The sequence below is a fragment of the Urocitellus parryii genome (assembly GCF_045843805.1).
Source record: "Urocitellus parryii isolate mUroPar1 chromosome 16 unlocalized genomic scaffold, mUroPar1.hap1 SUPER_16_unloc_3, whole genome shotgun sequence".
Classification (NCBI taxonomy): domain Eukaryota; kingdom Metazoa; phylum Chordata; class Mammalia; order Rodentia; family Sciuridae; genus Urocitellus; species Urocitellus parryii.
The window spans coordinates 284,364-356,452 of NW_027551781.1; the positions used below are offsets into that span (position 1 = coordinate 284,364).

General features: G+C 38.3%; 1 pseudogene; it reads left to right on the top strand.

The window, feature by feature from the left end:
* The first annotated feature begins 7,470 nt into the window (after nt 1–7,470).
* On the top strand, nt 7,471–37,281 carry LOC113178166 (uncharacterized; annotated as a pseudogene).
* The last annotated feature ends 34,808 nt before the right edge of the window (nt 37,282–72,089 follow it).

Consider the following 72,089-nt stretch of genomic DNA (forward strand, 5'->3'; position numbering starts at 1 on the left):
GCTTCTCACATACCTAGCGTCACGACATGGTCCACCATGCCCATTTTACAGAGCATTTTTACTTATATTTCATTACAGATGCAATTTGTTACTAAATAAAGTGTGAATTTCTTAATGTTAACCTTGTTTTGCATTTAATGATGTTATTAGTTCACACATCTCCCACTATTCACTTTGCTTATGAATCGATGCAATAGTAAAACATTCTATTGGGTAAATAATGCTATAACGTCTCCATTAATTATTTCATATGTTTAATCAAGTGTTATTTGGAGAATATTATTTATGTAAATTATATACTCTCTCGATTGTAATTATGGGAAAATTAAGAGAGTTGTAGGAAGGACCTAGGGATACTAAAATAATGCCCAGATATCCCTAGTTTGAATTATGAGTTTAACATTTCACCTTATAGAGTAGCAGTACACCCTAAGGGATCTACAACTCTGGAGAGTTATACAAGCTCCCAATCAGGGAGAGGAGAAAGACGCAAGAGACTTGGAGCCAACGTACGTATTCAGGCAATAAAGGAGGGTTGTTGAATGGGGAAATAGTTTTAATGTTTCCTGGGGAATTCACATGGTCCATAGGCCCATCCTGACTCTTGGACTGAAGAAACCATGCAGTTCCTCATGAATTCTATGACGCTCATCACTGAGGTGACTATACTCACTTCTAGTGTATGAAAAACATCACAATTTGGGACCACTTCTTTAGTTTTGGATACCCAGTAGAAAAGTGTAACTAGAAACATGTAAAATGATGACTGTAAGAAGAAAAAGACATACTGTGGGAGCATTTATGCCCCCACATTTTTTATTTCATTATATATTTTGATTTTGTAGAACTTTTGGTTCTACTTAATAACTTACAATATAATGTTTGTAATATTTATTGGATCATATGATAGATAGCATGTGTCATGTCTCCCAGAACCCTCTGCAACCCATTAATTATAAGATACTATAAATTAAACGTATCCCTCCTCAGATCTTAAAGCTCCAAAAGCCCATGACACCACAGAGAGACAAACACAATTTTGATTGAAATTAACCTCTAGACTCTCATCTACAAGTCCTGATCAATAAGTAAAAACACAATATTCTCTTCATATGTTAGCCTTTTGGGTCAAAAAACACCACCCACCAACATTTCATTTAACTTCATTTGGGAAAATAAATATTGAAATATAATGATAAGTTCTAGGAGAATAATATTCACACCACTCTTTATTCCAACGGGTAAATATCTAGGTTTCATGTTTATCTCCACATTATTTTTTTACAGAAAACTGGCTTCATTTTACATATGAGAGTTTAAACTATTTATAAGGCCAGGAAGGAAGATTCAGTCCTAGAGGTCTAAGGAAAATACTAAAGATCTTCCCTTTTCTTGATTGAATAATGTCTGAAGTCCTTGATGAAACAGATAAAGAATGCTGATTTCTCAATGCATCTGGCTGGGTGTCTTACTCATTTGAATCCCAATTTATTTAGTCATCTCAAGGCTATCACTCCCTCCTCTAGGATCTGACCTGTTCTTGGGAGGACTTGGTGTTCTTCAGGGGATCACCAGGTCATGCAAGATGTTACAATGAAGTTTTCTTTGTTCTAACTTGTATTTATTTGGCCTCACTTTCAATTTAATGTAGAACAAGACTTCAGACTCTCATCTCTGGAGAGGATGCTCTGCCCAGCACTTCCCAGTCAGGACCCTGAAAAGCTCTTTGGGACTCCCAAGTACATAGGTTCAGGGGTTGGGTTTTCCTAGTCTGGCAATACAGTTGCCTGTGTCTTTCCCTTTTGCTTTCTCTCTTGCTTTCATAGTATTACTCAAGGAAACACTGTCTTGTGTGAAGAGAGTGTCTCCCTTATATATTAGATCTGACCTGTGAAGTTGAGCAGTTGCCCACATACTGAATGTTACAAACACATGTATGTGTTATCTAATCAGTAACTAGTGTATCTTTCAACTGCATGATTTTTTATTGCATGTGGAAGGAAATTGAGAATGCTTTCTTTGAGTGCCCACAGCACTATTCATAGTATTCATAACACTGCTATGTAATGTTTCCTGTCTGCTCAACTTGTAAATATTGTTCATGTGATGCTTTGTAAAACAAATAGAAAAGAATTGTAAACCAAAAATTTTGTGATTATACCTAGTTGCGCAGACTAACTTGGGCAACTCTATTTACCATTGTTGTTTTGTATGGGCTCAAGGTACTCTTTTATACTTTTATTTAACCTTAATGACATTACCATTCATGGAAGAGTTTTTAACTCACAAGCCTTCTCAGTATACAAATTTTCCCTTGTCATTTTTAAAATTTCTTACTCTTTTTAGGTATACATGATAGTAGAGAAAATTTTGACATATTATACATGGAGTAAAACTCATTTTAGTTTGCATTCCATTCTTGAGGTGTACATGGTGTGTACCTTCCCAGGTGGTGTATTTATATATAAACATTGAAAAGTTGTGTCTGATTCATTCTACTGTCATTTGTATTCTTATTTCCCTTTTCTTGCCTTCAATCCAACTTTGTCTAATCCACTGAATTTCTATTCTCTCCTCCTCCCTTGTTGAGTGCTTTAGCATCTCTCTATGTTATGTATTATATGTAATATCTGTTTCATTCTACTATCATTCCTATTCCCATATTCCCTACCCTCCCTGCACTCCTCTCTACTTAATCTAAATACTATTCTTCCTCAACCCCATTGTGAATTAGCATACACTTAAAGAGAGAACATTTAACCTATGTGTTTGTGTGTGTGTGTGTGTGAGTGTGTGTGTGGGTGGCTTATTTTACTTAGCAATATATTCTTCAACTCTATCCTTTTACCACCAAATGGCATAGTTTCATTCATCTTTAAAGCTAAGTAATATTCCATTGGTTGGGGAAATTATATATATATAATCTCACATTTTATTTATCCATTCATCTGTTGAAGGAAACATAGGTTGGTTCTATGGTTTATCTATTGTGAATTGTGCTGCTATAAACATTGGTGCAGCTATGTCCCTGTAGTATGCTGTTTTTAATTCCTTTAGGTATAGTCCAAAGAGAGGGATAGCTGTGTCAAATGATGGTTCCATTCTGGTTTTTCAAGGCATCTCCATACTGCTTTCCATGGTGGTTGCACCAATTTGGAGTCAATCTCATGAGCAATGTATGAGTGTTCCTTTTCCTCCACAACCTCACCAACATTTATTGTTGCCTGTATTATTAATGATTGCCAATCTGACTGAAATGGGATAAAATCTTAAAGTAATTTTGATTTTCATTTTCCTAATTGCTAGATGGGTGGAATTTTTTTCATATATTTGTTAATGGATTTTATTTCTTCTGTGAAGTGTCTGTTCAGTTACTGAGTCCATTTGTTAATTGCTTTTGTTATTGTTGTTTGTGTTATTTTTTAGTTCTTTATATACCCTAGACATTAGTGCTTTTTCTGAATTATGTGTGGTAAAGATTTGTATAAAATTTGTAGGTTCTTTCTTCACATTATTGTTTCTTTTGCTAAGAAGCAGCTTTTTAGTTTGAATCTCTCCCCTTTATTTATTCTTGATTTTTAATTTTTGTGCTGTCGGGGTCTTGTTATGGAAGTCAGATTGTGGACCAACATTCACCTCAGATTTTTAAATGGCATCCCAAGTTCATAAATGTTTCGGGTTTATTGCTTCTCTTACTATCTTGCCTTATAGATCTACATGTTCTAAAGAGTCATGAAATGATCTAGCTTCACATACATGATTTTCTGATGACTATTATTTTTCAATATGTAGCTGCAGATTATTTAAAATATAAATCTACTATTTCAGACTTTAAATAAAGCACATACATGCCTTGCGTAGGAAATATTCCATCAATAGATTAACATAAAATCTATAATATATATAAATATATATAAAATCCTGGATTCAAATGCATGCACATCCAACCCAGAGCTTGGCCCATAACACTTACTCTATACTAGTTCTACACTTTAGAACCTCCATGGAAGCTGTAGTAAATCCAAAGCCTGAGACTCACTCCCTAGACATTTTTCTTTTTTTTTGGGAAGGGGCATACGATGATGAAGATTGAGCTCAGGGGCATTCAACCCCTGAGCCACATCCCTATCCTTATTTTATGTACAGACAGGATCTCACTGATCTGCTTAGTAGATTTGTTTCACTGAGGCTGGCTCTGAACTCATCACCCTCCTTCCACAGCCTTCCAAGCTGCTGAGATTACAGGTAAATACCACCATGCCCAGCTCCCCAGAGAGCCTTCTTTATCTGGTTGGAACCTACTTGTTCAGTATGTTTTGGCCTATTCCTCTCAGTTAGCGATGAAATTATTTTCCTCTCTATGAAAAATCATGGCTACAAAGAGATTGGACTCAACAGCACCTAATTACACAGCATGTCCACATTACAACAAAGGTGTGGTCTGCAATTCTCCACCTCTGTAAAGAGCTCTTCTTGGCTCCACAGAGTTGGGAGTACTGGCCAACCTTCTGCCATGGATCATTCAGAAGCCTCCAAGGAAGTGAGTATATATGAGGGACAGAATTCCAGGTGGCACATTGGTGATTAATAGGCTATGCCAGGGAGTAAGGCAGAGCCCAATTCACCAAAGGCACAAAACTTTCATGTGGCTGGTCCAGGATGGGGGCTGCATGAGGGGATTCTTTTCCTCCCCCCTTGATGTGTCTTTCCTAACTGTTCATATGCAGAAATACTTGTTCAATGACTTGCACTTGTTTCCTGTTTTATGTTTCCCTCTCATGTGGCTTTGGAGGTCTCATGCTTTGGCAATTATTGTGACTTTCTTCTTCAGTTTTCCAACCTCCCTTATCCCATCCATGTGGAATTTCTATCTGTGGATATTAGTTTTCATTTTATATATTTCCATTTAGTCCAAATTTCCATTACTCTAGAAAAAATAAATGTTTAATTCATTATCACGCTTGTACTTACCCTTCACATGTTGATAATGGCAGTGTTCAAGAACTATCTTCTGATTTCTATAACTGGAACATAAGTGGGGTCTGCTTGAAATGACTGTCCTTTCTTTTCACTCCAGATAATGGGGATCCTTTTTAATATAGCATGTTAATGCTTTTATGTATATTTATATACAGTACCCAGGATACTGAGCCTGCTTTTTACATGGTTTTCTCTCAGAGAAGGTGGAGTTGATCATGTAGGTTTCTCAGAGTGGACTCCAGCTCGGACTCTGCCTCAGCTCTGACTAGATTCCATCTGCCTGTGATTTCTACAACATGTGACCTATAGGTCTTCCTCTTCTTTTCTTAATTTTAATATTTCACTTAGAGCTTGAGCCACAGGACTGTCACTTTGGAAAGGATGACATACTAAACCATTACTATCCCCAAGAATGTGTGATCCATGTGCAAACTAGGAAAGAGGGGGTCCATCACACACTTCAGGACTTCAGGGAAAATATGGGGGTGCCAGGAGTCCCTCACTTCAAAGTAGAGACATCATAGGTTGTGGGACAGTTTTGGACTAATTTGATTTTAGGACCAGTATTAGACTAATTTAAGTTTCCTTATCAACATGAGAAAATAATCTCAATCAAGATCCTTTTCCAGATCTGTCCAGGAAACTTTAAGGGTTTGAAGCCCAGATCCCTTGGTTTGCTATTATCCATCAGAGAAGACAATAAAATTAAGAGAGATGTCATGTCCCACTGGGGAAGCCACAGTTCTGTGTTCTCCAGTGAGAACTTTTTTGCCTTTCTATAGACATTAAAATTACAAATCTGCAGAGACAGAACTTAAACACATTCTTTCCATAAAACTTACAAGTGTTTGTGCTCTGCTCAGCTTATTCAGGAGACAAAGTACCTCTGTGTCCTCAGATGCAGAGTTAGTGTGGATTCTAAAAAGGGTATTGGAGGAGGGAATTTAATCTACTAGTGAGCTTTTCCAGTGGCTTCTTTGCTTCTCAAAGAAGCAAACATCTTTAGAAGACAATATCCTCATTGCACCATACCGAACATGGTCCTCTGGACTAATTAGAACTGTTGGAGCCCAGAGGACCATGTTCTGTATGATGTAATGAGGATATTGTCTTCTAAAGATGTTTGCTTCTTTGAGATCCTGCTAAAATGAGTCAATTATTCTTATAGGGAATATCAGTTTTACTTCTTCAATTTTCAATTTAATAAATTCATGGGACATAACTTACATATGGTATGTCATGTAGAGATTTTAAACACTACTAATTTGTATACTTATTACCAGGGAATTAATAAGTTTTAATATTTTGATAATCTTGCTTTGGTCATCTTCATAACTCATAGAACAATTATTGTTTGAGTAATTGTACATTTTGAAATCTTTAAAGGGAAATGAGGTTCTATGTTCAAAACCTCATTTTATAGAATAGAATCTCACATGGTTAAGAACTTTCAGTTGGTAAATGTCAAACAAGGGACCATGATCAAAGGAAGTACATTAAGTCTTTTAGAAAATCAAATAAATGTGCTGGTAAGTTCCAATTGATGGTGGCAAAATATAGGCTTATGAATATAATTCACAAGAATTTGGACGAATATTTTTATGTGTTAGTCCATTCTGTTTTAATCACTAAAACATTTTGCAATATCAGGAAGCAGGCCTGATTTTATTGTGCAGTTACCATGTATATGTACTCAGGCAGAGCCTAAGCAAAATAGACAGCCACCAATGTAATGTCTGCTAACTGTCCTTGCAGTGAACAATCAAAGAGTGGGACTGCAACACATGGCTTCGTGCACATAGTTGTGCCGATGGGGTAAGCAGTTTGCTACTCACACGCCTAGCATAGGGGGTGGCCTGCCACTCAGATGCCCTTAACCTGTGCCCTATATGCAGTACTCCATGCACTTGTGCCCACAGACAAGCACCTCTGGGGCTTATTCTTTCTTGACTTTAAAGAACAATTTCTCTTTTAGTTGCTTTTCTCAGGAGAAATTTAAAATAATAATAATATAAATATCATATCTGGAAGTGTTAACCCTGAGCTGTATTTTCAAACCCTGACAATTTACAAAAGCAACCCATGGTTCTCATATCTACTTCTCACAAAGAGCTGCCATTAAGTCAAGTCTTGCCGAGGGTTTTCTCCTTGTGTTAATGGAGGGAGTGTTTTGCAGCAGAGGGGCTGGGCGATTGTGTCGCCCTCTCTGAGGTGTCAGTCATTTCTCCCTAGTGCTATTTATAGATTCCCAGCACAGAAAGAGCCACAAGTAAGAGATTTCTGCAGAGGCTGACATCAGTCCCAAGCCCACTTGCTTGAAGCAAGACCAGTCTCAATTCTCCATCTCCCTTTTGTCTCTTAGTTTATACAAAGAGGACATGGGGAGGATTGGCAGTAGTGGTGAAGCTGAGCTGTGAGATGAGGACAACCCCAAGCTGTAAGTCTGCACATGTGTTGTTAGGGGTGACAGTTCCCATTTACTCTCCCGTTATGAACAGGATGGTGCTCACACTGCATATGGGAGAAGAGATGCTTCTTCCTCTCACTTTCACCCTGGAATGTGCCCACCCAGAGGGTCCAGGTAACCCTAACTTTCAGCGGGGTATCCTTCTCCTGTAATTCTCTCTACTTCTGTCCTGACCACCAGCTCGTGTTCACTGCCTGAGCAGTCCTCGCTAGATGGTTGCAACACAGATGATGGTGCATGTATCATACAGCCTCCCCTGACTTTAGTGAGAGCACCATATCTAACATGACTCCTTCCTGGATCCAGATACTAGAGGGAGTCTTTACTATCAGCTCTAAGAAACAAAACTTGTGATTTTTTTTTTTTGAAAATTTCTTTTTCATGTGTGATCTGTTTTTTCTCATCTCCTCACTTGGCCTTTCCTTTTTCTTACCATATGTGAATTCTTCAAATGTAACCTATTTCAGAAATCTGTGTTAGATTCCCTGTGATTTACATATCCTTCCACCCAGAATGCCCACTCCAGGGGGCAGCTTGATTTCTTCAGTGCATAAAGGACATGAGTGCCCAGTACAATAGGGCACCCATGGACCAAGCTGGAAGTATCACTCAGTAGACCCTTGTTTGAGGGGTTTTGTTTCTCAGATTACCTCCTTGATATCAGAGAGCTTCTGTTATGTCTCATGATCTCCTGGACTATGTTGTGCCAGGCATAATGTGCACAGCTGGGAAGGTACATAGCTCAGGATTTCAGTCATCTATGAATCATTCCCATTCTCCAGGATGCTTCCTAACAACAATGGTATCTTACCATGGACATTACTATAGATATTTCTTCACATCATTACCATGGTACATTTACACAATTTTAATTATACTTGATGCACATCATTTAGTGATGATTGTGGTTCAAAACTGGAGCTAGCAGAATGTCCAGACTGTGTTTTCTCCTGGGCACTACCTGTATGAAGATTAGTTCTCATTATTGCATGAAATTGTGTCCCTTTCCCTGAAGCATACTATCAGGAAAGGGTCTAAGTTCTTCCCAATACTGATACAGAAATTTACCATTAGAAAACAATTTTCCAACAGTTTCAAGGCAATGAATAACCCATCCATGAGTTCTTGACTATTACTGCAAATTCATGGCACCTGCACACTCCAGTTTGTATGACTGCATTTTCCTCAGCTACATTGATCTTAAATTCATCTAATGGCCTGGAGACACACGTGAGTAAAACATGTCATTTATTGAGTGTTAGAAAACTTAGATTGTGTAAGATTCAAATGTTTAAAATGAATTGAAGCAGATTTTGTGTGTCACAGAAAAGTGATAGAATGCTGTTTTGGGTTTTAAATTTCACATGTCTTTTCGTTGTTGAGACAAGGCAATTTAAAAACCCTCCTCCTTTTCTTTGTACCCCAGATTGAACCCAGGGCATTTAGTCATTAAACTATCTCACCAGCCATTTTTTTTTATATTGGGAGAAAATCTTGCTAAGTTTCTGAGCTTTGGCCTTGTAATCCTCTGACTCCTGAGCCAATGGGATTGCAGGCATTCAGCCTCACCTAAAAGCATTTTTAAGTTATTTTTTACATGCTAATATAGATCAATTTAAGCTATACTATAAAAATATTTATATTTGACTTACATAAAATAAATTCATAAGAATTGGCATATGCCATTTATATATAGATCTCACCAAAAAATAACTAAGGCCTAGTGATTAAATGTGAACCCTAATATATTTGGGGGGGTACCAGGGATAAAACTCATGGGCACTCAACCAATGAGCCACATCTCCACTCCTATTTTGTATTTTATTTTGAGACAGCATCTCACCAAGTTGCTCAGGATCTTGCTGTTGCTGGATTTGAACTCACCATCCTCCTGTCTTAGCCTCCCAAGACACTGGGATTATAGTCTACAATTTTTTAATTTATATTCTTTTTTTCTGGATTTACCATGGGAGACTGTCTTTTTCTAGTGATTTTTCATATTTCACAAATCCTGTATGTTTGCACCCATATATTGAAGCTGGAAATGTTGATCACAAAGAACCACAAACGAGAAAAGCTTTTTATATCTGTTTTAAGAGACAGATGGCAAGGAGTGCCAAAAAGCCGTTAAGAGGGAAAAGTAGCTCTTAGGTTTTATAGCCCATAGTTTGAATCGGACAAGTAATTATTAGACTGTAGACATTCTAAAAAAGGTTTACAGGTTTCAAACATCAAAATTATATTTTAGAAGGTAGAAATTGCACAGATTTGATCACTACACATGTTCAATTTAAATGCTGGATCCTATATGTAGATACCAATTAAAAATTAAACAATAATTAACACTTCAAGTCAAGTAGAAAAAAATAAACAAGGATGGCTGGAAATACAAACCATGACTCAATAGTAACCTTAAATGTTACTGGCTTAAACACACCAATCAAAAGACATAGGCTAGTAGCCTGGATTTTAAAAAAATCCAACCATATTCTGCCTCCAGGAGACTCAGGAAAAGACAGACTGAAGGTGAAAGACTGAGAAAAACACACCCCTCACATGAACCTTGAAAGCAAGCAGAGGTCTCCATACTTATATTAAATAAAGTAGACTTCAAGCCAAAGTTAATCAAAATAGATAAAGAAGAACATCTCATACTTCTCAAGGGAACCATATGACAAGACATAACAATCATAAATATATATGCCCCAAACAATGGGGCAACTATGTTTAAACAAACTCTTCTCAAGTTCAAGGGTCAAATTGACCACAACGTGATCTGGGGTGACTTTAACACACCTCTCTCACCACTGTATAGATCTTCCAAACAAAAGTTGAATAAAGAAACTATAGAGCTCAATAACACAATTATTAACTTAACTCATATATATAGAATACATATCAGATTGGAGGAGGAAGCCTGGCCCCACCCCAAGCGCTAATCTGGAGGAAGCCTATCAACACTTAAAACCCAAAATCAAACTTTTAATTATTGAATAATAACAGTTTTCCCATTTTGTTTCCATGATCTTTTTTTGCATTTTACTTTCACCTTATTTTTTTACTTTGCAGTGAACAATTATTTTGTTAATACTTTCATTTAAATTGTTTTCCCTATGTTTGTGAATGGATTGTGCCTCCATTTTAACACTGCTCATTGCTACTGTGTATAATTTAAATAACTTAATGTTGACCATTTAACCCATGACATTATTCAAGTAATTCTTATGTTTCATTAGTTCATGGAAATTGCTTAGAAACATTATAGAAATAATCTGCATATCATCTGCATATGCTATTTGATTTTTGATGTATAAAATACCATTTAATATTCTCATACAATATTTATAAGTTAGAAAAGCATACTTTTTTTATTTTCCTAAAAATAAATTGATAAATACTTCAGTTCACACCATTAAGTATGAAAACAGTTCATAGCTGCCGTTAAGTGGATTGAAAAAGAATTTTCTTGTGGTCATATTTGGCCATAGGTTTTACAATAATTTAGTAAGTGATTTGCCAGAGCTTTTCTCTATCAGAATGATTTTTGGAAACTTCACATATGACAATGTCCCTCTTGGTCATGAAGTCCAATCATTCTTTTTGTTGTTGTTCTCAGTTTGCTAGGGGTTTTGAATATCTGGGTCAACCTCTATAAAAAGATGGTCTGCAATTTCCATTCTTATGCTGTGTTAGCTGGTATTTCTGGCCTTACAGAAAGAATTAGTCAATTTTCTTCTTCTACATTTAGACGTGATCATGAATTATTGTTACTGATCCTAATTACATGTTTCATAGTAATCACCCGTGAAGGCTCCTTTTTAAAAATGTGATTACTGTTTGGTTTTTTGGTGGGTCAATTTTTAGAACTAGATTTTTGCCATTTTGGCCTCAAATTCCTTAGCCTAAATCGTCCTCCTTCTGTGGCCTCAAGGGAGTCAAGACTAATGGCATGTGCTCCCATTTCAGCATAACTGCATGTATTTTTTGAGCAGCTGTAAAGTTAAATGTTGATTTGTAGGTCTATTTCACATCTTCACATCTGGGTCTACTAATGTATTTTATTGATTTCTGAAGTAATTTTCAAAGTTGATGATTATCTAGCAATTTATCTATATTTTGTTGTTTTCCAGGCTGGAGATTTTCTTGGCAATTAACATGGAATAATGAGGAAGCATAATGTGGGAAAATGAGAACCTGGCATTTTGCTAATTGATATCAAATGCCCTGTGAAGGATGGAGAGTGTGCACCCATAATCCTGTGAGACATATAAAGCAGAATTGCTAAATTATCATTTTATATAGCCTAATACATGATCTTGAGTAACTTTCATATGTCTTTACACACTTGTTTAATTTTAGGGCAGAATCTAAGTATTTTACCATATTTAAATTAGGTTATGAGGGGTTTATATTAAATTTTGGTGAGTTGTGTAAGTTTCTTAGATTTTGGATGTTGAGCTTTTTCAGACATGGGGGCTAGAATCGGTTTTCTTTAACCCAGTCTACTTTACATTTCATTGATTTATTCCTTTGCTGTATAGAAGCATTTTTAGCTTTATATAGTCTCAGCTGTTTTTCCTTGCACAGTCTCTGCATATTCTATCTAAAACCATTGCCAACACCAATGGCAAAAAAAAAATTCTCATTTTCTTCTGGAATTTTTATGCTTTCAGGTTATATCACAATGAGATATAACCACACACTTGTGGACTCAATCCTCAAAATGTTGGTAGGTAACACATACTGCAGTGGATATGCAGAAAAGGAAACATTTGGAATCCTTGCCAGGAATATAAATTTGAATAGACATTAAAAAAACTATAATGGTTTTTTCAAAAAATTATAACTAGAGATGCAATATGACCTAGACCTTGAGAATATGCCTGTATATTTAGGATTCTTCAGAAAAGTAGAATACACAAAAAATGTACATGTGTATACAGAAGGGAGCTTATTACATTTAGTCACATAATCATGTGAGTAATAGTCACCAAATGTTTGCCTACAGGATGGCAACACTGGGAAACTGGTAACAGCTCAGTCCAAGAAGCTGGAAGCTTCACAATATGAGGAAGAAAATGAAGCAGCTATGGTCGAGGATAGAGGACTTAAATGATCCTGGTAGATGAAAAAACAAATAACCTTGTCAACAAGTGGGCTAAGGACCTGAACAGCTACCTCTCAGGAGAGGATATACAATCAATAAATATATGAAAAATGCACATCATCTCTAGGAATCAGAGAAATGCAAATCAAAACTACTCTAATATTTCATCTAACTCCATCAGAATGGCATCAATTATGAAAACAAACAATAATAAGTGTTGGTGAGGATGTGGGAAATAGGTACACTCATACATTGCTAGTGGGACTGCAAGTTGGTGCAGCCAATTTGGAAAGTAGTATGGAGATTCCTTGGAAATATGGGAATGGAATCTCCATTTGACCCACCTATCCCTCTCCTCAGTCTAAGCACAAAGGTTTAAAAACAACATACTACAGGGACACAGCCAGATCAATGTTTATGGCACCACAAGTCACAATAGCTAAACTATGGAGCCAACACAGAATCCCTTCAGTGGATGAATAGATAAAAAATGTGGCATATATACACAATGAAATTTTACTCAGCAATACAAGAATAAAATCGTGGCATTTGCATGTAAATGGATGGAGTTGGAGAAGATAATGATTAGACAAAGGGGAACAACAGGAAGGGAGGGGAGATAAGAACAGGAAAGACAGTAGCATGAATCAACCATAATGTTTCTATTTAAATATATGAAAATATCTAAGTGAATTGGTCCATCATGCACACCCACATGAGTGGGGTACTAAGGAGAATAAGGTATATAGGTATATTTTATGTTTGGATAATTTTATCACATTGACTCTATGGTCATGTATAACTAAAAAGGATGAATAAAACAGAAAAAGATAAAAAGTACTTAAAAGGACCATGGATCCAACTTGATAGCATCTTAGCCAGATAAGGAAATGTCTTTAGGTACATTCCAGAATTTTCTAAACCACTCCCCTATTGGATGCTGCCAAAGGTGTTGGAGTCTGTGAGAAGGTGTAGGTTCAGGGCGCTGCATGGAGAAGATAGGACCCCCCCATTCATCTGCAGGTGCAGGGGTCCCAGGGGGCAGGTAATCTCCAGGCCTCTATGGTTAACAAAGACAGAGAGGAGCCGGGTGCATTGGAGTCTATGGAGTTATTTACCAAATTAGGAAAACCTGGAGTTGTCTTTCCTGGACTCCCAATCAAATGCAAATTGTTTTTCCTTAAAGAGAGAGATCCTTGAGCCCCTCTTAAGGAGCCCCTCTTCTCTGTATTATGTGACTTTTTGCACCACTGAATTTGGGGGACAAGACCAGAGCTGTCTTTGGAAACACATTGACTTTGTTTGCTTCAAGACAAGTAGGTAGGGTCTGTCTTTTGCGTTGTTTCTTTTTTCTTGTCAAGTGCAGAGTATTCAGCTGATACTAAGGATGCCCACCTGGGCAGGGTGTCTCTGGTTTTAGGAGGAGACAGGATCCCATTGACTGGGATCCAGGGGACTGTCAGGAAACAGGGTGGCCTTGATCTGTGTAAGGCTGTTATCCTGTGGCCACCACAGGTTAAAAAAAAAGTGGCACATGCCTGTCATTCCAGCAGCTAGGGAGGCTGAGGCAGAGGGATGGCAAATTCAAAGCCAGCCTCAGCCAAAGCAAGGTGCTAAGCAACTCAGTGAGACCCTGTCTCTAAATAAACTTCAAGCTAGGGCTGGGGAAGGGGCTTAGAGGTTGAGGCCTCTGAATTCAACCCCCAGTTCGCCAGAGACTGCAGGAGCCCGGGTGCAGCTGGGGTTTACTCAGGTCTGCTCTCTGGGGGTCTCTTCTGTGCTGATCGCCTTACTCATTCTCCAGCCTCAAAATGGGCTCCAGATAGACTCAACTCAGCTGGAGGAACATGAGCTCTCAGGCTGCCAACTGGGTGGTAAACTCCTGTAGGGCGTCTGCCAGGCCCCCAGTGAGCCTCCACCAGAGCTTGCCATGAAGCACTGGGTAGTTCTTACTGGGCGAAAGGCCAGTTCTACTTGGAGAATTTTGCACAAATAAACAGAAGACAAGTCAGACTCCCAAAGACGCTTTGGGTGGTCTTATTATAGGAGGAGGTCCAGGTGATGAAACTTTCAAGAAATGACTTCAACTTCCTAACATCAAAACCCAACAGAACTTCCCTGACCCTAACCCAATGCCCAGACCTCAAAAGGAAAAGAAAAAAAGAAAAAAGCTGCACCCAAACCCTGCCATTCTGGCCTCCTCCTTGCCTGGAGCAGATATCAGCCTGCTGTCACTCAAAAAGAAGGCTCACTGGGCTGGACTGGGAGGGGGGAGAGCGGAAACTGACTGACGCCCTGTCCAATCAGAAGCCCCGGTGCTGAGTGCTGTCCAATCCTGAGCGTTGCCAACAAGCAGGGGGCGGGCCTCCGCGCGCGGTTTGGGATTAATTTCTCTGTGGTCCGCAGTTCCAGGACTCCTGCAGTTGGACTTCAGGCTTTGCTTCGTGCCCGGGATTTCGGGTGGCCCTACCATGCAGGGGCTAAAGCTCCCCAGGGCAGGCTTGGCTGCTCGGCACCAGGAGATGGTGAGTGTGCAGTGGCACCTGGTTCCTGGACAGGAAGGCTCAGGAGGGAGGAGGGGCAAGGAAGCTGTCTGGCAGGACAGGCTGTAGTGGGAACCTGAGCTGGCTGACCCTGACTCAGGGCACTCTATGAGTACACAGGCCTGAGCCCATTGGGGACAGCGCCCCTCAGTCCCCCTGGCCAGCCAGGTGGGGAGCACGACAGTGGCGGAGAACCCCCTCACGGCCTCCCCATCACTTGGGGGCAACCTCAGCCCCTGGTCACGTCCTATGTGGCATGTGAGAGCTGCTGCCTGGCGTCTTCCTGGGCTGTGGTGATTGATAGGTGGGACCACTGGGAGAATCCAATTTCCAAGTCATGGGTTGGCGCACACCTGTCATCCCAGAGGCTGGGGGAGGGCGGGTTATGCTGCAGGATTGGGAGGTAAAGGCCAACCTCTTCAAGTTGTCCAGGCACTTAGAGACTCAGTGTGACCCTGCCTCTAAATAAAATGCAAAATAGGGCTTGGTATGGAGCTCAGTGGTCCAGGACCAATGAGTTCAATGCCTGGTACCCAAAAATAAAAAAAAATAATAATAAAAAATCAAACCCCCAAACACCATTTTCCTGCAGGAGAGGAGCTGCGGTGTACAGGGACCTCGTTTATTCCTGAGCTAGTTTTGTGGAGTTTGTTTTATTGTTTTTGTTTTTTTGTTTGTTTTGTAGTTAACAGAAGGGTGCTTTACCACTCAGCCATGTCCCTGGTAGTTTTTAGTTTTTATTCTGCCCGCTGGTCTAGCTAAGTTGCTGAGATTGGCCTTGTTATGGTTTAATTGATAATGACTTTTCCGTTGCAATTAAGTGTATGATTTTCACTTCCACATGGGTTCCTGGGTGGACACTGTTGACGTCGTGATTCCTTGATGACAATTGTATCAGTACAGCTTCCCAATGCACATGTTGGGTAATAACTCTTTTTTTTTTGCTCTTATATTTTTTTGTTCTTATAATTCAAAAGTTTCTTGGCTAAGTTTACATATATTTAACTTTGTAGATGAATTTTTGGGCTGAATGCTTCCATTAAGAGTCAAGCATGCTGGATTGTTTATTAGTGCATCAGAGTTATACATACGACCCCATGCATATGGCACAGTGTAAAACTTACCCATTGTATTTTATACCATTTTTTAATCTGAATATCCCATTTTTATTAATGCATTATCCTGTGAACTAATTTGAGTAAGTGTACTCCGGTTGGGGATTATCAAGTGTCTTTAATGGCAAAACAGTTTCCACAAATAGTTATGAAGCAGTTGAACTCCTTAAGTTTATTAGAATTCTGTGGTTTCTTATCTTCATTGATACTATTTCATTTTCTCTCTGATAGGGTTTTAGTTTACATTTCTCGGGTTTCTAAAGATGTTGGATTCTTTTATTCTCATTATTAAACTCATGGGTATCTCCTGTACAAATTGGCAGATCAAGTCTCCTCCATGAATTTCTTCTGTGCTGGATTTCAGAGTGTTGGGACCATGAGAATCACCACTCTGTGGGCCCTTTTCCTACCCAAGTGGGCTGGGATCTGCAGGGGTCTCAGGGTTTTCTCCCTCCTGAGGTTTTCTTTCTTATTGGGGGGTCATGGGGAGCATAGTGGATTGAACGCAGTGGTCCTTTCCCAGAGAGCTACATCCCTCATTCTTTTTATCATTTATCTTGAGACAGAGGCTGAGTCTGGCCTTGAACTTGGGCCTCAGCCTCTGGAGTGGCTGGGATTACAGGTGTGGCCCTCCTGCCTTGGTCGCCCTTAATGTTCTAAATGTAAGGGAAGCAAAGTGTCAGATCCACAACCCCGTCTCCCAGATGAAAAATGTACACATGTATCAATGAATTCCTCAAATTCCAGTCCTGTTTTCATTTCCAGTGACAGATTTTCCTCCCCACTGTAATAAAATAAGTAGCAAAGGTTTTGTTTTCTGTTTATGAGCATTTCACATGAGAGAAAAGTACGCCAAAAACAACTTGACATTTGAAAAAGTGTGTGTGTGTGTGTGTGTGTGTGTGTGTGTGTATTTGTGCACGTGTATTCTCCCTTCCTCTGCCGGGCCAGACACCTTTTCAGAATGTCTTTGGGCTGAGTGTTCCCGCTGTGGACTGCATGTCCTAGGGGTCTCATGCCCTCTGTGATATTTTCCTGGACCTGTTTTGGCTCTGCCTGACATAAGGATCCCAATCCTGGAACATCTGAGGTCTCCAAAGCGTCTGGTACATATCAGGCACCTGTTGACCTATGAGCAGGTGCATTTAGGGGAAGTAGTTTCTCAGCAGAGTAGGTGATGGCCCTGCAGCTGGGAGGAGTCTCCTTAGCCAGAGCCACTTCAGAAGTTCCCTTGTCCTGCCTCCTGTGGATCCTGGAACAGTGATGGGCATGTAGCCATTTTTTAACACACTGGTTCAAGTTCCTCTGGGAATGCATCCAGAGTTGTTGTTGTTTTGTTAGCTTTTGAAGAACTCCATGCTGTTTTCAAAAATTTCTGCAATGAGCTTATATTCTAGCCCCATGTGAGCAGGTCTCTTTCTCCATATCCATGTCATTGGAGGACTGGTTCCTTTGACTGTTTGATAGGAGCCTTTCCCACAGCTGCACTCAGACTGAGAAGCTGTCCTACTTGGCTGGGGGCTGAATTCCTGATGCAATTGGTTAGAACCCAGGCTGCCTGTGCTCACTGTAAGAATGTGGTGTGAGCCTATTCTAGAAAGAAACAGGGAGCTGTGCTTTTGAAAGCTTTTGCTTCACTCCTGGGAGGGGTATCATAGTCCAGGGAAGTGCTTGCACACTAATGTGAAGCCCCTCCTTTCTGAGATATGCACATGCACAGTTGCCACTGCTCCCAAAACTTGGTGGGTTAGGATGGAGTCCATGGAAAGGGAAAAATATTGGGACCCTGAGTGCCTGGACATCCTTATTCCAGAAATAACTGGCTAGACCTGGAGTTATTACTGAGGTAGGGGGGAGAGGGCTCAGGCAGGGCTGCTGGGTGGACTGCATTTGTCCTGTCTACGCTTAGGGACTGGCTAGGGAGGAGCTCAACTGTTAGCAACCATAGTTTGCAGATCATGTTGCAAATCACTTCTAGGGATAAACTGGCACCCTTGATCTCCCTCCCCTTCTGCCATTGTCCCATGGATAAATCTCATGACCCTCCACACCCATCGAAAATCACCCCCTTTCTCTCATCCTGATACTTGTGTATATCCAGCTCTTTCTTCTATGAGCACCAGATAAATTCTGTTTCCAGCTACAAGCCATTTCATGTCCCATGTTCTCCATTTGTGATGCCAATCAGTTTTCCTCTACTCTGGGTGACACTGAATTTTGGTATTCTGTCCCAATTATGTGGCACATTGCTCAAGGCAGGACTAATGCCCACGTGTCCCCCAACTTTGCCTGCCCTTTGGATGGTAGAGATTTTCTCAGTGGTCCAATGCATAGGTCTCTCAGTCCATTATAACTTTATTTAAAAGGGACTCAAAACAGAAGTAGGTGTTTATTTGATGTATCCATGTGTGAAGGGAATCAAGGAGCCTCCTATTCTGGTATAATTTTGAAACATAATCCTCCTCAATATGTGCTCCTTTGGGATGCTGGAGTGTAATCCAGTACCCCGCACGTTCTGGACCCAAGCCCTACCAGTGCTCTGCGCCTCCAGTTCACACACCACCCTTCACGTTGGGTTGCCTTGTTCATTCACATCAAATCCTCTGCTGGAGATGGTGGCATTTAGCTAGGCCTTTTCATTGCACTTCATAATAAAATTGACATTTACATACATATGGAGTCATCTATGATACTTGTGATTTTTTTGGTCCTCAAATTTCTGCAATATGATAATTTTATAACATGCATTATTGCCTGGTAATGATAGCTCCTGCTTTTGCTCTTAGATTTCAGAATTCTTTGGTAATTTCATATCAATTGAACCTTCCAGGAGAATTTTCAAACTGTTTGCTTTGGTCCCTTCTTCAATGAAAAAAAAAAAATCATGGTGAAATTTTAATAGGGTGTTGTCATAGATGAACCTGAGGGAATCTGTCCTCTTTATAATGAGGAGTCCTATCATCTATACCCAGGATGTGTAATTCAGTCTGTTATGTGCTGCTCTGTATTTGCATTTTTTCAAATTCTGCAGATGTACTATTTAAGTATGATTATATGTGAAATGTGACATTTATGTGACAGCTGTATAAAACTGACACAGTGTTTCATAGTATTTGTCAAACTGTATGCAATATGGCAAACAAAATGTGGCTGACTTCCATAAATGATTATTTTCCATAGTTTATGTTTATTCCCAAATGGACATCCTCTTTCACCAGACCCTGGGTCTCGGCTCTGGAGCAGTGTGCTGTGTCCCCATATGAACAGGTGCTCTAGGGTCCACATCTGTTTCTGTGGACCTTCATGATAACCCCACATGTTCTTCAACACTGTCTCAGTTTGTGTGTACAGTGTGACTTTATGGTACAGTCCCACCTTTCTAAAGACGTTGATTGCTTTGTGATGAAGGGACATTTAGATACCTGCTATTTGAAGGGGCCATTCACGTCTCTTGCCTGCGTTTCTCTTGTAGTCTCTGTTCTCCTTTCTTAGAAGAGTTTGGTTAAAGGTGAGGCAATTTGTTTCTTTCATCTGTCACTTCTCCTTGTTCTCTTTAATGGAGTCATTTGAGGAATAGAATTTTTGTTTTCATATATACAATGTATAAATATTAAAATATTTTTTCTGTAACTTTGAAAAGGACTTTTTTCATTGTTTTTTTTTCCTTTTGTGAAACTGGGGATTGGAACCAGGGTGTCCTATTGCTGAACACTATCCTCAGTACTTTTAAAATTTTTATTTAAAAAATTTAATTTTTTCTTAATTTTTTAAAATTGCTACACCTATTTATTTTTAAATTTAGGCAGGGTTTCACTATGTTGCTAGGGTAAACTTCACAATTTTGATCCCCCTGCCTCAGCCTCCAGACACTGGATATATTGGGTATGTAGCACCAAATGCATCCTATCTCAGTTAGTTAGTTTATTACTTTCTTTCTTTTTTTTCTTTCTCTTTCTTTCTTTTTTCTAGATGTTTTTTAGATCATGATTTTTTATGGTTTTTATTATTTTTTTAAATACATGACAACAGTGGAATGCATTATAATCCTTATTTCACATAGAGCACAATGTTTCATCTTTCTTCATATAAGTATGTTCACATCAAATATGCCATTATACATGTACTTTTTTTGCATTACAACTCTTAATACACATATATATCACAATTTTTCATCTCTCTTTGTATATAAGGTATGTTGACATCCAATTCAAGTCTTCATACATGAACTTTGTATAAAGATGTCCATCACATTCCATCATTCTTGCTAATCCCCTGTGCCTTCCCTTTCCCTTCCACCCCTCTGCCCTGTTTTGAATTCATCTATTCCTCCCATGATCCCCTTCCCTAACCCACTATGATTCAGCCTCCGTATATCAGAGAAAACATTCAGCATTTTTTTGGGGGGAATTGGCTGACTTCACTTAGCATCATCTTCTCCAACTCTATCCATTTACCTGAAAGTGCCATGATTTTGTTCTTTTTTAATGATGAGTAATATTTCATTGTGTATATAAGCCACATGTTTTTTATCCAGTCATGCACTGAAGGGAACTAGGTTGACTCCATACTTTAGCTATTGTGAATTCTGCTGCTATATACATTGACCTGGCTGTGTCCCTGTAGTGTGCTGTTTTTGTTTCTTGGTATAGTCCGAGAAGAGAAATAGTTGGGTCAAATGGTAGTTCCATTCCCATATTTCCAAGGAATCTCCATACTGATTTCCAAATTGGCTGCACCAATTTGCAGTCCCACCAGCAGTTTATGAGTGTACCTTTTCCCCACATCCTCACCAACACTTATTGTTGTTTGTCTTCATAATAGCTGCCCTTCTGACTGAAGTGAGATGGTATCTTAGAGTGGTTTTAATTTGAATTTCTCGGATTGCTAGAGATGATGAACATTTTTTTCATATAATTGTTGATTGATTGTATATCCTCTTCTGAGAAGTGTCTTTTCAGGTTCTTGGCCCATTTATAGATTGGATTATTTTTTTTTTTTGGTGTTAAGAAGTTTGAGTTCTTTATATATCCTATATATTAGTGCTCTATCTGTTGTATGTGGGGTAAAAATTTGCTCCCAGAAAGTAGGCTCTCTCTTCTATTGGGCTTTTTTTTTTTGATAAAAATCTTTAGTTTCAATCCATCCCATGTGTTGATTCTTGGTTTTAATTCTTGTCCTATAGGAGTGTTATTAAGGAAGCTGTAGCCTAATCCCACATGATGGAGATAAGGCCTACGTTTTCTTCAATTTGGAGACTCTCTGGTTTAATTCCTAGATCCTTGATCCATTCTGAGTTAACTTTTATGCATAGTGAGAGAGAGGGATTCAATTTTAATTTGCTGCATATGGATTTACAGTTTATCCAGCACCATTTGTTGAAGATGCTATCTTTTTTTCAGTGCATATTTTTAGCACCATTGTCTAATATAAGATAATTGTGGTTCTGTGGGTTGGTCTCTGTGTCCTCTATTCTGTACTATTGGTCTACCAGCCTGTTTTGATGCCAGTACCATGCTGTTTTTGTTACTGTGGCTCTGTAGTATAGTTTACATCTGGTATAGCAATGCCACCTGCCTCCCTTTTCCTGCTAAGGATTGCTTTAGCTATTCTGGGTCTCTTATTTTTCCAGATAAATTTCATGATTGCTTTTCTATTGCTATGAGGAATGCCATGGGATTTTGATCCGAATTGCATTAAATCTGTAGAGTGCTTTTGGTAGTAGGGTCATTTTGATAATATTAATTCTTCCTATTCAAGATCAAGTTAAATCTTTCCATCTTCTAAGGTCTTTGGTTTCTCTTTAGTCTTTCATAGTTTTCATTGTGTAGATCCTTTACCTCTTGTTGATTCCCAAGTATCTTTTTTTATTGAGGATATTGTGAATGGGGTAGTTTTCCTCATTTCTCTCTCAGAGGATTTGTTAGTGATATACAGAAATGCCTTTGACTTATAGGAGTTGATTTTATATCCTGCTACTTTGCAGAATTCCAGTTCTGAAGTTTTCTAGTGGAGTTTTTTGAGTCTTCTAGGTACAGAATCATATCATCAGCAAATAGTGCTAGTTTAAGTTCTTCTTTTCCTATACTTATTCGTTTAATTTCTTTCATCTGTCTAATTGCTCTGGCCAGTGTTTCAAGAACTATTTTGAATAGAAGTGTGAGAGAGGGCATCCCGGTCTTGTTTCCAATTATACAGGGAATGCCTTCAGTTTTCCTTTATTTAGAATGATGTTGGCCTGAGACTTAGCATAGAGAGCCTTTAAAATAATTTGAGGGAAGTTTCTGTTATTCCTAGTTTTTCTAGTGTTTTGAACATGAAGGGGTGCTGTATTTTGTCACATGCTTTTACTGCATTTGTTGAGATGATCATAAGGATCTTATCTTTAAATCTGCTGATGTGATGAATTACATTTATTGATATCTGTATGTTGAACCAACGTTGCATCCCTGGGATGAATCCCACTTCATCATGATAAACCATCTTTTTGATATGTTTTTGTATGTGATTTGCCAGAATTTTATTCAGAATTTTTGCTTCTGCTTTTTAGAGGTATTGGTCTGAAGTACAGTTTCTTTTCTGTGTTTGTCTGATTTTAGAATCAAGGAGATATAGGCCTTATACAGTGAGTTTGAAAGTGCTCCCTCTTTTTATATTTCATGGAATAATTTGAGGAGTATTGGTGTTAGTTCTTCTTTGAAGGTCTTGTATCCATTGAGTCCTGAGATTTATTTATTTATTTATTTTTGGTTGGTAGGCTTTAATGGTGTCTTCTATTTCATTGCTTGAAAATGATCTGTTTAACTTACTCAGTTTGTGAAAGTCACATGATTCTAGACATTTGTTGATGACTTCAATATTTTCTGTTTAATTGCAGTACAAATTTTCAAAATAATTTTTAATTATCTTCTGTATTTCTCTAGTGTTAATGGTGATATTTCCTCTTTTATCATGGATTTAGTAATTGGAGTATTTCTCTCCTTCTCTACAGTAGCATGGATAAGGTTTTATCAAATGTATTTGTTTTTCTAAGAGCCAACTTTTCATTTTGAAAAATAAAAGAAATTAAAAATATATGGTGGCAGAATATATTACAATTCTTATTACACATATATAGCACGTTTTTTCATATCTCTGTATATAAAGTAGGTTGACATCAATATGTGTGTTCATATGTGTATTTTGGATAATGATTTCTATTATATTCCACCATCCTTGCTAATCCCTTTCCCCTCCCTATTCTTCCCACTCCTCTGCCCTAAATAGAATTCATCTATTCCTCCCATGCTCCACCTCCCTACCCCACTATAAGTCAGCCTCCTTATATCAGAGAAAACATTCAGCATTTGTTATTTTGTGTTTGGCTAACTTCACTTAGCATTATCTTCTCCAATGCCATCCATTTACCTGCAAATGCCATGTTTTTATTTTCTTTTATTGCTGAGTAATATTCCATTGTGTACGAATACCATGTTTTCTTTATCCATTCATCCAATGAAGTTCATCTATGTTGGCTCCACAGTTTAACTCTTGTGAATTGTGCTGCTAAAAACATTGTGACTGTGTCCCTGTAGTATGCTGTTTTTAAGTCCTTTGGTTATAGACCAGGGAGTGGGATAGATGGGTCAAATGGTGGTTCCATTCCCAGTCACTTTGTCAATTTTTATTTGCTTCTTTTGTTCCAATTTCATTGATCTCAGCTCTGATTTTAATTCTTTTCTGTCCTTTACTGCTTTTGGTGTTGATTGATTGTTTTTCCTAGGGCTTTGAGATGTAATTTTAGGTCATTTATTTGACTTTCTCTTTTTTAAGGAATGAACTCCAAGCAATGAACTTTCCTGTTAGTAATGCCTTCATAGTGTCCCAGAGATTTTGATATATTGTATCTGTGTCCTCATTCACCTCTAAGAATTTTTAAATCTCCTCTTTGATGTTTTCTACAACCCATTGTTCATTCACTAGCATATTATTTAGTCTCCAGGTATAGGAGTAGCTTCTATTTTTATCATTGATTTCTAATTTCATTCCATTATGATCTGATAGAATGCAGGGTAGTATCTTTACTTTTCTGCATTTCTTAGACCATATGTCATGCCAAAAAGGAACTCTATTTTAGAGAAGGATCCATTTGCTGCTGAGAAGAAAGTGTCTTCGCCTCTTGAAGGATGAAATAGTCTATGTATGTCAGTTAAATCTAGGTTATTGATTGTATTATTGAGTTCTATAGTTTCTGTCTAGATATTGTTTGGAAGATCAATCCAGTGGTAAAAGAGGTGTATTAAAATCACCCAGAATTATTGTCTTGAGGTCTACTTGGCCCTTAAATTTGAGAAGAGTCTGTTTGAACATAGATGCTCCATTGTTTTGGGTATGTGTATATTTACAATTGCTCTGTCTTGTTGGTGTATGGTTCCTTTAGGCAGGATGTAGTGTCCTTCTATATCCATTTTGATTAACTTTCACTTGAAGTCCACATTATTTGATATAAGAATGGAAACCCCTGCTTGCCTCCACATTTCATGTGAGTGGTAGTATGTGTTTTAATATTTATTTTTTGTATATGGACACAATACCTTTATTATTTAGTTTTATGTGGTGCTGAGATCGAATACAGGGTCTCATATGTGCTAGGCCAGTGGTCTACCACTGAGCCCCAGCCTGAGTGATATATTTTTTTTTCCAACCTGTCACATTCAGTTTGTGGGTGTCTTTTCCTATGAGATGAGTCTCTTGGAGGCAGCATATTATTGGTCTTTTTAAATCCAATCTGCCTGGCTTTTGATTGCTGAGTTGGAACTAAACTTTCAGGGTTATTATTGAGAAGACATTTGTATTCCCGGTTATTTTTGTTTATTTTTGGTATTTAACTAAGTCAGTTTCTCTTTGATAGGTTTTTCCTTTAGAGTGATACTACCCTTTTTTGATTTTTTATTGTTGTTCATTTCCTCCTCATGGAATATTTTGCCAAGGATGTTCTGTAATGCAGCTTTCTCATTGTAAATTCTTTTAATTTTGTGTATGATGGAAGGTTTTTATTTTGTCAAAAAATAACATCTGAATCGAAATCTAATTGCTAATCAAAATTTAATATTGCTGGGTATGATTCTTGGTTGGCATCCATTTCTTTCAGAGCTTGGTTTATATTGTTGCAGGATCTTGTAGATTTCAGGGTCTCAGTTCAGAAATCAGAGATCCTAATTGGTTTTCCCCATATGTAATTTGATTCCCTTCACTTGTGGCTTTTGGAATGCTCTGCTTCTCCTGTATGCTAGGCGTTTTCGTAATGATTTGTGTTCGTATAGACCTGTAGTGATCTTGTTCATTTGGTGTCCTATATGATCCTTGTATTTGATTTCCCAATTCACCCTACATGTTTGGAAATTTTCCTGGTATTATTTTATTGAATAGATTGTCCATTTCTGTAGTTTAGACCTCTATGCCTTCATCTATCCCAATAGTTGTTAAATTTGGTCTTTTCATATTATCTCACAATTCTTGAATCTTCTGCTCATGGTTTCTTACCATCTTCACTGGGGTCAACTTTATTTTTTCAAGATTATATATTTTGCATTCGATGTCAGAGGTTCTGCCTTCCAAGTGATCTGTTCTGTTAGAGATGCTTCCTATTGAGTTCTTAATTTCGTTTACTGTTTCCTTCATTTCATGGTTCTGTTGTTTTTTTATCAAAATCTCTATCTCCTTATTGAAGGAATCTTTTGCTTTCTGTAATTGCTTATGTAGCTCTTTATCAAAATGATTCTTTGCTGCCTGTATTTGCTCTCATATCATTCTCTAATTCACAGAAAATTATGTACCTTATCTCATTTACCCTGCTATTCTGACCATGGATTCTAATAATGTAGCATCTTTGTTTTTTGCACATTCTTTCTTGGTTTCTCATGTTGTTCATGCATCTTCCCTTCTAGCTCTATGTTTTGAGATATATAGCCATGTAGGCTTATAGTGTCCACAATGGGTTTCAATACCTTTCTTTTTAAAAAATTTATTTATTTTTTTAAATACATGACAACAGTGGAATGCATTACAATTCTTATTACACACATAGAGCACAATTTTTCGTATCCCTGTATAGAAAGTATATTCATGCTAATTTATGCCATTATATATGTACTCATTTCTTTCTGCAATACAACTCTTAATACAAACACACACACACACACACACACACACATATATCACAATTTTTCATATCACTGGTTGTATATGAGGTATGTTGGCACCAATTTGTGTCTTTATACATGTACTTTGGATAATGGTGTCATCACATTCCACAATCATTGCTAATCCCTTGCCTCTTCCCCTCCACTCCAACCCCTCTGCCCTATGTAGAATTCATATGTTCCTCCCATGCTCCCCCTCCCTACCCCACTATAGTCAGCCTCCTTATATCAGAGAAACCATTCAACATTTTTTTGGGGGTTTGCCTAACTTCACTTCTCCAATACCATACATTTACATGCAATTGCCATGATTTTATTATTGCTGAGTTAAATTGCATTGTGTATATATGCCACATTATTTTTATCCATTCATCCACTGAAGGGCATCTGGGTTGGCTCCACAGTTTGCTATTCTGCATTGTGCTCCTATAAACATTGACATGGCTGTGACCCTGTAGTATGCTGTTTTCAAGTCCTTTGAGAATAGTCTGAGAAGAGGAATAGCTGGGTGAAATGGTGTTTTAATTCCCAGATTTCAAAGGAATCTCTATACAGTTTTCCATGTTGTTTGCACCAATTTGCAGTCCCACCAGCAGTGTATGAGTGTGCCTTTTCCCCAACATCCTTGCCAACACTTGTTGTTTGTCTTTATGATAGGTGCCATTCTGACTGGAGTGAGATGATATCTTAGATTGTTTTTGATTTGCATTTCTCTAATTGCAAGAGATGATGAACGTTTTTAAAAAAAATATTTGTTGATTGTACATCATTTTCTGAAAAGTGTCTGTTCAGGTTCCTGGCCATTTTGTTGATTGGATTATTGGTTTTTTGGTGCTTAGCATTTTGAGTTCTTTATATACTAGGTATTAGTTCTCTGTCTCATGTGTGAGGGGTAAAAATCTACTCCAAGGATGTAGGCTGTCTGTTCACCTCAGATTTTTTTTCTGAAAAAAATTTTTAGTTTGAATCCATTCCATTTGTTGATTCTTGGTTTTAATTCTTGTGCTATAGGTATCTTATTAAGGAAGTTGGGGCGGCTTAGCCCCATGTGGTGAAGATTATGGCCTACTTTTTCTTCTATTAGAAGCAGAGTCTCTGGTTTAAATCATAGGTCCTTGATCCACTTTGAGTTGAGTTTTGTGCATAATGAGAGTTACGGTTTTAATTTCCTTTTTTGAAAATGGATGTCCACTTTTCGCAGTACTGTTTGTTGAAGAGGCTATCTTTTCTCCAATGCATATTCTTGGCACCTTTGTCTAATATAAGATAATTGTAATTTTGTGAGTTAGTCTATGTGTCCTCTATTCTGTTCCATTGGTCTACCAGCCTGTTTTAGTGCCAATACCATGATGTTTTTGTATATATTGCTCTGTAGTATAGTTTAAGGTCTGGTATAGTGATACCACCCATCTGCTTTGCTCTTCCTGCTTATTATAATTGCTTTAGATATTCTGGGATTCTTATTTTTCCAGAAGAATTTCAAGATTGATTTTTTCTATTTCTATGATAAATGTCATTGGGTTTTTGATCAGAATTGCATTATATCAGTATAATGCTTTAGGTTGTATGGTCGTTTTGATAATATTAATTCTGCCTGTGCAAGAGTAAGGTAGATCTTTCCATCTTCTAAGGTCTTATTTGATTTCTTTCTTTAGGGTTCTGTAGGTTTCCTTGTATAGATCTTTCACATCTTTTGTTAAGTGGATTCCCAAGTATCTTATGTTTTCTTTTTTTTTTTTTTGAAGTTACTGTAAATGGGGTAGATTTTCTTATTTCCTTCTTGAGGCTTTGTCACTGATATACAGAAATACCTTTTTTTAATGTGTGTTAATTTTATATCCTGCTGCTTTGCTGAATTCTTTTTTTAGTTCTAGAAGTTTTCTGGTGGTGCTTTTTGGGTCTTCTAGGTATAGAATTGTATTTCCAGCAAATAGTGCTAATTTAAGTTCTTTTCCTGTAGTTATTTTTTTAAATTTCTTTCATCTGTCTAATTGCTCTGGCCAGTGTTTCAAGAAATATGTTGAATAGAAATGGTGAGAGAGAGCACACCTGTCTTGTTCCAGTTTTTAGAGGGAATGCCTTTAGTTTTTCTCCCTTTAGAATGATGTTGGCCTTAGGCTTAATGTAGAGAGCATGTATGATGTTGAGGTATGTTCCTGTTGTCTCAACTTTTTCTATTTTTTTGAACATGAAAGGGTGCTGTATTTTGTCAAATGTTTTTTCTGTGTCTCTTGAGATGATCATATGATTCTTATTTTTAAGTCTATTGATGTGATGAATTACCTTTATTGATTTCTATACGTTGAACCAACCCTGTATTCCTGGACAAACCAAATTTGATCTTGGTTCCCGACCTTTTTAATATGTTTTTGTATTTAATATGCCAGAATTTTATTCAGATTTTTTGCATCTATGTTCATTAGAGATATTGGCCTGAAGTTTTCTTTCTTTCATTTGTCCCTGCCTGGTTTGGGAATCAGGGTGATATTGGCCTCATTGAATGAGTTTGGAAGTGCTGCTTCTTTCTGTATTTTCTGAAATAAATTGAAGAATATTGGTATTTTGAATTTCTTCTTTAAATGTCTTGTTTAACTTGGCAGTGTATCCATCTGGGCCTGGGCTTTTCTTGGTTCATAAGCTTCTGATGGTATCTTGTATTTCATCATTTAATATTGGTCTGTTTAAATTGTGTATGTTTCCTTATTAAATCTGGGCATATCATATGACTTAAGAAATTTGTTGGTGCGTTCAATGTCTTCTATTTTATTGGGGTATACCTTTTCAAGATAATTTCTAAATATCCTCTCTATTTCTGTAGTGTCTGTTGGGATATTGCCTTTTTCATCATGTATGCTGGTAATTTGAATTTTCTCTCTCCTTCTTTTCATTAGCATAGCCAGGGATCTGTCAGAGAACCAACTTTTTGTCAAGGTTTAATTTTGTTTCTTTTAATTCAATTTCAGTTGTAATTTCACTTATTTCTTGCCTTCTACTGCTTTTGCTGTTGGGTTGTTCTTCTAGGGCTTTGAGATGAAGTATGAGATCAATTATTGACTTTTTCTTCTTTTAAGGAATGAACTCCATGCAATGAAGTTTCCTCCTAGTACTGCTTTCATAGTGTACAAGAGATTTTGATATGTTGTGTCTATGTTCTTATTTACCTCTAAGAATTTTTTAATCTCCTCCTTGAAGTCTTCTGTAGCCCATTGTTCACTCTATTGTACCAAATTGATTCACTCATTGAACTGCTTATAGAACTTGAAATATTTCAAGTTTTTCTTTTCACAAGGTAGAAGTGTCACTTTACATGTCTCCAAACATTAATATTTTATGAATATTTTACACATTGGGAATGTGTCATGGATGATACTTGAAACTAATTGTATGGGGTATCTCAATCTATCTCATGGATAGAAAGCAGAGAGAATAGGATCCAGAGTGTTTTCAAAAGCTTATTTACCAGTTTTTTTGTCTCCCTTGTGCACAATCTCCTTATGAGAATATCTTTGACAAGTCTCATTTGCATCTGGAATGTCCACCAAATTTCACATTCACTCATGGCACAAAAGTTAGGAGTTGGGCTTTTATTCAGTGCTTGGGTTATGGTATATATCCGTCACTTCACTCTGATATGGAATATATATACTCTTTTTGGACTTATGTATTTTCCTCTGAATTAGATAATGGAAAATATCTTATTACATAATTAAAGTCACTCTCCTACATGACAGTCACTTCTACAAACTCTTAATTCAAATTAAAAACTGAATAATGGTTTGGTCCATGTTCTTTTGATCTAACAATTTTTATTTCAGGAGCCATTGACATTTGGGGATGTGGCTATTGATTTTTCTGAGGAAGAATGGGAATGCCTGGACCCTGCTCAGCAGAATTTATATAGAGAAGTGATGTTGGAGAACTACAGCAACCTAGTCTTTGTGGGTGAGCATAACTTTCCTTCAAAATTCCTAATTATCATTATTTAGTTTTCTTCCCTTGAAGTATATCTTTTGGGAACTTCTCCACAAGAATGTGTTGCAGGTTTATGCTTTCAATAAGGAAGATGGGGTAGTTCTTGGTGCTGAAAAGAAAATGTTAATGATGTTTATTTTCATCCTTAATGTTTTCCTTTAGGGGCATGAGATATATCCTTTCACTTGACATATGGTTGACTTAGAGGAATGCAGTGATGTCAAATCCTGTGGCCCACATATAGCAGATGACATAGTTGAGGTAGATGAAGAAGCCTAACTTCAAAAAGTTTCATTGAGATATTATCCAGCAGAAAATATTTTTGAGATGCTTTGAATTCTTTCTCTTGTTATTATAGCAAAACCTGTGCTGTGTTTTGTGCTTTAAAATTATATAGTATCCTGCTTTTCCTCCATACATTCAAATGAACAACAAAACACTCCCTTTGCCTTGTGAGTGTCAATATTATCTGACAGCTCTTCCATAATTTAAAAATTATTTTTAGTTATTAATGAATTTCCTATTTATCCATATATGGTGCTGAGAATTGAACCCAGGGCCTCACATATGCTAGACAAGCACTCTAACACTACTCTACACCTCCAGCCCTTCTTCTATTATTTGCAGGAAAGTTTTTCACATTTCTGGAGACGTCTAGGTCCACCCATTGTAATACATTCGTATCATAAGTCAGTTTCTCTAATCTTATTTGTACATTTTTTCACTAACATTTTCTTATCAGTGTTCTTTCTGATATGTGTAATGGATTTTCTGTGAAATTATCTGCCATGGAATGAATGTCAAGTTGGACAAAGACTGCTGTTTTGAGAGATGGTGTAAGTTTTATTTGAGTTAGAGGATCTGTAAAATAATACATCTGTGGATATTTACAATTTGGTTGTTTTCTTTTTCTTTTTTTCATTGTGTACAGCAGGATCCATGTTATAGACTGGGGTTCCTCATATCAGTTAATTGCTTCACAAACTAAGATATACATGATTCTTCTTTGCATTATCAATAATATTATATGTGCTTTTGCTTGTATAAATATTAAGTCTCTTTTGTCCATAACTTTTGTATTTTATCTTGATTGGTATTTATTCTGCCCATGTACTTCAAACTTGAAGTTTTCTATGTATAAGTGTAATGGGGATTGATGGCAGTGATACTCTCATGCTGAACTACACCCAAAGCTCCTTTTCACTCATATTTGGAGAGAGAGTCTCATTAAGTTATTGAAGATGTCTAGAATTTGCAATTCACTTTCCTCAGACTTCCTAGTAGTTGAGATTCCATGCATGCTCATCATTTGTATATTGATGAGCTTGTTCTTATTTATAGGATAAAGACCACATTATTTTTATATAGCTTTGAGAAATGTTGCAATTATCTTTCTTTTAATTTTCATTGTAATCAAAACCACACAGTAAAACTTACTGTCTCCAAAATTTTAAATATACAATTCCGTAACAGTAATTCAAATTGTTGTGCAATATATCTCTACAAAGTTTACATCTCAAAAAAAAAAAGGCCTAGGAAGCAAGGGCTCATTTCTATCTCCTCATCACAAAACTAATCTCTTTTATTTAGAAAGTTTCTTTTTTAGTTTAGAGATATCATGTTCGTAGAATTCTGCAGTATTCTTTCTGTGACATTTCAGTTAACCTAGTGTACATACATTTTTTAAAATATATAATTAGAATAAATTCTTTGACTTCAAAGTTCTATAGTTTCTATATTCCAATATGGCTCATTGTTCTTTTCAAGGGATATTTGGTTTGTGTCCCCCATGATGGCTCTGTTGAATAACAATGTAACAACTCTGGTGTGCAATGTTTTTAATTTGCTATTGATTTGAGGGCTTATTGCCACACTAACTAAGAACTCCATCTACCTGACTCCATGTCTGCATTTACAATTGAATGCTGTAACTTTTAGTATATTTTTTAGCAGGGAAATAGTCTTATTGGTATTTTGGGCGATATTCATACAATTTAAAGGATAGATTTCTCTGCAAAGAATTTTTTTTAACAATGGGAGGTTGATGAACACTACATGGAGCCTCTAGTTAACTTTAAGTAGTATAAACATCTTTAAATTTAATCTTTCAATTTTGAACAACAGCATGCCCAAGAGTGTTCAATCAACTGACACATATTTAGGGATTTTTGAAAATCCCTACCACTTTTGACTTCAAATATTTATTCCATGTTGGTTACAAAATAACTATCACTTAAATATTTATTAACCTTTGTTTTAATATATAAAATTGATCTAATCAGCATAATATCCCACTTGTGATTAAGAACAGGGATTCTATATGTCTATAGTAGTTTCAAAATATTTTCAAATTCTTATGCTTTGCAATTACCATTTTGCTTCACTGTATTTCCCTTTTCAGTAAGTGGGGAATGATGTCTCTTAGTATGACAGCGTTTTTTTTTTTTTTTTTTTATTCAACCCTCTCAGTGTTTTCTTTGTGTGTTTGGGAAGTATGAAGTACGTAGCAAATGTATTTACTCTTAATTCAGAACCTAAGGGAAAGGGTACTTTTCTCTCTTTTGCCCTTTTTCAAAGTTTTTTTTTTAATTTACAATGCTTTCTATGTCCTATAACTGTTTTAAACTATGTTTTGTGTAATATAATTTAGACAGCCCAGATTTTGTTCGATCACTTTTGTATGTGTCATTATTATATTCTTTTGCTTTTAGTATGTGTGTGTTCTTCGATTTAGATATCCTGTAGACTACCTACACTTGCAATATTTAGAGTTAATTCAGATATCCAACTTTTGTTTTGATCAGAATTTTGTAATCTTGCAATTACAAAAAAAAAACTCTAAAAATGAAGAATCTACTACTCATATTTTGTATGAGTATCAGCTTGACTTCACTTTATTAAAAAACTGAATATATTTATGTGTCCTTTTAAAATTATATTATTTTTACAGGTATATATGCTTATTGACAGTATTGTTGTTATGCTTTTTTCTTTCAAATTCTATTGCAAAATTACATGTTTTATGACCCATCATTACAACAAAATAGAATTGTTTTGCCAAGAAATGTTTAAAATTTCATATGACTTATGATGCTGTGCACTTACATTTTATTATGAAGGATTACCTTTAGTACTCTTTGGAGAACACATCCAGTGTTGATTAATAGTGTGTGTATTTTTATATGTTTAAAGTCTTCATTTTCCTTCTCTTTTGAAATTTTATTCTTTCATCCCTTGAATATAGATAGACTCGAATTCCTTCCTGTGTTGTGAAGTTTTGACTAAGGATTTCACAATTTTATAGTTGCACATTTCTAGCTGACCCATCTTTTTCTCTTGGATGCTCTCAGTATTCTGAGTTTTAAAACTTGAATTAAAACCTACTTTGAGTCTTTACAACTTGGAGAAAACTGAGCTGCTTGGATGTTTCATTTTTCCTATTTTCCGAGATGTGTTTATTAGTACTGGAAAGAGAACTAAAGGGCGATTTAGCACTTTGCATTTTTTATTTTGGCCTTCAAATTTTGATCCTCTAGCTCAACCTCCTATGTTGCTATGTATAACCACCCCTGACTCTTTCAGACATTTTCTAAAGAAAGTCTTTAAACATACATTTTCTGCTTATTAATGTTAACAATTCTTGACTAATTTTTATTCTGTTTTTTGTTGTTGGTTCAGTTCAGTAAACTCATTTTAAATGATCATTGACTATTCCCTTTGAGTGATTCAAAACTTTGCTTACAGTTGATTTAGCCATGTTTTTTTTTTGTTGTTGTTGTTGTTGGTAAGCAGGAACACCTTTTTGAACAGTCCCCAAATATTCACATGTTTCATATTTTTATCTTTAATGAAACAGAAGAAAGTTGGTAGATTTTGAAAATATATTCAGAAGGAGGAAAATCTTTGTGTAACACAATGTATTTTTCTCTACTATATTACTCTCTATAGTAATGTACTCAGCTTGGATACCGTGAACACAAAGATGATTAGGAAAATCTTCAAAGTAATTTCTGTGTGTATTTTTATTTGATTTATATATTTTTACAGTAATAATGGACTTGGATTTAATAATCCACTCCCCTGCTGATGTTATTTTTTGCTGTAACTTCTTAGGTTTGCAAAATATACTCAGCCTAGTACAGTAAGTAAACATGTTTGTTATTTTTATTTATTACAGCCATGACTACTCATCATCCTCAAGAAATATTACCAGAGCAGGGAATAAAAGAGAGAGAGGGAAGATATGGAAAGTGTGACATTGACTATTTACAACCAAGAAAACAATGGGAAAATATAGGTGAGAGTAAAGTTCAAAAATTGTATTATAATACACAAAATCAATCAGTAGTCCCTATTTATTATAAAAATTTTATGGTCAAAAGACACCAGAGACAATTAATATCTGAAACAAAAATTAAATGTATTCCAATTATTTTGAGGAGTTTTATGTGTCTTTAAGAATAAATCCACAGCAGATTTTTGAACTGAAAAGCAATGTGGAAAATTTGAAATCTAGTCCATGCATCAGTTTTTAACTTGGCCAATTATAAAAGTAGCTCTGATTTAAAATTCCAGTCAAACATTTGCACAGAAAATATATTTCTAAAAGTGATCCTTTTGGGAGTTTCATTATAAAATATCCATTTTTCTGAAACAAGAGATTAATTTCTCCTTGTGCCCAAATGGACAATATTATGAAGTGTAGCAAAGTTTCTACTTCCCCACTATTTCTCAATGACAATTCTGGTACAGATTTCTGGAAAGTGCACTGTATAGTTAATACTAGAAGTAACACAATAAGCCATGTCTCTACCCTGAGTAATGACCAGTATATTTACATTGGTGATAAAAATTATGAATATATAGAACTCCTAGTCCTTGTCTAAAGGAAATTTACCAAGATGAAAAATGTAGGAAAGTCTTGCTTTAGTCATCAAAAACTAGTATTTCATTAAAATAGCCAAGACAAAACCTGCAAGTGTAAGATATGTGAAAGGGCTCTTAACAACAGTTAAGAGCTTGCTTAATACAAGAAAATTTATAGAGAAAGAGAGCCGTATAAGTATAGAAGATATTGAGCAAGCAAATGCTTTGATATATTTTTTAAACACAGCAGATACTATGACAGTGATAAATTCTACAAATTTAAAGAATGTGAAAAAACTTTTAGTGAAAAGTTACAACTTGTTAAGTATCAGAGGATTTATACTGAAGGAGAGACCTGTAAATGTAAAAAGTGTGGGAAAGCCTTAAAAAGTTTTTCAACCCTTACTCAACACCAAAAAATTTATTCTGCAGAGAAGACCTACCAATGTGAAGTATGCAATGCACTCAAGAACTTTAGTCAACATCACAGTGTTCATACAGGAGATATGCCATGCAAATGCAAAGAATGTGACAAAACGTCTAATAAAAGCTCCAATCTTATTTGTCACCAGTGGACACACCCTGGAGTGATGCCCTACATATGTAAACAATTTTGCAAAGGTTTCAATCAAAAACCAAGCCTTAATAATTACCAGAGAATTCATACTGGAGAGAAGCCCTTCAAATGTAAAGTATGTGGCAAAAGTTTTAATAGAAGTTCACATCTTGATTGCCATAACAGGATTAATACTGGAGAGAAGCCCTACAAATGTAAAGTGTGTGGCAAGAGTTTTAATAGAAACTCAAATCTTGAATGCCACAACAGGATTCATACTGGTGAAAAGCCCTACAAATGTAAAGTGTGTGGAAAAAGTTTTAATTCAAACTCGCATCTTCATCGCCACAAAAGGATTCATACTGGAGAGAAGCCCTACAAATGCAAATTGTGTGGCAAAAGTTTCAGTCAAAAATCATCACTTACTCATCACCTGCGAATCCACACTGGAGAGAAGCCCTAAAAGTGTAAAGAGTGTGGCAAAGCTTTTAATAGCATCTCACATCTCTATTGCCACAACAGGATTTACACTGGAGAGAAGCCCTACAAATATAAAATGTGTGCCAAGAATTTTAATCACATATCATCACTTACTCAGCACCAGCGAATTCACAGTGGAGAGAAGCCATAGAGCTGTAAAGAATGTGGCAAAGCTTTTAATAGCATCTCACAGCGTAATTGGCACAAAAGTATTCATACTGGAGAGAAGCCCTACAAATGTAAAGTGTGTGGCAAAAGTTTTAATACAAACTCACATCTCTATTACCACAACAGGATTCATACTGGAGAGAAGCCCTACAAATGTACAGTGTGTGGCAAGAGTTTCAGTAAAAAATCATCACTTACTCAGCACCAGCAATTCCACACTGGAGAGAAGCCCTACAAATGTAAAGAATGTGGCAAAAGTTTTAATCAAAAAATAGTACTTACTCAGCACCTGAGAATCCACACTGGAGAGAAGCCCTACAAATGTACAGTGTGTGGCAAAAGTTTCAGTAAAAAATCATCACTTACTCATCACCAGCGAATCCACACTGGAGAGAAGCCCTACAAGTGTGAAGAGTGTGGCAAGAGTTTTAATCGCATATCATCACTTACTCAGCGCCAGAAAATCCACACTGGAGAGAAGCCCTACAATTGTAAAGAATGTGGCAAAAGTTTTAATCAAAAAATAGTACTTACTCAGCACCTGAGAGTCCACACTGGAGAGAAGCCATTAAATGTACAGTGTGTGGCAAAAGTTTCAGTCAAAAATCATCACTTACTCATCACCAGCGAATCCACACTGGAGAGATGCCCTACAAGTGTAAAGAGTGTGGCAAGAGTTTTAATCGCATATCATCACTTACTCAGCACCAGCGAATTTACACTGGAGAGAAGCCCTACAAATGTAGAGAATGTGGCAAAGATTTTCATCAACAATCATCACTTACTCGACACCAGAGAATCCGTACTCGAGAGAAGTCCTATAAATGTGAAGAATGGCAAAGCTTTTAATATTGAAGATCACATCTTACTAAACATTATAGATTTTATACTGGAGAGAAATTTTACAAGGAAAACATTGAATTAGTGTCTTTAAGGATGAATCAACCCTATTTCATACTAGTTCAACACTATTTCACACCAGAGATATGATAGCACAGAAATAATATAAATGTAAAATAGGTGACAGAGTCTCCAATAGTTGTTCACACCTTACTCAGCACCTCAGAATACATACGAGTGAGAGGACATGCAGAAAAATTTTTGGAAAGCTTTTGGCCATTGATCAAACATTTTTTAAACACTGCAGGATTTATAGCATATAGAAACCCAAAGAATGTGTCCAAGACTGTATTCAAATTTCCAACATTTTTTAATTTCTGACCTCATATCTGTGGCAAATGTGGAGTAGAATTTGTCCAAAGTGTGTACCTTAGATAACAGCAAAATATTTACAAAAACACCTTCACAAATATAAAGATTGTAGTAAGTTTCTTATCTATAGCCCATCCCTTGCAGTATTTGGGACCTAGGTGGAAAAAAAACATTTAAATGTACAAAATGGGTAATTGCTTTTGACATTTGCTGAAAATTTTCTTAACATCTTTAGCTGATATTGTAGAAATAAGGAAATACAAGTATAGAATTGTGCATCCCTAAAAGGATATAATTTTAGTATAAATCAACAATTACTAAAGAGTCTCATTTTTCACAACTGGAGAAATAATAATACTCAGAGTTGATTATTTCAGAAGTCTCTTAAGATTTATATGAAATTTAAAATTTAAATTTTTAAGAGCCTCTTAAACTTAGGGACACTTAATCAGAAAACCACATCCTCAGATTTTTCTTTTTTATTTAGAGATTGCTTTTTCTAAGTTTTATAGGGCCTGACTAAGGTATGGAGCCTGACTTTAAGCTTACAAAGCTTCTCAAGTTCCTAGGATCATGGCATGGTCCACCATGCCCCTTTTACAGAGCATTATTACTTATATTTCATTACAGATGCAATTTGTTACTAAATAAAGTGTGAATTTTTTAATGTAAACCTTGTCATGCATTTAATGGTGTTATTAGTTCACACATCTCCCACTATTCACTTTGCTAATGGATCGATGCAATAGTAAAACATTCTATTGGGTAAATAATGCTATAACGTCTCCACTAATTATTTCATAAGTTTAATCAAGTATTATTTGGAGAATATTATTTATGTAAATTATATACTCTCTTGTTTGTAATTATGGGATAATTAAGACAGTTATAGGAAGGTCCTAGGAATACTAAAATAATGCCCAGATATCCCTAGTTTGAATTATGAGTTTAACATTTTACCTTATAGAGTAGCAGTACACCCTAAGGGATCTACAACTCTGGAGAGTTATACAAGCTCCCAATCAGGGAGAGGAGAAAGACCCAAGAGACTAGGAGCCAACGTGGGTATTCAGGCAATAAAGCAGGGTTGCTGAAGGGGGAAATAGTCTTAATGTTTCTTGGGGAATCCACATGGTCCATAGGCCCATCCTGACTCTTGGACTGAAGAAACCATGCAGTTCCTCATGAATTCTGACTTTCATCACTGAGGTGACTATACTCGCCACTAGTATAGGAAAATCATCACAATTTGGGACCACTTCTTTAGTTTTGGATACCCAGTAAAAATGTGTAACTAGAAACATGTAAAATGATGACTGTAAAAAGAAAAAGACATATTGTAGGAGCATTTATGCCCACATATTTTTTATTTCATTATATATTTTGATTTTGTAGACTCTTTGGTTCTACTTAATAATTTACAATATAATGTTTGTTATACTTATTGGATTATATGATAGACAGCATATGTCATGGTCTCCCAGAACCCTCTGCAACCCAGTAATTATAAGATACTATAAACTAATCCTGTCCCTCCTCAGATCTTAAAACTCCAAGAGCCCATGACACCACAGAGAGAGAAACACAATTTTGATTGAAATAAACCTCTAGACTCTCAATACAAGTCCTGCTCAAAAAGTAAAAACACAATATTCTCTTCATATGTGAGCCTTTTGGGTCAACAAAACACCACCCACCAACATTTCATTTAACTTTATTGGGGAAAATAAATATTGAAATATAATGATAAGTTCTAGGAGAATAATATTCACACCATTCTTTATTCCAAAGGGTAAATATCAAGGTTTCTTGCTTATCTCCGCATTATTTTATGCAGAAAACTGGCTTCCTTTTACATAAGAGAGTTTAAACTATTTATAAGGCCAGGAGGGAAAATTCAGTCCTAGAGGTCTAAGGAAAATACTAAAGATCTTCCCTTTTTCTTTTTTTTTTTTTTTTGATTGAATGATGTCTGCAATCCTTGATGAAATAGATAAAGAATGCTGATTTCTCAATGCATCTGGCTGAGTGGCTCACTCATTGGAATTACAATTTATTTCATCATCTCAAGGCTATCACTCCCTCCTCTAGGATATGACCTGTTCTTGGGAGGACTTGGTGTTCTTCAGGGGATCACCAGATCATGCAAGATACTGGAATGAAATTTTCTTTGTTCTAACTTGTATTTTTCAGCCTCACTTTCAATACAATTTAGAACAAGACTTCAGACTCTCACCTTTGGAGAGGATGCTCTGCCCAGCACTTCCCAGTCAGGACCCTGAAAAGCTCTTTGGGACTCCCCAGTACATAGGTTCCTAGTCTGGCAATACAGTTGCCTGTGTCTTTCACTTTTGCTTTCTCTCTTGCTTTCATAGTATTACTCCAGGAAACACTGTCTTGTCTGAAGAGATTGTCTTCCTTATCTATTGGATCTGACCTGCCAAGTTGAGCAGCTGCCCATATACTGAATGTCACAAACACATTTATGTGTTATCTAATCAGTAATTTATCTTTCAACGGCATGATTTTTTATTGCATGGGGGAGGAAATTGAGAATGCTTTCTTTGAGTGCCCACAGCACTATTCATAGTATTCATAACATTGCTATGTAATGTTTCCTGTCTGCTCAACTTGTAAGTATTGTTCTTGTGCTGCTTTGTAAAACAAATAGAAAAGTGTTGTAAACCAAAAATTTTGTGATTATAGCTAGTTGCACAGACTGACTTGGGCAACTCTATTTACCATTTTGTTTTTATGGGCTCAAGGTACTCTTTTATACTTTTATTTAACCTTAATGACATTACCATTCATTGAAGAGTTTTTAAGTCACAAACCTTCTTGATATACAAAATTTCCCTTGTCATTTTTAAAATGTCTTACTCTTTTTAGGTATACATGATAGTAGAGCAAATTTTGACATATTATACATGGAGTAAAACTCATTTTAGTTAGCATTCCATTTTTGAGGTGTACATGGTGTGGACCTTCCCTGGTGGTGTATTTTTATATAAACATTGATAAGTTGTGTCTGATTCATTCTACTGACATTTGTATTCCTATTTCCCTTTTCTTCAGTTCAATCCAACTTTTTCTAATTCACTGAATTTCTATTCTCTTCCCCTCCCTTGTTGAGTGCTTTAGCATCTATATATATTATGTATTATATGTAATGTCTGTTTCATTCTATTATCCTTCCTATCCCCATATTATTCCCCTTCCTGCACTCCTCTTTACTTAATCTAAATAACTATTCTTCCCCAGCCCCATTGTGAATTAGCATACACTTATCAGAGAGAACATTTTGCCTTTTTGTTTGTGTGTGAGTGTCAGTGTGTGGGGGGGCTTATTTCACTTAGCATGATATTTTTCAGCTATATCCTTTTACCACCAAATGGCATATTTTCATTCATCTTTAAAGCTAAGTAATATTACATTGGTGTGGGAAATTATATATATATCACATTTTATTTATCCCTTCATCTGTTGAAGGAAACATAGTTTGGTTCTATGGTTTATCTATTGTGAATTGTGCTGCTATAAACATTGTTGTGGCTGTGTCCCTGTAGTATGCTCTTTAAGTCCTTTATGCTCTTTTAAGTCCTTTGGGTATAGTCCAAAGAGAGGGATATCTGGGTCAAATGATGTTTCCATTCTGGTTTTTCAAGGCGTCTCCATACTGCTTTCCATGGTGGTTGCACCAATTTGGAGTCAATCTCATGAGCAATGTGTGAGTGTTCCTTTTCACCCACAACCTCACCAACATTTATTGTTGCCTGTATTATTAATGATTGCCATTCTGACTGAAGTGAGATGAAATCTTAAAAGTAATTTTGATTTACATTTTCCTTATTGTTATATAGGTGGAATGTTTTTTCATATATTTGTTAATGGCTTATATTTCTTCTGTGAAGTTGTCTGTTCAGTTACTGAGTCCATTTGTTAATTGTTTTTTTTTTTTATTGTTGGTCGTTCAAAACATTACATAGTTCTTAATACATCATATTTCACAGTTTATTTCAAGTAGGTTATGAACTCCCAATTTTACCTCGTATACAGATTGCTGTATCACATCAGTTACCCTTCCATTGATTGACAAATTGACTTTCTAGTGTCTGATGTATTCTGCTGTCTGTCCTATTCTCTACTATCCCCCCTCCCCTCCCCTCCCGTCCCCTTTTCTCTCTCTACCCCTTCTACTGTAAATCATTTCTTCGATTTGTATTATCTTGTCTTACCCCTCCTTTCCTCTTATATGTCATTTTGTATAACCCTGAGGATCGCCTTCCATTTCCATGCGGTTTCCCTTCTCACTCCCTTTCCCTCCCACCTCTCATCCCTGTTTAATGTAAATCTTCTTCTCAAACTTTTCCCTACCCTCCTTGTTTAGTCCCCTTATAGCAAAGGGGTCATTTGGTATTTATTTTTTAAAGATTGACTAGCTTCACTTAGCATAATCTGCTCTAATGCCATCCATTTCCCTCCAAATTCTATGATTTTGTCATTTCTTAATGCAGAGTAATACTCCATTGTGTATAAATGCCACATTTTTTTTTATCCATTCATCTATTGAAGGGCATCTAGGCTGATTCCACAATCTTGCTATCGTGAATTGTGCTGCTATGAACATCGATGTAGCAGTGTCCCTGTAGCATGCTCTTATTAGGTCTTTGGGGAATAGACCGAGAAGGGGGAATAGCTGGGTCAAATGGTGGTTCCATTCCCAGCTTTCCAAGAAATCTCCATACTGCTTTCCAAATTGGCTGCACCAATTTGCAGTCCCACCAGCCTTGAACAAGAGTGCCCTTTTCCCCGCATCCTCTCCAGCACTTATTGTTGTTTGATTTTCTAATGGCTGCCAATCTTACTGGGGTGAGATGGTATCTTAGGGTAGTTTTGATTTGCATTTCTCTGACTGCTAGCGATGGTGAGCATTTTTTCCTGTACTTGTTGATTGATTGTATGTCCTCCTCTGAGAAGTGTCTGTTCAGGTCCTTGGCCCATTTATTGATTGGGTTATTTGTTATCTTATTGTCTAATTTTTTGAGTTCTTTGTATACTCTGGATATTAGGGCTCTATCTGAAGTGTGTGGAGTAAAGATTTGTTCCCAGGATGTAGGCTCCCTGTTTATCTCTCTTATTGTTTCTTTTGCTGAGAAAAAACTTTTTAGTTTGAGTAAGTCCCATTTGTTGATTCTAGTTGTTAACTTTTGTGCTATGGGTGTCCTATTGAGGAATTTGGAGCCCGATCCCACAGTATGTAGATCATACCCTACTTTTTCTTCTATCAGATGCCGTGTCTCTGATTTAATATCAAGCTCCTTGATCCATTTTGAGTTAACTTTTGTGCATGGCGAGAGATAGGGATTCAGATTCATTTTGATGCAAATGGATTTCCAGTTTTCCCAGCACCATTTGTTGAAGATGCTATCCTTCCTCCATTGCATGCTTTTAGACCCTTTATCAAATATAAGATAGTTGTAGTTTTGTGGGTTGGTTACTGTGTCCTCTATTCTGTACCATTGGTCCACCCGCCTGTTTTGGTACCAGTACCATGCTGTTTTAGTTACTATTGCTCTGTAGTATAGTTTGAAGTCTGGTAACACTATACCGCCTGATTCACACTTCCTGCTTAGCATTGTTTTTGCTATTCTGGGTCTTTTATTATTCCATATGAATTTCTTGATTCTTTTATCTATTTCTACAAGAAATGCTGCTGGGATTTTGATTGGCATTGCATTAAACTTATAGAGAACTTTTGGTAATATCGCCATCTTGATGATGTTGGTTCTGCCTATCCATGAGCAGGGTATATTTTTCCATCTTCTAAGGTCTTCTTCTATATCTTTCTTTAGGGTTCTGTAATTTTCATTGTATAAATCTTTCACCTCTTTTGTTAGGTTGATTCCCAAGTATTTTATTTTTTGGGGGGATATTGTGAATGGAGTAGTTGTCCTCATTTCTGTTTCAGAGGATTTGTCGCTGATATACAGGAATGCCTTTGATTTATGTGTGTTGATCTTATATCCTGCCACTTTGCTGAATTCATTTATTAGTTCTAATAGCTTCTTTGTAGACCCTTTTGGGTCTGCTAGGTATAGAATCATATCATCAGCAAATAGTGATAATTTAAGTTCTTCTTTTCCTATTTTTATGCCTTTAATTTCTTTTGTCTGTCTAATTGCTCTGGCCAGTGTTTCGAGGACTATGTTGAACAGAAGTGGTGAGAGAGGGCATCCCTGTCTTGTACCAGATCTTAGAGGGAATGCCTTCAATTTTTCTCCATTCAGAATGATGCTGGCCTGTGGCTTATCATAGATTGCTTTTACAATGTTGAGGTATGATCCTGTTATCCCTAATTTTTCTAGCGTTTTGAACATAAAGGGATGCTGTACTTTGGCGAATGCTTTTTCTGCATCCATTGAGATGGTCATATGGTTCTTATTTTTAAGTCTATTGATGTGGTGAATAACATTTATTGATTTCCTTATATTAAACCAGCCTTGCATCCCAGGGATGAATCCTACTTGATCATGATGTATAATTTTTTTGATATGTATTTAAATCCGATTCGCCAGAATTTTATTGAGGATTTTTGCGTCAAGGTTCATTAGAGATATTGGTCTGTAGTTTTCCTTCTTTGAAGTGTCTTTGTCTGGTTTCGGAATCAGGGTGATGTTGGCCTCGTAGAATGAATTTGGAAGTTCTCCCTCTTTTTCTATTTCCTGAAATAGCTTGAAAAGTATTGGTGTTAGTTCCTTTTTAAAGGTTTTGTAAAACTCTGCTGTATACCCATCCGGTCCTGGGCTTTTCTTAGTTGGTAGTCTTTTGATGGTTTCTTCTATTTCCTCTATTGTTATTGGTCTGTTTAGGTTGTCTATATCCTCCTGGCTCAATCTGGGCAGATCATAGAACTCAAGGAATTTATCTGTGTCTTCACTATCTTCTATTTTATTGGAGTATAAGGATTCAAAGTAATTTCTGATTATCTTCTGTATTTCTGAAGTGTCTGTTGTGATATTGCCTTTTTCATCCCGTATGCTAGTAATTTGGGTTCTCTCTCTTCTTCTCTTCGTTAGCATGGCTAAGGGTCTGTCAATTTTATTTATTTTTTCAAAGAACCAGCTTTTAGTTTTGTCAATTTTTTCAATTGTTTCTTTTGTTTCAATTTCATTAATTTCAGCTCTGATTTTAATTATTTCTTGCCTTCTACTTCTTTTGCTGTTGTTTTGCTCTTCTTTTTCTAGGATTTTGAGATGAAGTATGAGATCATTTATTTGTTGTTTTTTTCTTTTTTGGGGGAATGAACTCCAAGCAATGAATTTTCCTCTTAGAACTGCTTTCAATGTGTCCCATAGATTCCGATATGTTGTGTCTGTGTTTTCATTTAACTCTAGGAATTTTTTAATTTCCTCCTTGATGTCTTCTAAAACCCATTGATCACTCAGCAACCTATTGTTCATTCTCCAGGTGATGCTTGATTTTTCCTTTCTTCTTTTATCATTGATTTTCAGTTTCATTCCATTATGATCAGATAAGATGCATGGTATTATCTCTACCCCTTTGTATTGTCTAAGAGTTGCCCTGTGACATAGTATATGGTCTATTTTTGAGAAGGTTCCATGTGCTGCTGAGAAAAAAAGTGTAGCTACTTGATGTTGGGTGGTATAGTCTATATATGTCAATTAAGTCTAGGTTGTTAATTGTGTTATTGAGTTCTATAGTTTCCTTATTTAACTTTTGTTTGGAAGATCTGTCCAGTTGTTGTTTGTGTTAATTTTGAGTACTTTATATACCCTAGACATTAGTGGTTTTTCTGAATTGCATGTGGTAAAGATTTGTATAAAATCTGTAGGTTCTTTCTTCACATTATTGTTTCTATTGCTGAGAAGCAGCTTTTTAGTTTGAATCTATCCCTTTTGTTTATTCTGTTTTTTTTTAATTTTTGTGTTCTAGGAGTCTTGTTATGGATGTCAGATTGTGGACCAACATTCACCTCAGATTTTTAAATGGCATCCCAAGTTCATGAATGTTTCAGTTTTATTGTCTCTCTTACTATCTTGTCTTATAGATCTACATGTTCTAAAGGGTCATGAAATGATCTAGCTTCACATACATGATATTCTGATGACTATTATTTTTCAATATGTAGCTGCAGATTAGTAAATTATATATCTACTATTTCAGGCTTTAATTAAAGCACAAACTTGCCTTGTGTAGGAAATATTCCATCAGTAGATCAACATCAAATCTATAATATATATATAAATATATATAAAAGCCTGGATTCAAATGCATGCACATCCAACCCAGAGCTTGGCCCATAACACTTATTCTATACTAGTTCTACACTTTAGAACCTCCATGAAAGCTGTTATAAATCCAAAGCCTGAAACTCACTCCTTAGAAATTCTTCTTTTTTGGGGGGGGGTACGATGATGAAGATTGAACTTGGGGGCACTCAATCCCTGAGCCACATCCCTATTGCTATTTTATGTAGAGACAGGATCTCACTGATCTGCTTAGTAATTTTTTTTTTCACTGAGGCTGTCTCTGAACTAATGATCCTCCTTCCTTAGCCCTCCAAGCTGCTGAGATTACTGGCAAATACCACCATGCCCAGCTCCCCGGAGAGCCTTCCTCAATTAGGTGGAACCCACTTGTTCAGTATGTTTTGGCCTAATCCTCACAATTAGAGATGAAATTATTTTCCTCTCAATGAAAAATCATGGCTACAAAGAGATTGGACTCACCAACACCCAATTACACAGCATGTCCACATTACAACAAAGGTGTGGTCTGCAATTCTCTGCCTTTCCAAAGAGCTCTTCTTGGCTCCACAAAGTTGGGAGTACTGGCCATCCTTTTGCCATGGCTCATTCAGAAGCCTCCAAGGAAGAGAGTGTGTATGAGGTACAGTATTCCAGGTGGCACGTTGGTGATTAATGGGCTATGCCAGGGAGTAAGGCAGAGCCCAATTCACCAAAGGCACAAAACTTTCATGTGGCTGGTCCAGGATGGGGGCTTCATGAGGGGATACTTTTCCTCCACCCTTGAAGTGTCTTTCCTAACTGTTCACATGCTGAAATTCTTGTTCAATGACTTGCACTTGTTTCCTGTTTTATGTTTCCCTCTCATGTGGCTTTGGAGGTGTCATGCTTTGGCAATTATTGTGACTTTCTTCTTCAGTTTTCCAACCTCCCTCATCCCATCCATGTGGAATTTCTGTCTGTGGATATTAGTTTTTATTTTATATGTTTCCATTTAGTTCAAGTTTTCAATTACCTCTGGAAAAAAAAACAAATGTTTCATTCATTATCATGACTCTACTAACCCTTCACATGTTGATAATGGCAGTGTTCAAGAACTATCTTCTGATTTCTACAACTGGAACATGAGTGGGGTCCGCTTGAAATGACTGTCCTTTCTTTTGACTCCAGATAACGGGGATCCTTTTTAAATATAGTGCTTTTATGCTTTTATGTATATTTATATACAGCACCCAGAAGACTGAGCCTGCTTTATACAAGGTTTTCTCTCAGAGAAGGTGGAGTTGATCATGTAGGTTTCTTAGAGAGCACTCCAGCTCGGACTCTGCCTCGGCTCTGACTAGATTCCATCTGCCTGTGATTTCTATAACATGTGACCTACAGCTCTTCCTATTCTTTTCTTAATTTTAATGTTTCATTTAGAGCTTGAGCCACAGGACTGTCACTTTGGAAAGGATGACATACCAAACCATCACTACCCCCAAGAATGTGTGCTCCTTGTGTAAACTAAGAAAGAGAGGCCCATCAAACATTTCAGGGCTTCAGAGAAATTATGGGGGTGCCAAGAGTCCCTCACATCAATGTAGAGGCATTATAATTTGTGGAAAAGGTTTGGACTAATTTGCTTTTAGGACCAGAATTAGATTAATTTAAGTTTACTTATCAACATGAGAAAATTATCTCTATCAAGGTCCTTTTCCGGATGTGTCCAGGAAACTTTAAGAGTTTGAAGCCCAGATCTCTTGGATTGCTGTTATCCATCAGAGAAGACAATAAAATTAAGAGAGATGACATGTCCCACTGGGGAAGCTACAGTTCTGTGTTCTCCAGTGGGAACTTCTTGCATTTCTACAGACATTAAAATTACAAATCTGCAGAGACAGGACTGAAACCCATCCTTTCCATAAAACTTACAAGTGTTTGTGCTCTACTCAACTTATTCAGATGACGAAGTACCTCTGTATCCTCAGATGCAGAGTTAGTGTGGATTCTAAAAAGGACATTGGAGGATAATTTAGCAAGGTATAAAATTATTGATGGTTAATAAACTAGTTGCATTATGTCCTCCCACTGCCTTCCAGCTTCCTGGATTCTCTAGGGAAACCGACTAATGCTATCTTGTTCCTGAACAACAGTTTCATTCTGACCACGCACAAGATTGCTTCTTGGTATTTGTTTTACAACAATCCAATTCTCATAGTTCCTCTTATCCGTGGTTTGTCTTTCTGTAAGCTGTAGAAAATTCCGGATTGAGCAACTCATGAATTTTATGGTGCAAAGTGTTCTGATAGCATGATGCAATCTCACCCTATCACAACCTAGACATCCAGGACATAAGCCTCTGCCTTCTCCAGAAGTTTCAAAGTTGATATACTGTTTTTGTAATACCATCCTGTTAGTGGAGAGTTGCCATCTTTGTTTGGAGACTGACTGTTGTGATAGTGCTCTATTTGTGTAGAAGAGAACATCTCTCCAATTACTCATGCACCAAATTCTGCTTGTGTCCATGTTGCATTGTTAGCACCTTGGACCTTAAGAATAGGAAAGGCAGCAGAATACAACAGACACTAGTATTGCAATATGTAAATCAGTGGATGTGTAACCGATGTGATTCTGCAATCTGTATACGGGGTAAAAGTGGGAGTTCATAACCCACTTGAATCAAAGGGTGAAATATGATCTATCAAGAACTATGTAATGTTTTGAACAACCAACAATAAAAATTTTAAAAAAATACAAAGAAAGAATAGAAAACACACCTTGATCCTCGTCTAATGGAGAACATGATTTCCCATGAGACTATGACCCAAGAAATTGAGATGTGTTTAAAATGATTAGGACAAACTTCTTTCACAAATAACCTCAAGAGAAAGAACCAGTGACTAAGAAGTCAATTCTACTTCATTGTTTTGCTAAAATGTAAACCAGGAAGCAAGTTGAACTTCATTTCCATAGTGTATGGTTGTATGCCAAAATGTCCCGAAGAATGGCTCAAGTGTAACCAAGGCAGTCCAGTGCATGCCTAACTCACAGGATGGAAACTTGATTTCATCTGACAATGCAAGGTAACCCCCCACCCCACAATGCCACCATGATGGGATGAGGTATCAGTCCCTGGGCATAATGAGGAGCCAGTGGAAGCCCTTGTTCTCACCAAAAGGAAAATGCTATAGTTATCATCCATAGAAGAATTTAATTCTCATTCTCCTACCTTGTAATGCATGCAGAAGCACATATTTCTCGTGATTTTCAGCTAATATTTCCCAACCACCACTGATCACTAGGCTGTGAGAGTTTGAAAGCTTCTTAGAGGGAATTTCAGTTGTCAATTCTGCTCATTATTTATTTATTTATTTATTTTTGGCACTAGGGATTGAACCCAGGCTGCTTAACCATTGAACCACATCCCCAGCCCCTCCCGTTTTTTAAATATATATTTTATTTAGAGACAGGGTCTCACTTGGTTGCTTAGTCCTTACAAAGTTTCTGAGGCTGACTTTGAATTCATGACCCTCCTACCTCATCCTCCCAAGTTGCTGGGATCACGGGCATGCAACACTCTGCCTGGCTCAGTTAATTTTTCTTATTTATGAAAATAATTATTGCTTTTGATGATAAGGGTTGAAGTCAAGAAGTCAGAGAGAAGTTGTTTTTCTTTTGTTTTGCCCCCCACCAGTTTAAGCAAGAGCCAGTAAGCGTCTGTACTAATGCTGAATGAGAAGAGAGTTACAGAAACACTTCCATGTGAAGTTGATTGCAAGTAATAGAATGGATAGTTGGCCAAGGACAAGGAGTCAAAGGCCACTTCAAAGTCCTTGGTGACAAAGTGTGAGGACCTAGGTAAAAAACATGTTTGTGGGAGGAGGAAAATGAAGACTGAGTCCAGAAGTATAGATGTCTTGCAGTTTTCATTAAGCATAGGTGGGTGACTTGATCCAGGCAGGAATCCCCAAAGGATTGAAAAGTGCATCAATTTATGTATACAGTTTGCAGACAGCCTGCTCACCTCCTCTGATAAGTTAAATAATCTCTGGATTACGAGTACAATTTGCTACAGGGCTGGGGCTCAGGCTCAGTGGAAAGAGTGCTTGCCTAGCACTTCTGAGGGACTGAGTTTGATCCTCAGCAACACATGAAAATAAAAAGAAAAAAGGTGTTGTGTCCATCTTCAACTAAAAATATTTTTTAAAAAACTGATAAAAATAACCGCTATGTAAGTAGCCATTATACCATTGTCATTAATTTGGAGAATGTCTGAACATTTACTTGGTACATGTGGAAATCATTTTCCAATCCTTCCCATCAAGCAGGGTTTGAAATCTTGGGTGCAGAATCCATGCGTATGGCCAGAGGTATTTCCAAACCCTGGAGAACACCCAGGGCAGGTTGTCTGAAAAAGGCTTTGAAATATGTTGTAGGAATTCCAATAACATCTGGACGAGAGTGAGGCAAGTAGAGGGTCAGAGATGACACCTAGGAAAGCAGGGGTTGACAGGCAGAGCCCTAAGTGTTGGGATGGCAAAGAGGACAGGCAGAACCTCTGGGGACACAGGGGTGTGGGCAGATGTTGAAACAGGGAAACACTGAATGCTTGGGGAAACAAATGGAGAAAAAAGATGTCACCATTAATAAAATAAAAAATGGGGCCAGAATGGACTTAGAACCTAAGGAAGTATTGACCTTCAAACTCCTCCTCCATTCCAGAAGATTGTATTCCCCTTTCTGAGCAGAATGCACAGGGGATGTTTTTGTTTTTTGTTTTTGTGTTTGTTTTAGAAAACTGGTAAATGTGTTCACTGGTTTTGAAAGGTGATTTATGGCCCTTGAATAAGGTTTTCTCGAGTTTCTGGTCACACAGTATTGGTCTCTACATTTTGCCATTTTCAATGAATATCTAACACCTGGCCTACCAGTGGATACTCAATTTTATAAGCCAGTGATTTTTTTAAATAAAAATTATTATGGTGATACATAATTGGTTCTCAAAGATGCAGCTCATCCCTGCCTTGATCTGTCTGTCTGTATGTCTGTCTATCTATCTATCTAATTATTTATTTATTTTCAGTGCTCATGGTGGATCTATCACTCAGTTATATATTGATAGTAATAGGTAGCATGCAGACGTGATTGATGGGATCATGCAGGTCAGGGAGTGATTCTATAAACCTGGCCCACTGTGCAGAGACCTCCACATGTGTTTTCTTAGAAAAGTCATTTACCTAGAGCCCTGCCTGGGCCAAGAAAATGGGCTATATTCCATCCCTCAGCCAACAACCTGTGATTTCTTTGAGCAATATGGGTCTTCTCTGCCAGTGAGAACACAAGTTAACATGGAGGGGACAAGTTCTGGGACACAGACTGGATTCCAGAATTCAAGGAGATAGGATGATTTCACCTAACCATCAAATATGTAAGAACTCTTCCAGACCAGTATGGGCCAAAACGACCTAGAGTTGTCCTGGATCTTTGGCATGTGAGCTTCCTGTTCCTGTCACTAGTGTGCATCTGCTAACTACTATTTCTATCAGGTATTATTTTATTCAAAGACATAAGGAAGGTAAAGAGGGACACTCTCAAGAGGGAGTGTCTTCTCTGATAGTATGTTGTGCCCCTATTTCCTACTGGTCCCAGAAAAGTTCCAATTAGAACCAGTCAGTGCAGACCAAAGTGAATTAATAGTTGTATTTATATATTTAGAATATCATGTTAAACTTTTCATTAAAAGGTTTTTGTAAAAAAATAAAAGACAGCAGAATGCATTGCAATTCTTATTACACGTATAAAGCACAATTTTTCATATATCTGTATGTAACATATACTGACACCCAATTCAAGTCTTCATACATGTATTTTGGAAGATGATGTTCATCACATTCCACCATCCTTACTAATCTCCTGCCTCTTCCCTTTCCCGCACACCCCTTTTCCCTATGTAGAATTCATCTAATCCTCCCATGTTCCCCCTGCCTACCCCACTATGAGTCACACCCCTTATATCAGAGAAAACATTCAGCATTTGTTTTGGGGGGATTGGCTAACCTCCCTTAGCATTATCCTCTCCAACACCATCTATTTACCTGCAAATGCCATGATTTTATTCTCTTTTGTTGCTGATTAAAATTCCATTATGTATATATAATGCATATTTTTTCAATCTTGCATTTACTCAAGGCCATCTAGGTTGGCTCCACAGTTTAGTTATACTGAATTGTGTTGCTATAAACATTGGTGTGGCTGTGTCCCTGTAGTATGCTGTTTTCTAAGTCCTTTGGGTTTAGACCAAGAATACGGATAGCTTGGTCAAATGGTAGTTCCATTCCCAGATTTCCAAGGAATCTCCATACTGCTTTCCATATTGGCTGAAGCAATTTTCAGACCCACCAGCAGTGTATGAGTGTGCTTTTTCCTCACATCCTCGCCAACACTTATTGTTTTTTGTCTTCATAGTAGCTGCCATAATAAAGTTTTATTATAGTAAAATTCACACACACACACACACACACACACACACTCAGGTTTTGCTTTGGTGATTCTGAACAAGACCATGTGGAGTAGAAACCTACAAATGTGATGTCATTCTACTGCCCGTTAAGAACTAGGAATGGGTCCATGGTCAGGCCTCTTGTATCACTCACAGAATCTCCCATAAACTTGAGAATCAAAGGGGTATGAGTCCTAGAGATGTCAGAGAAGCCTCACTGTTTTCCTCCCACTTTCTTGATAGTGATTTCTGGGCCAATAAACTTTGCTCTACTTTGATTACCTTTTATGTATTATCTAAAAATCCTCTCTTGCAAGAACACAAGAGCCAAGAAACACAACCTAACCTCCATTTCCCTGGGATCACAACCAGCAACAATCTCAGATCTTTTATTGCTTTTACTTATTTACTCATTTCATTTGATCTATTTATTATTACGGGGGGCAACAGCAACTGCTCTAGGTCCTGTTGGAAGGTAACAGTCACATACCTACACACAGCATCCTAAGGGGAGACTGTTGAAACAAGAACTCTGACCCTTCATTGTTCAGGTAGACTCACCCAGTGTCAGAACTGTGAATATTTTATTCTGAGGCAGGGTCTTGCTATGAGGCCTACTGTGGCCTCAGACTTGAGATCCTCCTGAAGCAGCATTCCAAATCCCTGGCCTTAATGACATGTGCTACCAAACCTTGTCTTTTGCTTATAAAAAAAATTGCATAGCTGCTGGTTTCCTCCCTTCAGTGATATATGTGATATCAGACCCCAAACAATAAAAAACCCACACAATTAAGTCTGACTCTGGATGTATGAGGTTGTGTAATGGGAAGGGATTTCAGGGAGAGACAGGGACATCAGCTAAGAAAAAGTAAGTTCCTTGGTTTTCAAGGCACAAAAGATCTTCATCATTGTCAGGCGCATCAACAGACCTATTTAGAAAACAGATGCACATTCAGGAAAGAACGTGAGGGCCCGGAGGGGATTCAGTGAGGTCGGTAGTGTGCTTGCCTTGCATGCACAAGTTCATAGGTTCAATATCCAGCACCACAAAAAGAAAGAGAGGAAAAATGTGAGAAAGCTCTAAAGGGAGAGACAGGAAATACATGGTCTGAGGTGTTGCTATTTGGAGAGGGACATATTTAAGTGGGGCTGGACTAGAGATGGGGCCAGAGCAGAGTTCTGTAATTTCTCACCTGTTTTTTCTAAGCTTGCTCATATCATGCTAGTATTTGGGGATCCAGGAAGCTGGTCTAGGAGAAATGCTGCATTGCAGGGAGTTGCTTTTCTTATTTTAAATCTGATCTTTATTTTTAAAAATAGATTTTAGTTTGTTAGGATACCTTTATTTTATATATTTCTTTGCAATGTGGTGCTGTGGATAGAACCCAGTGCCTCACAGGTGCTAGGCAGGTGCTCTGTCACTGAGCCACAACCCCAGTACCTTGTTTTTAATTTCAAATTTTTGTGGGCATTCCTGCAATCTGGTGATTTATGAACCTTCTCCTTTGAGGTTCAATTAAACTTTCTTCTTGGTATCTCAACGTTTCTGCCCCAACCAAACATGTTCCACAGTTCTTTATGGACCTCAAGTGTTGCTAGAGTAATGATTAAATGATCATTTAGTTATCAAAGCAAATAGGGCAGTGTTTTCAGGATGGAAGTCTTAAGAGAATGCTCATTATTAGATTTCTATTTTTACTTATGTATTTAGCCATGGACTCATATGGTTTTTGCAGTCATCCACAAATGTGGTCCAGAAACCAGCACATTTCAGAAACTTTTCACGTTGACAGCTCTTTTCAAATGCTTGCATTCTGATTGAGGCACATTTGACCGAGTGTAAATATTTAGATGCTTTTAAACTGCTTGTGAATTTTCCTGGCTAGAATATTGCAGAGGGTTTTGCCAGTTTTCTTGCCTCATTGTTTATCTCATTGGTGTTGAAAAACCTCTCAAATGCAAGGAATGCTCCTCAGAGGCAATCTCCTGCATCTGGCCACCCACAGACCCCCACACCCACCCATCCAAATCTCCATCCCCCTTTAATTGGGTGTCAGGTGCTGTTTGATTGTTAATTATTGGGTTAAACCCAGTGTTTTATCCCCAAGAAGCCCGAGGTCTAGCTTGTTGGTTTTGTATTTTTGTCACAACAATACAAAAACCATTGGTTTGGTTTTTACCAAAACCATAATGGGCTGCAGGAAGAATAAGGCTGAGGCAGGAGGATGGCAAATTCAAACGCAGCCTCAGCTAAAGGAAGGTGCTAAGCAACTCAGTGAGACCCTGTCTCTAATTGAAATTCAAACTAGGGCTAGGGATGGGGCTCAGAGTTGGAGATCTCTGAATTCAACCTCAAGTGCGCCAGAGAGCTAGGGAGCCCAGGTGCAGCTGGGGTTTACCAGGTCTGCGCTCTCAGGGTCTCTTCTGTGCTGATCTTATTCTGCCTGTAGCCTCAACATTGGCTCGAGATGCAGATTCAACTCAGCTAGAGGAATATCAGCTTTCATGCTGCCAACCAGGTGGGAGGCTCCTCCAGGGCACCTGCCAGGCCCCTGTGAGCCTCCACCAGCCCTGGCTGTGATGCACTGTGCAGTTCCCACAGGGCAAAAGGCCAGTTCTACTTGGAGAATTTTGCATAGATAAACAGAGGACAAGTCAGCACCCCGAGGACGCTTTGGGTGGTCTTATTATAGGAGGAGGTCCAGGTGATGAAACTTTCAAGAAATGACTTCAATTTCCTAACACCAAAACCCAACAGAACTTAGAATTCTGGTCACCCTGATGCTAACGCAATGCCCAGACCTCAAAAGGAAAAGAAAAAAGAAAAAAGCTGCACCCAAACCCTGCCATTCTTGTTTCCTTCTTGCCTGGAGCAGATATCACCCACCCTCCCACCCCCCTTCACTCAAAAAGAAGGCTCCCTGGGCTCAGACTTGGAGAGCAGAGACTGACTGACGCCCTATCCAATCAGAACTCCCTGTTCTGAGCGCTGTCCAATCCTGTGCGCAGCCAGCGAGCAGGGGCGGGCCTCCCCGCTTGGGATGGGATTTACTTCTCTGAGGTCCGCGGTTCCAGGATTCCTGCTGTTGGACTCCAGGCTTTGCTCCGTGCCCGGGATCTCGGGTGGCCCTGCCATGCAGGGACTGAAGCTCTCCAGGGCAGGCTTGGCTGCTGGGCACCAGGAAATGGTGAGTGTGCAGTGGCACCCGGTGCCTGGACAGGAAGGCTCAGGAGGGAGGGGAGGCCATCTGGCGGGACTGGCTGTGGCGGGAACCACCAGAGCTGGCTGAAGGGACTCAGGGCGCTCTCTGCATCCGCATGGCTGAGCCCCTGGGAGACAGTGCCCCTCAGTCCCCCTGGCCAGCTGGTTGGGGAGCGTGACAGTGGCAGAGACCCCCACAACCTCCCCATCCCCTGGGGCAGCCTGAGCCCCTGGTCAAGTCCTATCTGGCAGGTGAGCGCCACAGCCTGCTGTTTCCCCAGGCTGTGGTGATTGACAGGTGGAACCACTGGAAGACTCCAATCTCCAAGCCTGGCTATCCTGCACACCTGTCATCCCAGCCACTGGGACCTGTGGCTTATGCAGGAGGATTGCGAGTTCAAGGCCAGCCTCAACAAGTTTGCGAGGCACTTAGAAACTCAGCAAGACCCTGCCTCTAAATAAAATACAAAATAAGGCTGGAGATGGGGCTCAGTGGTCGAGTGCCCCTGAGTTCAATGCCAGGTACAAAAAAAAAAAAAAATCAAATCTCCAAATACCATTTTCCTGCAGGAGGGGTGTTGCGGTGAACAGGAATCTCGCTTATTCCTGAGATACTTTTGTGGAGTTTTTTTTTTTTAATTTTCTATTTTTGGTCGTTAACAGAAGGGTGCTTTACCACTCAGCTCTGTCCCTGGTAGATTTAGTTTTTATTCTGACCGTGGGTCTAGCTAAGTTGCTGAGATTGGCCTTGTTAGGGTTTGATTGATAATGACTTTTCCATTGCAATTAAGTATATGACTTTTACATCCACGTGGGTTCGTGGGTGGACTCTGTTGACACCGTGATTCCTTGATGATAATTGTAACAGTACAGCTTCCCAATGCACATGTTGGGTAATAACTTCTTTTTGTTTTGTTCTTGTAATTCAAAAGTTTCTTGGTTAAGTTTATATATATTTAACTTTGTGGATGAATTTTAGGATTGGATGCTTCCATTAAGAGTAAAGCATGCTGGATTGTTTATTAGTGCATCATAGTTACACATAATAACACATGCATATGGCACCCGTGTAAAACTTACGCATGGTATTTTATACTATGTTTAATCTGAATGTACCATGACTATTAATGTATTATCCTGGTCATATGAACTGATTTCAGCAAGTCCCTGCGGTGGTGGTTCATCATGTGTCTTTAATGGCAAAACAGTTTCCACAAATAGTTAAGAGGCACTTAAACTCACGTTTACTTTTTACTTTTCAGTGAACAGTTCTTTTGTTAATACTTTCATTTAGATTATTTTTCCTATATTTGTGAATGGATTGTGCCTAGATTTTAATACTGCTCATTGCTACTGTATATAATTTAAATGATTTAATGTTGACCATTTATTGAACAAATTCTTATGTTTCATTAGTTCATGAAAATTGCTTAGAAACATTATAGAAATAATAGTATCATCTGCATATGCTGTTTGATTTTTTATGAAAATCCCATTTAATATTCTCAATCAATATTTAGAAGTCAGAAAAGCATACATTTTTTTCTGTCTCTAAAACTAAATTGTGAAACACTTCAGTTCACATCATTAAATATGAAAACAGTTCATAGCTGCCCTTAAGTGGATTGAAAAAGAATTTTCCTCTGGTCGTAATTGGCCATAGGTTTTACAGTAATTTGGTAAGTGATTTGTCAAAAGCTTTGCTCTATCAAAATCATTTTTGGAAACTTCCCATATGACAATGTCCCTCTTGGTCATGAAGTCCAATCATTCTTTTTGTTGTTGTTTTCAGTTTGCTAGGGGTTTTGAATATCTGGGTCAACATCTATAATAAGATGGTCTGCAATTTCCATTCTTAAGCTGTGTTATCTGGTGTTTCTGGCCTTACAGAAAGAATTAGTCAATTTTCTTCTTCTACATTTAGATGTCATCATGAATTATTGTTACTGATTCCTTATTACATGTTTCATAGAAATCACCTGTGAAGGCACCTTTTTAAAAATGTGATTACTGTTTGGTTTTTGGTGGGTCAATTTTTAGAGTTGGATTTTTGCCAAGTTGGCCTCAAATTCCTTAGCCTAAATCCTCCTCTTGCTGTGGCCTCAAGGTAGTCAAGACTAATAGCATGTGCTCCCATTTCAGCTTAACTGCATGTATTTTTATGAGCAGCTGTAAAGTTAAATGTTGATTTGTAGGTCTATTTTATATTTCTTCCCATCTGGGTCTACTACTGTATTCTATTGATTTCTGAAGTAATATTAAAAATTGATGATTATCTAGCAATTTATCTATATTTTGATGTTTTCCAGGCTCGACACTTTCTTGGCAATTAAGATGGAATAATGAGGAAGCATAATGTGGGAAAATAAGAACCTGGCATTTTGCTAATTGATCTCAAGATGCCCTGAGAAGCATGGAGAAAATGCACTCATAATCCCGTGAGACACATAAAGCAGAAAAGCTACATTATCATTTTATGTAGCCTAATAGTGATCTTGAATAACTTACATATGTCTTTACACACTTGTTTAATCTTTAGGGCAGAATCAAAGTATTTTACCATATTTAAATTAGGTTATAAGGCATTTATATTAAATTTTGGTGAGTTGTGTAAGTTTCTTATATTTTGGATGTTGAGCTTTTATCAGACATGGAGCTAAAAATGGTTTTCTTAAACCCAGTCTACTTTTACATTTCATTGATTGATTCCTTTGCTGTATAGAATCATTTTTTAGCTTTATATAGTCTCAGCTGTTTTTCCTTGTACAGTCTCAGCATATTCTATCTAAAACCATTGCCAACACTAATGGTAAAAAAAAAAATTCTTTTTTTCTTCTGGAATTTTTATGATTTCAGTTATATCACAATGAGATATAACCACATGCTTGTGGGCTCAATCCTCAAAATGTTAGTAGGTAACACATACTGCAGAGGATATGCAGAAAAGGAAACACTTGGACATCCTTGCCAGGAATATAAATTTGAATAGACCTTAAAAAATCTACAAGGGGTTTTTTAAAAAAATTAGAACCAAGACATTGAGAATATGCCTGTATTTTTAGGATTATTCAGAAAAAGAGAATACATAAATAATGTACATGTGTATACAGAAGGGAGCTTATTTTATTTACTCACATAATCATGGGAATAATAGTTACCAAATGTTTGCCTGCAGGATGGTAACACTGGGAAACTGGTAACAGCTCAGTCCAAGTATCTGGAAGCTTCACAATATGAGCAAGCAAATGAAGCAGCTTTCGTCCAGGATAGAGGACTTATATGATCTCGATAGATTGAAAAAAACAAATAATCTGATCAACAAGTGGGATAAGGACCTGAACAGATACGTCTTAGGAGAGGATATACAATCAATAAATATATGAAAATATGCTAATCATCTCTAGGAATCAGAGAAATGCAAATCAAAACTAATCTAAGATATCATCTCACTCCAGTCAGAATGGCAGCTATTATGAAGACAAACAACAATAAGTGTTGGTGAGGATGTGGGGAAAATGTTCACTCATACACTGCTGGTGAGACTGCAAATTGCTGCAGCCAATTTTAAAAGTAGTATGGAGATTTCTTGGAAATATGGGAATGGAATCTCTATTTGACCCACCTATCCCTCTCCTCAGTCTAAGCACAAAGGTTTAAAAACATCATACTACAGGGACAGAGCAGCATAAATGTTTATGGCACCACAACTCACAATAGCTAAACAATGGAGCCATCATTGATGCCCTTCAGTGGATGAATAGATAAAACAATGTGGCATATATACACAATGGAATTTTACTCAGCAATAAAAGAATAAAATCATGGCTTTTGCATGTAAATGGATGGAGTTGGAGAAGATAATAACTGGTGTTAGCCAATGCCCCCCCACTAAAAACAAAAACAAAAACAAAAAAACAAATGCCGAATATCTCCCTGACAGAAGGCTGCTGACTTACAGTGGAGTATGCAGGGGGAGCATAGGAGGAATAGATGAATTCTAGATAGGGCAGAGGGGTGGGAGTAAAAGGGAGGGGGATGGGGATTAGCAAAGATGGTAGAATGTGTCATACATCCAAAATACATGTATTAAGACATAAATTGAGTGTCAACATATGTTACATAAAAAAGACACAAAAATTGTGGTATATATGTGTATTAAGAATTGTAATGCAAAAGTAAAAAAAATCGCATTAACTTCCATTAGGTAAAGGAAAGTGAAAGGAGGGGAAGGCAGGGGATGTGGGAATAAGAAAGAGAATGAACCAGACATTATTGCTTTATGTATGTATGTATGTGACTGTATGACACATGTGATTCTACAATATGTATACTAAGAAAAATGAGAAATTATATCCCATCTATATATGATACATCAAAGTATATAAATGCATTCTACAGTCATGGATAACTAATTATAACAAATAAAAAATTTTTAAAAAACCCAGGTAGAGCCAATGGTGCAAGAAGCTTGGAGCATAAGTGAGTGACTGCTTCTCTTGCTTTTTTAAAATCAAACCTATTGAAGACCAATATATATGTTCATTACAGGTATTCCCCATGCTTTCTGACTCAGCCTTCTGGAAGCACAATCACAGACACCTGCAGAGATCGTCCACACCAATTCTCTAGGTATCTCAATCCACTCAAATGGACAGCTGACATTAAACACATCAAAAATTGAAGGAAATAAAATCCATCTTTAGGAATATCTACCCTCCCAAGTAAACTGCAATACTATCACAACCTAAATTTCCAAAGAGTAACTCAGGAAGAAGAACCTATGGTATGTTACAGATAATATTGAAAGAGAGATTTATCATTGTGTTTACACACAAATGTATCAACATACATATATAACCTTTTCAATTTTTTAAAAATTATTTTGAGACAAGGTCTTTTAAGGTGCAGTGGGTGTCACCAAGATGTGAAGCTGGCTCCAAGATCATGATTCTCCTCCCTCAGCCTATCTAGTCCCTAGCATGACAAAAGAAATGTGCCTCCACACCTCACTTATTACTCAACTTTAAAATAAGGATGGTGTATATGGAAGTGTTGCCAAAATTTGAAGGCTAGCCTTAGCAGTTTGGTAACATTCTTTCTTAAAACTGAAAAAGATGATGATGGTGGATCTCTGTCACAGGTAAGGCAACCCTGAGTCCAAACCCCAGAAACAAAAGAATATTTTCCAATAACACAGACAAACTGGAGAACTTTAGGTTAAGTGAGATGATTCAGATGCAGAAATACAATGTATACTCTATGTTCAGAGCCTGGAATAAAATAGAATGGATGTGTAGGAAGAGCCTGGTTGTTATCATGGAGCTTCATCAATAATATCACATCATATAATGGAAATTCCAAAAGACAGCAGGATTGTGTTCTTAGTGCAGAATTTGATAATCATGAGAGATGCTGGTTTTTATCATCACATAGCAATTGCAAATACTTATGGGATTCAGTGTGATGTTTATATATATGCATATACATGTATTCATAATATCCAAACATCCTCTTCTGCCCTTGATGCCCCCCACACACTTCTGAGCCATACTAATCATTATTGTACTTGCACATGATATTATATTAGTTAACATATGAGATGTGACACTATTGTGTATTTCTTCACTTAGCATGACATCATCCAATTTCATCCATTTTGCTGACCATTAGAGGAGTTTGTATTGATGGCTGAGTAATAACCATGGTGAATATATAATGTACTTTCTGGTGGATATGTTCAATTTCTTATCTACACCATTGGCTTTTCTCTGTATCTGTATTGTTAAAAATACTGTTATTCAACTTGAATTTATGTAACAAAAGAAAGCAACAACTACAAAAGAATGAAGAAACTGGGAGTGGGGGCACATACCTGCAATCCCAATGGCTTGGGAGGCTGAGGCAGGAAATTCACGAGTTCAAAGACACACTCAGTAAATTAATAGGGACTTATACAACTCAGTGAGACCCTGTTTCTAAAAAAAAAAAAAAAAAAAAAAAACCATGACTGGGGAAGTGACTTTGTGGTTGAGTGATATTGGGACCTATCCCTATCATACCCCCCCCCCAAAAAAAAGAATAAAGAAACTAGAAAACTATGTCCTAACCTGATTTTATCAAGTGAAAAGAAGCCAAGGTGTAAGAAAAACATTCTTTAAGTTTGTTAATATAAAGATAATAAGATAATAAGTTATCTCTTTGAATTTTTCACAAAGTGCAATATTTTGAGAGCATTCAGTAGGTTATATTACATGAAAAAGTGCTCTTGTGCAAATAATGAAATAAAACATTAGCAAGGTGTGGTGTTGCATGACTGTAATTCCAGTGTCTCTAGAGGCTGATACAAAGCCAGCCTCAACAACTTAAGAAAGGACTAAGCAATTCAGTGAAACCCTGTCTCTAACTAAGTTACAAAAAAAGATCAGGAATGTTGCTGAGAGGTTGAATGTCCCTGGGCTCAATCCTCAGCATTAAAAACAAAGATAAAAATAGAAATAAGACATTAAGGCTGCTGAACAATTATATTTTCAGTGTTCCAAATATTTGACCCAATATTCCCAATTTCACTTCATCCATCAATTTATAATTAAAATATCTAGTTTTTGTGTGTGTGTGTGTGTGTGTGTGAGAGAGAGAGAGAGAGAAAAGAGACAGAGATGTTCCTGAACTTTGCCATTCCTTTGCTAGTTTCTGCCATAAGCTAGGCAAAGATGTGCCCATTGTGATCCCCAGGGTACTTTGGCTCAGTCCTTTCTCTTCATGCAAGGATGCACCTTGAGAAGTGGATGTTGACTTGACTGCTAAAGAGGGGGAGAGGTAAAAGGGAAGTAATGTGTGTGGGCGTGTGGGTAGGGTGTGATAATGATGGCTTCTGACCAAGTCCTACCCATGATCATCTTTTTAAAATGTACCCCGTAAATGGTTTGTTTTCTTATATATCTTCGGTGATCCTGATCCTACAGTTAAATGTGAGGGACCCTATTATCCATACCCAGCTACCTTAGCATTGTTATTCTCAGTTTGATGCCTCAAAATTTGAAATACTTAGTCCCCCTTCCTCAGAGCCTCTACCTCATGTCTCTTTTGCTTATATTTGTAATATCTGGGAAATCTTCAAATACTAAGTTGGAGGTGAATACACATTGGATGTTCATCTTCCAATGATAAGGATAGACATTTTCTCTCATTGTGGCCTCTACCTTCTACTCACAAAATGGGGACATTATTCTTGTTTGCAAACCTAGATATTATCCTGAGCCAACCTATAATATTAAAGTCAAGAATTTAATCCCTGGGGATGGGGCTCAGGTTTAGAGCACTTGCCTAGCACATGTGAGGCACTGTGTTCAATCCTCAGCGTCATATAAAATAAATATATAAAATAAGTTACTGTGTCCACTACATATAAAGGAAACAAAAAAGACTAATCCCTACCAGGGTTGTGATGGCACATGCATGTAACCCGAGCTGACATGGAAGCTGAGCCTTGAGAGTTACAACTTGGAGTCTAGCCTCACTAACTTGGCAAGACCATATCTCAAAGAAAAATAAAAATGGTATGATGATAGAGCTCACTGGTAGACCATACCTAAATCCTGTCCTCAGGATCACAGGGGAAAGTTTTTAATTCCTACCTTTTTTCCATGTGTTAAGGTCACCACAAAAAAGAAGTTGGCTTAGGGATAATGGTATATTTTCTAAAAACAAGCCATGTTAAATGTTCAAGTGTTCACATTTCTTGAAAAATTCCCAAGTATTTTGCTTTTGATATTATGGTCATTAGAACTGTCTTTAATTTTGTTTGCTACTTATTTTCTTATGCACATAAATAACTGATGGTATTAAATTGTATTACTGTTCTGAGAACATCTTTTGCTTCTAATAGTAATTAGTGAACTCCTACATTAAAAATATACACTTAAAATCCACTTCTACCTCATACCTCATATTGGAGTACCACAAAAGTTAGATAGCAAGAAACAAAATAAGTTGCGATACCTCTTTGACAAAGGCAAAGATACTAGTGAGAATCTCAGAAAAACTATCCCCTACAAGTCAGAAACCAAGAGAACAAGACCATAATCTCCCACACACACATGATTTTATTCTGTTATTGCTGAATAAAATTTTATTCTGTATATATAACGCATATTTTTTTAATCTATTCATCCACTGAAAGGCATCTAGTTTGGCTCCATAGGATATCTGTGTAAAATGGTGGTTCCATTCTCAGATTTCCAAGGAATCTTCATACTGCTTTCCATATTGGCTGCACCATTTTTCAGTCCCTCCAACAGTGTATGAGTGTACCATTTTTCCCCACATCCTTGCCAACACTTGTTGTTTGTCTTCATAATAGCTGCCATAATAAATTTTTTATTCTAGTAAAATTCACAACCTCACACACACACACTCACACACTCGGGTTTTGCTTTGGTGTCTCTGGACAAGACAATGTGGAGTAGGAACCTACAAATATGATGTCTTCCTACTGCCAGTTAAGAGTAGGAATTTGTCCATGTGCAGGCCTCTGGAATCTCCCACAGCATCTCCCATAAACTTGAGGATCAAAGGTGTGTGAGGCCTAGAGATGTCAGAGAAGACTCACTGTTTCCTCCCTCCCTCCTGCTAGTGATTTCTGGGCCAATAAACTTTGCTCTACTTTGATTATATTTTATGTATTATCTAAAATCCTCTTTCAAGAACACAAGAGCCAAGAAACACAACCTAACCTCCATTTCCCTGGGATCACAACCAGCTACTGTGTCAGATCTTTTATTGCTCTATTTATTTACTCACTTCATTTGATCTATTTATTAATACAGGTTGACACCAGCAACAGCTCTAGGTCCTGTTGGAAGGTAAGAGTCAAACACCTACACACAGTATTCTAAGGGGAGACTGTTGAAAAAGGAATTCTGTCCCTTCATTGTTCATGAAGACTCACCCAGTGTCAGAACTTTGAATATTTTATTTTGAGGCAGGGTCTTGCTAAGAGGCCAACTGTAGCCTCTGATTTGTGATCCTCCTGAAGCAGCCTCCCAAATGCCTGGCCTTACAGACATGTGCTACCAAACCTTGTTCTTGCTTATTAAAAAAAAATGCATAGCTGCTGGTTATCTCCATCCAGTGATGTTTGTGATATCAGACCCTGTGGTGAGCCGTTTCTGTGAACTGTGGCCACCATTACAAGATGGCGCTGGTTTCCGCTGTAGTCTGTGACAAACAACTCCTTATCAGAATGAGTTGGCATGCTGTGACTTGGCACCCTATGAGAAAAGTCCATGTGGCAGTTGTGCATTGGGGCTTTATCTGCTTTATTAAGGCTGGGGCACACGGGAGTAGGGGAAGAAGAAGCTAAAAGACATGTCAAAACAAAGGCCTGAATAAACTGCTGAAGGAAGAATCCTGTGTCTTGTTTCCTTTGCTGGCGAGGGGTCACGGCAGTTGGTGGCCCGGATGGGGACACCTCCTCGAACCCAGGATTCAGAACTTTCAGCAGTCAGGGTGGTGCACCGGTAAGTTCCCGGGTAAGTGGGAATCCGCAAATGAAAGCGGGGCGCTCCTCGGTAATTAAAGAGAGAGCGGGGAAAAAATAATAAAATAGGACGCTCCTCTGTAGATAGAGAGAGAGCAGGGCTTTTGTACTTTCACTTTATTCCTAGTTTTGAAAATATCTTCATAGTTTTGAAAACATTATGAGTGTTAACTTCTCAAGCCCAATTTTGCTGGCCTTGGACAGGTTACTACGTTCTAAGGAACTTAAAGTGAAACAGAGCACATTGCAGATGTTTTTGAGAGAGGCTGATATCACAGCCTCTTGGTTTGCCTTCTCAGGGAGTCTTACGATTCCCAGCTGGGACAAGTTAGGAAAAGACCTTGACTTTGCTTATAAGCAAGGAACTTTAAAAGATGGCATTTTTCCAATGTGGAAGCTGGTTAGAGGATGTATAACAGATGGTAAATGTCAAGAGGCTGAAAATGAGGGTCAAGCTGTTCTTGAGCAATTGCATGAGGAAAAATCTGAGGGATCCCACAGCGAAGTGGCAGAAAGTGTTAAGAGTAAAAGCAGTAAAAAGGCAAAAGAGACTGAACATAAAATTAGGAGAAGGCTCTATCCAGACTTGACCGAACTTAAAACACCTGAGGACACAAGTGGCTCAGAGAGTCCTGAGGACCTTGATATTTTGTTACAGCAATTATGTAGGATAAAAATGAAAAAGAAAAAAACGGGAGACGCAAGGTATGATGGCATCCCGTGTACAGGAGGATAGGGCTGGCTCTGAAGAGGAGGTGGAAAATCTAGAGGAGGAGCCAGTACTTGATGCTGCTCCACCCTTCCCCGAGCCTCCAGTAGTTCCGCCCCCATATGTGGGTGGAGTCCAAGGCTCCGGGAGGACTTTTCATTCTCAAGTTTGGAGAACAGTTAATACAGAAATGGGATTAGCATACCCGGTTTTTCAGGACAATAATAGGGGAAGATACCATGAGCCTTTAGATTTTAAAATAATTAAAACCTTGGCAGAATCCGTCAGTACTTATGGCATAGATGCTGCTTTCACCCTTACTCAGGTGGAAGGACTGACTAGATTCTGCATGACCCCCTCAGATTGGGCTGGCTTAGTCCGAGCCTGTGTCTCCCCCGGAAAATATCTAGATTGGAGAGCTTTCATGCTAGAGGGTGCGGTAGAACAACCTGCCCAAAATCATGCGGCGGGCCACCCCGCCTTGGATAAGGATATGCTTTTGGGGCAGGGCAGGTTTACCAACCAACAAACTGGATATCCTCCTGAAGTGTATGAACAAATTAATAACATTTGTATCCATGCATGGAAGTCCCTCCCAAATAGAGGAGAAGTATCTTGCAACCTGACAAAAATTATACAGGACCCTACAGAGCCTTTCTCAGACTTTGTTGCTAGGATGGTGGATGCTGCAGGAAAAATTTTTGGCGATCCCGATAGAGCCATGCCCTTGATTAAACAATTGGTCTTTGAACAGTGTACTAAAGAATGTAAGGCAGCTATTACTCCTTATAAAAACAAAGGCATAGAGGCTTGGATGAAAGTCTGTAGAGAGATAGGTGGGTCATTAACTAATGCAGGCCTTGCTGCTGCTGCAGCAGTTACGGCCGGAGTAGCCATGGCCAGCCAGGTGCAAACTGCTGTCACTGTTAATGAAGTTGTTCAACAAACCTCCACCATACTCGAGTCTCAAAATAAAATTAATCAACATGTTTTGTTGGGGATTTTAGCTGCCAACCAAAGAATAGATTTACTTCAGGCTCAGGTGGAAGAATTGACTGACTTGGCACGTTTGGGTTGTGTTGACCGACGTGAACATTTATGTGTAACCTCTGTCAGATTTAATGATTCTAGGAATGCTTCCCACATCATCGGTGCTTATTTGGCCGGAAATTGGTCCATGACAGCGGAAGAGCTGATCCAGTCTCAACTAACTCAGATAGCTGCCTTAAACAACACCCTTGTCGATCCAGTGACCTTGGGTCAATTCACCAATTGGTTGTCATCTGCCTTTTCCTTTTTTAAGGAGTGGGTGGGAGTAGGCATTTTGGGGACTTTGTGTTGCTTTGGTGTGATTCTTTGTTTGTGGCTTCTCTGTCGTCTCAAGGCCCGCAATGCTCGGGATAAGGCTATGCTCGTCCAAGCTCTTGCTGCTTTAGAAAATGGAAACTCGAAACAGGTCTGGCTTGCGCATCTTAAAGAGTAAACCTTTGACATGGTCGTTGCACCCCAAGTTATTATAACATTGCACTGGGATCGACATGTCCTTCTTTTGTCATCCTTCTAGTGTTGGAAAGCCTTTGCACTCTGCGGGTCTTGTCACCATTGCACGCAGGTGGGTTTCCACACTGGTCTTTATCTTTTGCTTTACCGTCCGTGCCTTTCTCTCAGGGTGTTGCCAACTTAATTTTGTCTGTACTACGAAGGCAGCCTCAGCTGTCCCCCTTCGTCCACCATTGTCACGATACAGGATGCGAGGCAAGGCACTGCACTTGAGTGATCCTTGAAGTGGACCTCAAGGAGAGCATGTCCTATTGCATGCGGGTTGGACGTCCACGCCCTGCCCCACGAAAAAAGGCGTCGGCTGATATGGAGCCAGATCTGGGGAAGGCGCCTCCTTAGGGCTGGACCATAGTATGCAGCCACTTCTGCACAGTGGGATAGGACCTCTACTCTCGCCTGTATTGTCTTAGTAAAACAAAAAGGGGGAACTGTGGTGAGCCGTTTCTGTGAACTGTGGCCACCATTACAAGATGGCGCTGGTTTCCGCTGTAGTCTGTGACAAACAACTCCTTATCAGAATGAGTTGGCACGCTGTGATTTGGCACCCTATGAGAAAAGTCCACATGGCAGTTGTGCATTGGGGCTTTATCTGCTTTATTAAGGCTGGGGCACATGGGAGTAGGGGAAGAAGAAGCTAAAAGACATGTCAAAACAAAGGCCTGAATAAACTGCTGAAGGCAGAATCCTGTTCGTGGTTCCTTTGCTGGCGAGGGGTCGCGGCAAGACCCCAAACAATAAAAACCCCACACAATTCCAAAGCTCAAGTCTGACTCTGGCTGTGAGAGGTTATGTGATGGGAAGGAATTTCAGGGAGCGAGAGGGACATCAGCTCAGAAAAAGTAGGTTCTTTGGTTTTTATGGCAGAAAAGAACTTCATTTGTCAGGCACATAGACAGACCTATTTAGAAAACAGATCCACATTCAGGAAGGAACTTGAGGAGCCCAGGATTACAGCCAGGTCAGTAGCATACTTGCCCTGCATGCACAAGGTCCCAGGTTCAATCCCTAGCACCACAAGAAGAAAAAAAGGAAAGAAAGTGAGAAAGCTCTAAAGAGACAGCAAAAACGTGGTCTGAGGTGTTGCTATTTGGAGAGGGACATTTAAGAGGGGCTGGACTAGAGATGGGGCCAGATCAGACTTCTGTAATTTCTCACCTATTTTTCTAAGCTTGCTCATATCATGCTAGTATTTGGGGGTCCAGGAAGCTGGTCTAGGAGAAATGCTGCATTGCAGAGTTGCTTTTTTATAAATCTGATTTTTATTTTTAAAAATAGTTTTTAGTTGGACAGTATACCTTTATTTTATATATTTCTATTTAATGTGGTACTGATGATTGAACCCAGTGCCTCACAGGTGCTGGGCAGGTGCTCTGTCACTAAGCCACAATCCCAGTCCCTTGTTTTTAATTTCAAACATTTTGTGGGCATTCCTGCATTCTGATGATTTATGAATCTTCCCCTTTGAGGTTCAGAGTAACTTTCTTCTTGGTATCCCAGCATTTCTGCCCCAACCAGACATGTTCCACAGTTCTTTATGGACCTCAAGTGTTGCTAGAGGAATGATTAAAATGATCATTTATTTATCAAAGCAAATAGGGCAGTGTTTTCAGGAGAGAAATATTAAGAAAATGCTCATTATTAGATTTCTATTTTTACTTATGTATTTAGCCCTGGACTCATATGGATTTGCAGTGATCCACAAACCAGCAGATTTCAGAAGCTTTTCATGTTGACAACTATTTTCAAATGGTTTCTTTGGGACTGAGGCACATTGGACCGAGGGTAAACATTAAGATGCTTTTAAAGTGCTCATGAATTTTCCTGGCTAGAATATTGCAGAGGATTTTGCCAGTGTTCTCGCCACTTTGTTTATCCCATTGGTGTTGAAAAACCTCCCAGATGCAAGGAATGCACCCAGAGGCAAGCTCCTGCAGCTGGCCATCCACAAGCCCCACACCCACCAATCCAATTCTGTATCCCCCATTAATTGGGTGTCGGGTATTGTTGGATTGTTAATTATTGGGTAAAACCCAGTGTTTTGCCCCCAAGTAGCCCAAGGTCTAGCTTGTTGGTTATTGGAACCACTGGGTTGGTTATTCACTTTTCTTTGCCTCTGAGCTCCATCCAGGGAACTATATCTAGTGGCACTGGTAGCTTAGGAAAATCTCTCATTTGGGTTAAGAAAACTAAAAGCAAGAATAATTTCCCTCATGGGGGAAGGAGAGGTTCTGGCCCAAAGGTGTCCCCAGCACTTTCCCTCTTTTCATCCACAAAATCTTCTCCTCATCCCAGGCAAGACAACCATGTACTTCTCATCCCTGGAATCCTGGGCATGTGCCTGGACCTTCTCAGTCTTTCTTCAAGAGATATGTTCCCAATTCACAAATGCAGCAAAACTGGTTCCCCAAAGACCTGGGCTGCTGTTACTGAGAAACAAAAGTAAAAAATACTGAAAATGGGGGCTGGGCCTGTGGATCAGCCATAGAGTGCTCACCTAGCATGTGCAAGGTACTGGGTTCCATCCTCAGCACCAAGAAAAATAAATGGATAGATTTAATGTATTGGGTCCAACTCCAACTAGAAAATATGTTTTAAAGAATAAATACTGAAAAGGCAATGTATCTAGCAATTAGGAAATTGCAAGTTAAAACTGCACTGAGATTCCCTTTCACTCAAGTCAAAATGGCATTTATCCAGAATACAGTAACAATCATGCTCACCCACATGAATGGGGTCCTCAGGGGAATAAGGTATATTTTATGTTTGGATAATTTTACCAAAATGGACTCTATGGTCATGTATAACTCAGAAGAACCAATAACATAGAAAAACATAAAACATACTAAAAAGGACCATAGGACCAAATTGATAGCATCACATTCGGATAAGGAAATGACTTTAGGTACATTACAGAATTTTCTAAATCGCTCCCCCATTGGATGCTGCCAAAGGTGTTGGAGTCTGAAGGGAAGGTGGAGGTTCAGGGTGATGCATGGAGAACAAAGGATCCCCCCCCCCGCTTTTTTCTGCAGTAGCTGGGGTCCCAGGGGACAGGTAACCTCGAGGCCTCCATGATTAATTAAGGCAGAGGAGCAGAATTAAGCATTCGAATCTATGGAGTTCTTAACGAAATTAGGAAAACCTGGATTTGGATTTCCTGGACTCCCAATCAAACCCAAATTGTTTTTCATTAAGAGACAGACCCTGGAGCCCCTCTTAACAAGAAGTCTTCACTGTATTTTGTTACTTTTTGCATCCCTGAATTGGGGGGAAAAGACCAGAGCTCTCTTTGGAAACACATCGGCTTTGTTTACATCATGACAAGCAGGTAAGGTCTGTCTTTTTTTCTATTTATTTTTTCTTGTTAAGTGCAGAGTATTCAGCTGATACTAAGGATGCACACCTGGGCAGGGGTTCTCTGGTTTTAGGAGGAGGCAGGATCCCATTGCCTGAGAACCAGGGGACTGGCAGGAACTAAGGAGATCACCCAGGCTGGCCTTGATCTGTGTAAGGCTGTTATCCTGTGGCCACCACAGGTATTTCTCTCAAAAAGAAAAAAAAAAGTGGCATATTCCTGTCACTACAGTGGCTGGAGAGGTTGAGGCAGGAGGATGGGGAATTCAAAGCCAGCCTCAGCAAAAGCAAGGTGCTAAGCAAGTCAGTCAGACCCTGTCTCTAAACAAAATTCAAACTAGGGCTGGGGAAGGGGCTCAGAGTTTGAGTCCTCTGAATTCAACCCCCAGTTCGCCAGAGAGTGAGGGAGCCCAGGTGCATCTGGGGTTTACCGGGTCTCCAGGTCTCTTCTGTGCTGATCTCCTTACTCTGCCTCCAGCCTCAACGTGGGCTGGAGATGCAGATTCAACACACCTGGAGGAAAGTCAGCTCTAATGCTGCCAACCTGGTTGGAGCCTGCCAGGCCCAGTTGAGAGCCTCCACCACTGGGCAGTTCCCAAGGGAGGAAAGGCCAATTCTGCTTGGAGAATTTTGCACAGAGGAACAGAGGACAAGTCAGCACCCGAAGACGCTCTGGGTGGTCTTAGTATAGGAGGAGGTCCAGGTGATGAAACTGTCAAGAAATGACTTCAATTTCCTAACATCAAAACCCAACAGAACTTAGAATTCTGGTCACCCTAACCCTGACTCAATGCCGAGACCTCAAAAGGGAAAAAAAAAAAAAAAGAGAAAAGTTGCACCCAAACCCTGCCATTCTTGTTTCCTCTGCCTGGAGCAGATATCACCCCCCCCCCTGTCACTCAAAAAGCAGGCTCCCTGGGTTCAGGCTGGGGAGAGCGGAGACTGACTGATTCGCTGTCCATTCAGAAGCCCCTGTGCTGAGCGCTGTCCAATCCTGAGCGTATCCAGCAGCAGGGGGCGGACCTCCACGCTTGGAATGGGATTTATTTCTCAGCGGTCTGCGGTTGATCTCAGGTTCCTGCAGTTGGACTCCAGGCTTCGCTCATGCCCAGGATCCCGGGTGGCCCTGCCATGCATGGGCTAAAGCTCACCAGTCCAGGCTTGGCTGCTGGGCACCAGAAAATGGTGAGTGTGCAGTGGCACCTGGTGCCTGGACAGGGAGGCTCAGGAGGGAGGTCGGGCAGGGAGGCCGTCTGTTAGGACCGGCTGTGACTGGAACCCCATTTGGCTGACCCTGACTTCGTGAGCTCTCTGAGACCACAGGCCTGAACCCG